At 37.0% G+C, this 72,089-nt stretch overlaps 1 protein-coding gene and 1 pseudogene across 1 annotated transcript; one reads left to right on the forward strand and one right to left on the reverse strand.

The window, feature by feature from the left end:
* Positions 1-1,132: 1,132 nt before the first annotated feature.
* Positions 1,133-21,555, forward strand: LOC110203987 (transcriptional regulator ATRX-like). The gene is made up of 7 exons (XM_078150597.1): positions 1,133-1,202; positions 1,640-1,815; positions 5,875-5,992; positions 16,296-16,426; positions 19,070-19,158; positions 21,202-21,272; positions 21,446-21,555. The coding sequence occupies exons 1-7, from the start codon at positions 1,133-1,135 to the stop codon at positions 21,553-21,555; spliced, it is 765 nt and encodes a 254-aa protein (XP_078006723.1).
* A 15,318-nt stretch (positions 21,556-36,873) lies between these two features.
* Positions 36,874-37,922, reverse strand: LOC110203988 (fructose-bisphosphate aldolase A pseudogene; annotated as a pseudogene).
* Positions 37,923-72,089: the final 34,167 nt, after the last annotated feature.

Raw genomic sequence — 72,089 nt, forward strand, 5'->3', positions numbered from 1 at the left:
GGAAAACTGTCATTTGTTGGCATAGGTATGAAATAAAACTGGTCTTCACTTGATAACTAAGCAGGTGATATGAAAAGGTCTCACAAAATATCAATACAAACATGGAAAGTGTTTGTAATTAATAATAAAATTTGTGAAAAATAGTTTAAAAAGTCAGTGGTGGTGATGCTATGTAAATTCATATACACTTTATACTAATAGTATATGTGTAAATTGGTCCAGCAGTTCAGGAACATAATTTGGAATTGTGTACAATAGAAAAGTTTCTGAATTTTTAATGCTGCTTGACCCAGTTATGTGCTCCCAAGGAAGTCAGAGACAGAAAGAAAAACATACATTCCACAATATTAATATCAACACCTGTTGTATTGGGGGGAGGGGGAAGACAGCAAAACAAAAAGCCATTAGTTAATATTTGGAGACTGTTTCAGCCAGTTGTGATTTTTGAATGAATTGGAATATTTTACAATAATTTATATTTTTACAGTAATTGATGTATAAATATATACTATATTTTACAATATAAAAAAAATTGAAGAATTCAGAGAATGGAACAGATGGTATGCCAACTAATTGGCAAAGTAAATAGAACCAGTAAAATAATCTGTCCATTGCTATAAATAAGTAAATGCAAAGTGCAATGACAGATACTGATTCAAGTGGACAAATGATGAGACAGGCACATATCCTTCCTCTATGTAGAGAGGTGGGGATTAAGGAAAAGAATACTCATATGATAGATGATTTTGCAATTTTTTCTGTTTCCAGGCATGATTTTTTGTGGATGATTGAATAGATCAGAAAATGTGGTACAAAAATTAAAAGATACCTTTAAAAAAAAACAAACAAACTTTAAATGACATGTTCTGGTTAGATAATGCATAAGCCTTAGTTAAGATATCTTACTTTTAATCCATTGATATTTCTGCTCATTTGGCAAATGTGGCTCTCTAGCATAGCTTTTCAATATTTAAGCATTGCTCCATTGTGCAGTTGATCTTAGATAAGCATTAGTTGATACAAATTTTGTGAGAGTTAAATAATAGTAAAAAATTTTTTGGTAGGCCCGGATTTTGTTGTGTGTGATGAAGGTCATATACTAAAAAATGAAGCTTCAGCTGTATCCAAAGCTATGAATTTGATTCGTTCAAAAAGACGAATTATTTTAACAGGAACACCTCTACAAAATAATCTAATTGAATGTAAGTTACTGTCCTCTTTTGAGTTATTTTGAGCTATTTTTTCAGCATGGATATGATTTATGTTCCTAATCTCTTTACCTACAGTCTTTTTAGAATTTTTTTCTTTTATTTATTAACTTGTCTGAATTATTTCAATTATTATAACATTTATTTCTGTTAAAATTTGTGTTAAATTATGTCTTTGTGTTTTAAAAATATTACTAAAGTTTTACTTATCATTAAATTTTCTGAACTATTTCTAAAAAATGTGCTTACCAACATCTTCAAATATAGTTGGATTGTTAAATAATTATTTGGCAAGTGCTAATGAATTATCACATTTCATCAGATCTCATTTATTTAAAAAAACTTTGTTCATCATTATTGCATTAATGATATAAAATTGGTTGAATAAAATGTGATATATTTGCAATGACAATTTATTTTTCTTCTCTTAGATCACTGTATGGTTAATTTTGTCAAAGAGAATCTACTTGGTTCTATTACGGATTTTAGGAATCGATTCATAAATCCAATTCAAAATGGCCAGTGTGCAGATTCCACCACGACAAATGTTCAAGTAATGAAAAAGCGTGCCCATATTCTCTATGAAATGTTAGCTGGCTGTGTTCAGGTAGATGTAAATTATATATTCATCTATACTCAGTTTTAGTTGAAAACTCTGTAATTTTGCTTGAAACCACTTCATGATATGTTGTTACATTTGAAGTATAAAGTAAGAAAGGCAAAGGTCCAAGCATGATCAATTTATTAGACTAGCAGTAACCAGTGAGTTGAATCAGTTGCTTCTCTCAGTGACAAAGACCCCAAGGTAATTAGTTAGTTTTGGGAAATTCAAGAGAACAAAGGACATAGTTGGATAGGTAAGGAAAGACAGTTAGGGTAGATAGTCATAGGTGTTGGGACAGCATGATTGGTTACATCAAGGAAACTGGTGCTAGTAACTCCTCTCAGCATATTGTAGACATTGTGAGTGGACCTGAATTAGCAGATTCTCCAGAAAGATTTGTTAGGAAGATAATGGTTTTCCTTGGTGGTGCAGAGACACTTCAGGGGCACTGTATCTCTTAGAACTTCCTTCAAGACAACTTGGTTCAAGATAACACCTGATGTTTTAGTATTTTCCTAGTTTTTCCCATTAATTGTAACTTTAATCTGAGAGGGAAAGTTGAGTTCTCAGGCTCAATTCAAGGACAAAGAAAGGTGGCTAGATATGTAATTGATAAATGAATAATAATCTCTTATACAATATATCCTACTTTTGGTTGGAGAAAAGTTATTTTTACCAAAATTTTTGGCACTGTCAGATTGTTAAACATTAGAAACTGACAAGTTTTTTTTTATCAGTAGAAAGACATTAAAGAATAGGCATTGCCATCTGTTTTCCTGTTGCACCCTAAGGACTGTGGGACTTTTCAATCTGACTTGGAACTGAAGTCTTACACACACACACACACACACACACATATATGTATATATATATATATATATATATATATATATATATATATATATATATATATACATATAGTGTGTGTGTGTGTGTGTATGTAATATCTATTTGTATCCCTAGTGCTTTGCACATATGGCAAGTATTTAACAAATATGTCCATTCATTCAATTATTCATCACCTTGAACCTGTAAACTTCAAGGAGTTCAAACACCATCTGTCCTGCCCAAGCAACCCAGGGGTGAGAACAGAAGTGGAAAAGGACACAGAAGACCATGTAGCTCTCTGAATTTTGATCAAGGAGCTGGATGGATGAAGGGAGGAATAAAAAACTAGGCTTCTTAGCCACCCAGTACCCTGATCCAGGACAGCCTGCTACATCTAAGAGTAGACACACCAAGTGAAAGAGAAGCAACATCAGATAGTCAAGTTAACAAGCATTTATTAAGCACTTTCCATGTGTCAGGTATTGTATTGGAGACACATAGCCACCATCCCAAAATCAAGAAATTGCCATTCTAACAAGGAAACTGTATTTGAGATATATAAACAATGTAAAAAAAAGGAATAATTTCAAAAAGGAAGGTATTAGTAGTGGGGGATGGAGAGCGAAGGAGGAGAGACCAGGAAAGGCTTCAGGTAGTAGATGGAATTTGAGGTAAGACTTAAAATTAAGTCAAAATTTTATTTATATGTTTGTAAATATCCATGTACTGCATTTAAGTTGTCAATTGTGTTAGTATTTATCAGTCAGACTTTTCCTGACCCCATAGAATATGGCGCTTCTGTCATCCATTATCTCTCAAACTCTATCCAAGTTTATGTTCGTTGTTTGCATGGCACTATTCTAACCAGCTTCAGTATTTGGCCTTCCAGTGAATAGCCAGAATTAGTTAATTTAAGTACTGAATGATTTGGTTTCCTTGTTGTCCAAGGGACTCTGGAAAGTCTTCTCCAGTACCAAAATCTGAAAGTGTTGATTTTGTGGAGCACAGCTTTCTTTATAGTTCCAATTCTCCCATTGCTCCTGGAAAAACCATAGTTTTCACTATATGGAAGGGTCAGCAGGGTAATGCCTCTGCTTTTCAGCCTGCTGCCTAGATGTGCCTTTCTTTCCAAGGAGCAGTCTCTTTTAATTTCATGGCTGATGTCACCATGTGCAGAGATTTAAGCCCAAGACCATAAAATCTGACACTACTTCCATTTATTCTCCCTCTATTTGTCAGGAAGTGATGGCCAAGCAATCAAGATTGTAGTTTTGTTTTTTTTTTATTTTACATTTCAGGACATAGGTCAGAATAGTTAGTTTCTAGTAATTTCCTTTATTCATTTTTTTTCTGAAAAACCTCATTTTTTAATTTTCATAGTAAAAATTTGGGGCCCCTCTCTTTTTAGATCAAACTAGCTCATGACTTGAAAAAGCCTCACTTCAATTAAAGTCCATTTTTCTCCCATAGAATCATATTCAGCTTTGCAGGGTAGATCATGTAAGACTGTATCTTTTGCCTTTTAGGTATTCCATGTTTTCTCACAAAATTTCTATCAGTAGCTGCCAGATCTTGTGGAATCATAAGTAGTGTGTGAACTGGTTCTTTCTGGATGAAGCATTTTTTGTTTGACACGGACTTTATGAATTTTGGCATTTGTGAGATTTTCTGTTTGAGATTACTTTCAGGAAATGATTGGGGTATTCTTTTTCTCTTTACTTTGCTCTCTTGTTCTAATAGATTAGGGTAGTTTTACTCATGGTTTCTCAAATTACAGTATGTTGATCTTTTTTTTTTTTGTTACGGTTTTTAGGGAGTTGAATGAGTCTTAAATTATTTTTCCTTGGCCCATTTTCTATTTTACTAGTTTTTTACATCAGAATCTTAGATTTCTTTTTTTTCCCTCAATGCTCTTGTAAATTCAGTTACCATTCTTTCCTCCAGGCCTTTTAGTCAAAAGACTCTTTCCTTATTTAACCCAGGTATTCATGCTAGATAGTTGGAACCCATTGAATATTTTTGTAATCATTATGACTAATTTGCTTATTTATTGTGGGCATCTCTAGTTTTTATGTACATACACATACATATATATGTATATTTATGCTGATGAAAGCTTTCTTTGATTTACTCATCTCTCTAGCTTTGGACATTTTATACCTTCTGCTGTACTTTTGATTGGGATGGTTAGTCTCAGAGTAATAATTTTTAAAGTTTCTTTATCTCAGTTAAGGACCTTGGCTCCCTTGGACTTGAAATCAAATTCACCCTTGAATTCTTACTACCTTGGACTCTTAGAAAGTTACTTCACCTCTGTTTGCCTTTGTTTCCTCAGTAGTAAAATGTGCTTACAGGCTTGTTGTGAGGATCAAAGGAGATAATATATGTAGAGTGCTTAGTGCTTTAGGCTTGGCATATAGTATAAACGTTAGAGATTTATTACTCTCTGTTGCAGCTAAAATCCCATCTTCTATAGGAAATCTTTTCCAATTCTCAATTATGTTGCCTTTCCTCTTTGAATAATTTCCATATTTATTGTGTACATTTCTGGTTTTGACAATATTGTTAGCTTCTTTTTTCTTTCTTAGATTGTGAACTCTTTAAGGGCAGGGACTGTTATTTTGCCTTTGTTGTAGACCCAGCACATTGCCTGCCACATGATGGACTCTTAATAAATGTTGTTGACCGACTGACAGACTGACCATCTTATGACTTTTAAAACACAAAACCATGTGGACAGCCTCTGCAAAAGAATCCCTATAGAAAAAAGCAGCCTAGCACTGTTGTAGGTACCACAACATTGACTACTAAATACTAAAAGCCACCCAGTCTGAAATCTATCAGTTTTGTTGATGTGAAAAGTGAAGGCAGAGAACCATTTGGGGAGTCAAAATTTGGTATGTCTTCATGAGAAATTTTAAATACAGATAATATAATAAATTTATGAAATGCAAGATAATAGAAAATGAAGAACTATGTGTATGGTGAAAATTAGGTCAGAAGGGACCATTTGTTGGATAGTGAAAAAAGAATTTATTTTCACTGGACTCAGGTTGTTTTTTTTTTTATTAGTACAGAAAAGATCATTTTTAAAAGTTAAATCTAAGAGAACCAGTGATTGATTATGTTAAAGAGATTATAAGCTTGAGAGTTAGGCTATTTTGGAGTTTGGAATATACCTGAATTAATTACTAGTATGAGAGCATAATTTATTTTCATTTCTTTATCTTACAGAGGAAAGATTGCACAACATTAGCAGAGTTTTTACCACCCAAACATGAGTATGTATTAGCAGTAAGAATGACTTCTATTCAGTGCAAGCTTTACCAGTACTATTTGGATCACTTAACAGGTAAAAAAAAAATTAATTTGTGTGATTATTCTTTCATGTAATTATAAGGGTTTATTTGTTCCTCAAATAAAAGTGTTATTTAAAAAATTTGGAGACTTCCCCTTCCGGGAGCCAAGATGGTGGAGTGAAAAGGTAGTCTCTCTCACTCTCCCCTATCAACCTCTGAAAACCCAGAAAATATCACCCCAGAAAAAAACCCCTGGAACACCTGAACTAGAAGAAAGACAGGGAGCAGCAGTGCAGCAGCCCAGCAAAGGGTCTCCCAGTGCCTCAGCAAAAATAAGGGAGGCAGAACTACAAGGGGCCCCAGGCAATAAGTACCCTGCACATTCATCTGAAAGGAGGTGAAGAAAACAACTAAAGGCTTCCTAAAGCCCCGCCTTGCTGATTCCAACCCCAAACAGGTGAGCTGTCAGAGCCCTGAGCCTCCAATTGTGAAGAAATCCTGAAGCCCAGGTGGTAGAGCAGGCAAACACCAACACCTGGACCTCCGAGTGCCTCAGTGAGGGTGGGGGAACCGGTGGAAACCAGCTCAGAAAACCACCAGGTGCCTGGCACTCCACCAAAGGAATCTCCCAGTGCATTAGCAGAAAGAGGGAGACAACACTGCAGGGGCCCCAGGCAGATAAACACCCTGCAGCACCCATCTAAAAGGAGCTGAAGAAAGCTAAAGGAAAGGAAAAGCAGGCAACCTAGAATTGCCTGAAAGTTCCAGCCTTGCTGATTCCAGCCCAACACAGGTAAGCTGCCAGAAACCTACAGCCTCCAATTGCCAGCATAAGAGGCCCCAGCACAAAAGCCAGTGACCAAGACCTAGGCTCCCAACACAAGAAGCTTGGGTCAGTACCCTCTGTTCCCCAGCAGGAGAGCTCAATCTCTTTAAAGGCCAGGGAATAAAGAAACACCATGAGTAAAAAGAAATGTACCATAGATTCATATTATGAGAAGAGTGAAGATCAAGACAGAAATTCTGAAGAGGACAACATTGTCAACAAACCCACACTGCAGCAACAAAAGGGAATATGAACTGGTCTGAAGCCCAAAAAGCCTTCTTAGAAGAGCTCAAGAAGGATTTTAATAGTCAAATGAGAGAGGTAGAAGAGTCCTTCAAAAATACAATTGGCCAATTGGAAAAAAAATACACTGAAGAAAACAAGTTCCTAAAAACACAATTGGCCAATTGAAGAAGGAAGGACAAAAACTAACAGAAGAGTATACTGAAGGAAACAAGTCCCTAAAAAACACAATTGGCCAGTTGAAGAAGGAAGTACAAAAACTAACAGAAGAAAACAATCTGTTAAAAACTAGAATTGGACAAATGGAAACTAATGTCTCTATGAGAGAGCAAGAATCAGTCAAACAGAAACAAAAAAATGAAAAAATAGATGAAAATGTAAAATACCTCATCAGTAAAACAACCGACCTGGAAAATCCACTAGGGAGAGACAATTTAAAAATTATTGGACTACCTGAAAATCATGATAAAAAAAGAGCCTGGACAGTGTCTTTCAGAAAATCATAAAGGAAAACTCCCTGAAAGCCCTAGAACCAGAAGGGAAAATAACCATAGAAAGAATCCACCGATCACCACCTGAAAGAGATCCCAAATTGACAACAAGGAATATAATAGCAAAATTCCAAAATTACCAGATGAAAGAGAAGGTGCTGCAAGCAGCCAGAAAGAAAATTTAAATATCATGGAACCACAGTCAGGATTACACAGGACCTTGCAGCTTCTACATTAAAAGACGCAGGGCATGGAACATGATATTCTGTAAGGCAAAGGAGCTTGGAATGCAGCCAAGGATCAATTACCCAGCAAAAATGAGCATCATTTTTCAAGGGAGGAGGTGGATATTCAACGAAATAGGAGACTTCCAAACTTTCCTGATAAAAAGACCAGAGCTCAACAAAAAATTTGATCTTCAAGTACAGGACTCAAGAAGGACTTAAAAAGGTAAATGGGACAGAAGGATACAATATGTGTTAATAAGGGGGGGCTGTTTAAACCCCTACAAGGGAATATGAGACTTGCAACCCTTGAGAACTGTATTGTTATTACACCTTGTTAAAGGAGTATACATAAAGAGGGTGGATATTAGTTGACTTTGATGTAATGATAAAAAAAATCTAATCAAGTGGGTTAAATGGATCCAAATAAGTGGATCAATCTGATCTTAGAAAATGTACTGAGAAAGGAGGAGGCAGACAAGGGTAAATTACATTACAGGAAAAGACACAAAATCCTATTACAGCAGAGGGAAAGGAGGGAGGGGGGAGCATTGTTTGAACCTTACTCTCATCAGATTTGGCTCAAGAAGGGCATAATATAATCAGTTAGGTATAGAAATCTAACTTGCCCTATAGGCAGTAGGAGGGAAAAGGGGAAAGAAAAGGGAGGGGGAAAGAAGGGAGGGAAGAAGCAGTAAGACTAAAGGGGAAGAAAAGGGAAAGGGATAATAAAAGGGGAGGGACTGAAGGAGGCGGTGGTCAAAAGCAAAACACTAGTGAAGGGGGAAAGGAAAAAGGAGAAAGAAAAGCATAAATGGGGGAAAAAGGATGGAGAAAAAGACACAGATAGTAATCATAACTGTGAATGTGAATGGGATGAACTCTCCCATAAAAGGAAACGGATTGCAGAATGGATTAAAAACCATAATCCTACAATATGTTGTTTACAGGAAACACATTTGAAAAAGAGTGACACATACAGGGTAAAGGTAAAAGGCTGGAGCAGAATATATTATGCGTCAGCTGAAGTAAAAAAGCAGGGGTAGCAATCCTGATCTCAGACAAAGCAAAAGCAAAAATAGATCTAATCAAAAGAGATAAGGAAGGAAACTACATCCTGCTAAAAGACACCATAGACAATGAAGTAATATCATTACTAAACATATATGTACCAAATGGTACAGCATCCAAATTCTTACAGGAGAAGTTCAGGGAGTTACAGGAAGAAACAGACAGCAAAACTATACTAGTGGGGGACCTGAACCTCCCCCTCCTCGGCACTAGATAAGTCTAACCACAAAATAAACAAGAAAGAAGTTAAGGAGGTGAATAGAACATTAGAAAAGTTAGGTATGATAGACCTCTGGAGAAAACTGAATGGGGATAGAAAGGAATATACTTTTTTCTCGCAGTACATGGCACATACACAAAAATTGACCATGTACTAGGGCATAAAAACCTCACAATCCAATGCAGAAAGGCAGAAATATTAAATGCATCCTTTTCAGATCATGATGCAATAAAAATTATATGTAATAAAGGGCCATGGAAAGATAGACTAAAAAAAATTGGAAACTAAATAATCTAATCCTAAAAAATGATTGGGTCAAACAACAAATCATAGAAACAATCAATAATTTCATTCAAGAGAATGACAATAATGAGACAACATACCAAAACCTATGGGATGCAGCAAAGCAGTTCTTAGGGGAAGTTTTATATCTCTAAATGCTTACATAAATAAAATAGAAAAAGAGGAGATTAATGAATTGGGCATACAACTAAAAAAACTAGAAAAAGAACAAATTAAAAATCCTCAACTAAACACCAAATTAGAAATATTGAAAACCAAAGGAAAAATTAATAAAATTGAAATTAAGAAAACTATTGAACTAATAAATAAAACTAAGAGCTGGTTTTATGAAAAAACCAATAAAATAGATAAGCCTTTGGTTAATTTAATTAAAAAAAAAAGAAGAAAACCAAATTACTAGTATCAAGAATGAAAAGGGTGAAGCTACCACCAAGGAAGAGGAAATTAAAACAATAATTAGGAATTATTTTGCCCAACTATATGCCAACAAATTTGACAATCTTAGTGAAATGGATACATATTTACAAAAATATAAATTGCCCAGATTAACCGAAGAGGAAGTAAAATACTTAAATAACCCCATCTCAGAAAAAGAAATTGAACAAGCCATTGATGAACTCCCTAGGAAAAAATCTCCAGGGCCAGATGGATTTACATGCGAATTCTATCAAACATTTAAAGAACAATTAATTCCAATACTATATAGACTATTTGGGAAAATAGGTGAAGAAGGAGTCTTACCAAATTCTTTTTATGATACAAATATGGTGTTGATACCTAAACCAGGAAGAGTCAAAATAGAGAAAGAAAATTATAGACCAATTTCTCTAATGAATATAGATGCAAAAATTTTAAACAAAATACTAGCAAGTAGATTGCAGCAACTTATCACAAGAATAATACACTATGACCAGGTAGGATTTATACCAGGAATGCAGGGTTGGTTCAATATTAGGAAAACTATCAGCATCATTGAGCATATCAACACAAAACCAACAGAAACCACATGATCATCTCAATAGATGCAGAAAAAGCTTTTGATAAAATACAACACCCATTCCTATTAAAAACACTAGAAAGCATAGGTATAAATGGAGTCTTCCTTAAAATAATAAATAGCATATTCTAAAACCTTCAGCAAGCATTATATGTAATGGGGACAGGCTAGAAGCATTTCCAATAAGATCGGGGTGAAACAAGGATGTCCATTATCACCACTGTTATTCAATATTGTACTGGAAACCTTAGCTTTAGCAATAAGAGAAGAAAAAGAAATTGAAGGCATTAGAATAGGCAAAGAAGAAACAAAGCTATCACTCTTTGCAGATGACATGATGATATACTTAGAGAATCCTAGAGAATCAAGTAAAAAACTACTTGAAATAATAAACAACTTTAGCAAAGTTGCAGGCTATAAAATAAACCCACATAAATCATCAGCATTTCTATATATTACCAACAAAGCCCAACAGCAAGAGATAGAAAGAGAAATCCCATTTAAACTTACTGTAGACATTATAAAATATTTAGGAGTCTACCTCCAAACAAACCCAGGAACTCTATGAACACAATTACAAAACACTTTTCACACAAATAAAATCAGATCTAAATAATTGGAAAAACATCAGTTGCTCATGGGTAGGCCGAGCTAATATAATAAAAATGACAATCCTACCTAAGCTAATTTACTTATTCAGTGCCATACCAATCAAACTACCAAAATTATTTTATAGAGTTAGAAAAAATAATAACAAGATTCATTTGGAAAAACAAAAGGTCCAGAATATCAAAGGAACTAATGAAAAGAAATGCAGGGGAAGGTGGCCTAGCAATTCCAGATCTTAAATTGTATTATAAAGCAGCAATCATCAAAACTGCTTGGTACTGGCTAAGAAATAGGGAGGTGGATCAGTGGAATAGGTTAAATATGCAAGACACAGTAGTCAATGACTATAGTAATCTATTATTTGATAAACCCAAAGACCCCAGCTTCTGGGATAAGAACCCACTCTTTGAAAAAAACTGCTGGGAAAACTGGAAAAGAGTATGGCAGAAACTAGGCATAGACCCAAATCTCACTATACCAAAATAAAGTCAAAATGGGTTCATGACTTAGATATAAAGGCTGATACCATAAGTAAACTGGGAGAACAAGGAATAGTTTACCTATCAGATCTATGGAGAACAGAAGAATTCATGACCAAACAGGAGATAGAGAACATTATGAAAAGCAAAATGGATAATTTTGATTACATTAAATTGAAAAGTTTTTGCACAAACAAAGCCAATGCAACTAAGATTAGAAGGAAGGTAGAAAATTGGGAAAGAATTTTTACAACCAGTCTCTCTGATAAAGGCCTCATTTCTAAAATATATAGAGAATTAAGACAAATTTATAAGAACACAAGCCATTCCCCAATTGATAAATGGTCAGAGGATGCTCTAAATCGTTATTGATTAGAGAAATGCAAATCAAAACAACTCTGAGGTACCACATCACATGTATCAGATTGACCAACACGACAAAACAGGAAAATCATAAATGTTGGAGATGTGGGAAAATGGGAACACTAATACATTGTTGGTGGAGTTGTGAAATGATCCAAGATTTTGGAGAACAATTTGGAACTATGCCCCAAAGGCTACAAAACTGTGCATACCCTTTGATCCAGCAATAGCACTTCTAGGGCTATATCCCAAAGAGATCAAACAAGTGGGAAAAGGACCCACATGTACAAAAATATTCATAGCAGCTCTTTTTGTGGTGGCAAAGAATTGGAAATTGAGAGGATGCCCATCCATTGGGGAATGGCTGAGCAAGTTGTGGTATATGAATGTAATGGAATACTATTGTGCTATAAGAAATGATGAACAGGCTGACTTCAGAAAAACCTGGAAAGACTTATATGGTCTGATGCTGAGTGAAGTGAGCAGAACCAAGAGGACTTTGTACACAATAACAGCCACGTTATGCAGTGACTAAGATTGTTAAACTGAACTCTTTTCAGCATTATGAGGATCTAAGACATCTCCAGAGGCCTTGGGATGGAAAATGCTGTCCACATTCAAAGAAAGAACTACAGAAGTTGAATCGCTACCACTTATTTTTACTTTCTGTTGAGTTTTGTTTCATTTTTCTGATAGTTCTTCCTATTGGTTTTAATTTTTACTTACAACTTCACTAATGTGAAAATATGTTTAATGGGTATGTAAATGTACAGCCTGTATCAGATTGTGCGCCATCTTGGGAGAGTGGGGGGAGGAAGGGGAGAAAAATTTTCAACTCAAAAGCATGTGGAAGTGATTCTTAATAAATCAAAATAAATTAATAAAATTAAAAAATATATTTGGTCGTATCTCATACCATCCTCATTTTAAGAATAGTGCAAAAATAAGTACAGAATGAAGCAAGCTCCCAGTAAGAAAAATTTAACGTCTTTTGTATTTAGAAATCATTCTGAAATAACACATTGTGACTATAATCTGACTGTATTTTGTAGTAATGATGAAGTTAACATAAGGAATTTGATGACAGTTTTGTGTAAAACTTTTGCAAAGAAAGGTAAACTAGGAAACGCTTGGTAGACTATAATGGTTATAACCTGTATTGCAACTATATAGGCAGTTCAGAAGTATTCCACAAACAAGGGCTTTAAAAATATTTTAAATCTTTATTTTAAAAAAGATTCTGTTTCAAAAATTGTCACAACTATAGACCTTGTACTGATAGAAAAACAAGATTTGTTTTTAATAATTAATAATTTTCCCTAGAAAACAGACACAGGATATTCTGATAAAAAATTTTCAGAAATAAATTGGTAGAAAAAGGGGAATTTATTAAAGTGCTAACAAAATTCAGGTAAAGAAAGGTAGGTTTTCTGATTGTGAATATATACTGTATCTGGAGTTACTAAACGTTTCATATGTTTAATCTTTAGGGAAATGTTACTCTACTAGAATCCTAATATGTGTTGTAGAGTATTCATATAGATAAACGAGTAAGGAAATTTTGGACCTGGCTATCATGGCATATTTTTACCAGAGGCATACTTATATCAAAATATGAAAATAGTAGAAATTAATAAAAGTTATTGAAGATTCACAAAAAGTGAAAACCTCTCAAATGACGAAGAAGATATTTAAGCAAAACCTACTGATAACGTATGCAACATTGTGTCTTAATTCCTATAGTCTTTTTTTTCATAGACTAAAGGAGATATATGTGCCATTATCTAGTCTCTAAAATGATTATTTTATTTTTAAAATTGCAGAGTTTGACATCTTTTAGTGATCACATATTTTAAATTGTCATTTTGCATTTTTTCCTTGTGGCCTTAATTATTTCCCTTTACATATATAAATCTTGGAGTTCTTTTTTCCCCCAAATTCTTTATAATTTGATATTTAAAGCCTTTTATAACCTGGCCTCTCTAATCATTCAGTTTGTCAGTCCCCTCCCTGTGCTCTTCAGTCATTAACATCGGCCTGTTCTTTGGTCAGTACATTCATTCTTCTGACTCTTGGCATTTTCTCTCTGCGTTCTCCAGGTTTGGCATGCTTTCTGCATCTATAACCCTAGTTTTCTTCAAATCCCTCCTAAAATCTCACCTCCCACAAGAGACCTTTCCTGATCCTTCTTAATTTCTACTGCCTTCCCACTAGTCATTATTTTCAAATTTTTCCAATATATAAAGTATTTGCAAGTTACTTCTGCCTTTAGACTACAAGTTTTTCAGAGAAAGGACTGTCTTTTACCTTTCTTTGCATTCTTAGTTCTTAGCATAATACCTAGCAAATAATAGGTGTTTAATAAATGTTTATTGATTGACAATTTATCTCACCTGCAGTTACATAGCTTCATCAATGGTTTTGTCTACTTTCTTGATTCTGAAAATTTTGTACCACTTAATTACTCCCTCCTTCTAATTATTTTCTCTCTCTCTCTCTCTCTCTCTTTTTTTTTTACCTTTCATGGGACTCTGTCATGATTCTTCTATGCCTAATTCTCTTATTACCTTTCTTGCTATTTCCCCTATCCTTCTGACTATACTACTTTGTTGATTCATCATTTCCCTAATTGTTGTTATTCTCCATATTGCTGTCCTAGACTCTCCTCTTTTTTTCCAGCACTTTTTCTCTTATAGTGATAGACTGTGAATCAGGAATATCTCAGCTTGATTATATTAATAGATGAAGAAAATATCTCTTTTTAAATTTATTTTGATTTTTAACAATCACTTCCATAAGCTTTTGAGTTTTAAATTTTTCTCCCCCTCCCTCTTCACCTCCTTCCCCGAGATGGCGTGCAGTTTGATATAGGCTATACATATATATTCCTATTAAACATATTTTCACACTAGTGATGTTATAAGGAATAATTAGAACCAATAGGAAGAACCACCAGAAAGAGGAAACAAAACACAACAGAAAGAAAAAAATAGCAAATAGTATGCTTCAATCTGCATCAAACTCCATAGTTCTTTCTTTGGATGTGGATAGCACTTTCCATCACGAGGCCTTTGGAGATGTCTTAGATCCTTGCACTGATGAGAAGGGCTAAGTCTATCAATATTAGTCATCGCACAACGTGGCTGTTAACTGTTAAAAACTCAAATCAACTACAGAGGACCTATGAAGGAGTAAGAAGTAACAAATAATAGTATGTATAGTATAGTTTTACATATGTTTATAAATCTATCAAATGGTGTCCTTCTCTAGTGCAGAGTAGGAAGGAGGGAAGGAGACAGTTTGGAACTTAAAATGTAACGAAGAAAATAACAATTTATTATTAATAGATTTGATATTATGAAAACCTCTCAAATGACAAATACATAATCTATTCGGTGAAGACTGAATTGGAATGGTGAGATGTAAAATGGTAAGACCAATTGAAAGGCTATAAAAAGATGATAAGAGATTTATCTATGTAGTTTAAAAGAATAGAAGAGATTGGAGAGAAGTGAAAATGATTTAGAAGGTGATTGTGCATGTGGAATATATGAGTAGGAATTGAGAATTGACACCAAGGTTGCACATAAGTGATAGGAAAGCTGAGGATAGGTGGGTTCTGTGTTGTGGTAATATTCAGTTTATAGGCTAACTAGTTCTAAATGTCCATTACTGGGGCATCACACTGGGGATAAGAATTCAGCAGAGCTAGGTGGAATGCTGGGCTACAGACAGGAAGACCTGAGTTCAAATCCAGCATTAAAGTTACTCTCTTTGTGACTCTGGGCAAGTCACTTAGCTTGACTTCCTTAATTTCCTTATTTGCAAAATGTGCATAATAAGTTATTTCCTAGAGTTGTTTTGAGGATCAGATGAGATATTTGTAAAGTGCTCAGCACAATGTGTTGAATATAGTAGATTTTATATAAATACTAGCGATGACAATGATAATGATGATGATAGCTAGCCAAGATATAGTAGTGTGGATTTACGTTTTATTCGTAAAGATCAAAGTATGAGAAAAAGTAACAGAGGAAAGGAAGTTGTACCTAAATCAGTAATTGTGAAAAATAGTAATGAAAGCCATAGCTGGTAAAAGGGTGGGAAGTGTTTAGAAAGAATGGTATTAAATAAGTTATGTAATCATAAAGAAAAAAATTGTAAAGTGAATTAATGATTCCAAATAAAAACGTTCTAGTATTCTAGAGTCATCTCACAATTAGATTTTCCAGGTTCTAACCTTGATCTAGACACAGTTGTGCATCTGCTGTTTTTCCTACTCCTAAACTTTTATCAACTTTTCCTGTATAGGCAACCCTTGTCTTGTATTTGATATATTTCTCTAATAAGTATTGAGTCACAAGTAATAAGATCTTTTTAATGTCAATAGTTTTACCTCCCTCCAAATCTATTAAACATTTATGATATATTTAGATTCTTGTTGAAACTCTAGACCGTGGTATTCATGACTTTCTCTAGTGAAAAAATTTGAACATTTTAAACTTTAACTTACATGCCTTTTATTATCAGGAACAGGAAGTACTAGAGAAGGAGGAAGAGGAAAAGCAGGAACAAAACTCTTCCAGGATTTTCAAATATTAAGCAGAATTTGGACTCATCCATGGTGCTTACAGCTGGACTATATTAGCAAAGAAAACAAGGTAAATTAGATATTCATACTTAAGTATCTATTTAGTAGTCTGATTTCATTCCAACTCATTTTCTCCAGTGTTTCTCCCTGTATCATCCTCACTATTTATTTATAGTTTTCAGCATTTTGAGTTCCAAATTTTCTTCCCATCTCTCCCCTCTCCTCCCCAAGACACTGTGCAGTTTGATAGAGGCTTATACATTTATATTGAACCTATTTTCACATTAGTCATGTTGTAAAGAAGAATTAGAAACAACGTCATCCTCACTCTTTTAATGATCTTCATTCTCTCCCTGTCTCCTGATGCTTTCCTATTCCATATAAACATGTCTGTGTTTCCCCATTCTCAAAAAATGTGCCTGATCTATCTATTCCTGCCAGGTGTTGTCACATCCTTTCCTTTTGCAGCAAAATTTCTCGAGAGAGCTGCCTACAATAGGTCCTTCCTACCTTCTTGCTAACTTTTCTTAACTCTGTATAATCTGGTCTTTCACTATTCAGCCAAAACTTCTTTCTATGAAATTACTAAGTCTCTTAATTGTCAAACTTAATGGTCTTTTCTTAAACTTCAATCTTTGTGACCCTTCTGTAGTGTTGCCCAAGACTCTTGATTACCTGTTTCCCATATTAGTCTCACTTCTGAGTTTTCAGTATCACCAGTTGCCTACTGGACTTTTGATACTAATTAACCTGGAAATTTTTCAAATTCATCATGTCTGAAACCAGTCTTACTTTTTTTGGACTGCCACTATTGAAAGTATCAATATTTTTACTTTTGGTTTCCAGGTAACACTGGCATCAACTTTAGCTCTTAATTAGCCTCCATACTATGTAGATGTCAAATGTTGGCATATCTGCATTCCAAATACCTTTTACATTTAACATTTCAATTCAGGCCATCATCACCAATATCGTATTTTACCTAACAATATGTCTAACTAAATTACTGCCCCATTCATGAAACTCAAGTAGTTCTCTGTTTTCCCTAGAATCAAATGTATACTACACTATTTGATGTTTAAATTCCTTATAAGCAAGTCTAATGTGTATTTTCCATGTTCATATATTATAATTCTTATACACACTGAGTTTCAAGAAAGTCTTCTTTCTTACCATTACATCTTTAACCCCTGTACTTTTGCACTGCATACACATGTCTAGAATGTACTGATTTCATCCACAAAAATCCTCACTTCTTCCTTTCAAAACCTTATATTCAAAGTCTTTATTCCCAAGTTACTAGCATGTTACTTCTTCAACTGTGTAATATTTGACTGCGAATCTACATGCATAAATGTTATTTCTGCACCATAGTCCAACATCTATTTGAAAAAGAGGGCAGTATAGTTTTAGTACATTTCAGTATAATTCATTATGAGATTTGTGGAGTTAAGAGCTGGCTATTGCATTGATCAGGATTTTTAAGTCTTCCAAAGTTGTCTAATTTACCTTTTTTGTATAAATTGTTCTTATATCACTCAGTTTAGTTCTCCCAAGTTTCTCTAAACATTTTAGAATATTTCTTGTGAATAATCATTTGAAAAGTAGGGGTTATGCAAAGTTTATTTTCATCAGCTTACTCCTTACCTGTAATACTTTTTATTTGTTGGGCTGTTTCCTCAGCTTGTGCTTACATTTTAGAGTTGAGCCTCTACATAGTGTTTATTATTAACAGTCAGCCAACATAGTTGTAGGAAAGCCATTTGCTATGATGGTATAGCATAGTAATTAAAACAAATAACCCTCTACAATTCCAGGGCCATATTTTACGCATAGTGATGGTTACAGAGTAGGCTCAAATCTGGGTTGCAATGGTAATGAGACACATGTAGGGAAGAACAAATGTTGCCCAAGTAAGTTAAAAATTCCGATATTCATATAATAAATCCCCCATACAGGAGCAGGTTGTTCAGCTAGTCTACTTGCTAATGCATTAAAACTTGATTGCATTTTATGGTATTAGTCTTGTCTGGGGCTTGGGTAAAAAAGTCAGATAGTACTAATCCCTGCTTTACACAGGTTATCAGAACATAGCAAATAATATCTTCTAATTTTTAGGAAGTATAAGGAAGTACAGTTAATGCAGTGTAATTATGCATGAAGTACTAGTAGTAATATTTATATGACAACTTATGGTTTGCAGAGCACACATACATTACTGCACATGTATGACCACCGTTTTAAACGTAGACTAGCTCTTACGAGATTAGTGCCACTGATATGATTGCTCCCATCTTACAGAAGAGAAAACTGAAGTTCACAGACATTAAGTTAATTGCACAGGATTACACATTGGAGAATGGAAGCGTGGTATTGCGGTAAAGCACAGCAACCATGTCTTTTCAAATTTTGGAGTTGCCACTTGTATGATTTTTCAAAAGTCTGAGTTTAGACTAAATGATGTCTAAGGATCTTTTTAGCTCTTATTCAATGATCCTAAGTGTTGAAGGTATAGTGTAGAATGAATACTTCCTGATTCCACGGCCCATAATCTATACTGTCCTTTATGTAGATGGGGGTTAGAGACTGAAACTAATGCAAAGGCCTTAAGCACTTTACACTAAGAGAAATAAGCAAAAAAAAAAATCTTTTAACATTTTTGATAAATGGTAATGATTAGCAAATTTTTTTAATTATTTTTTTTTCCTTTCAGGGGTATTTTGAGGAAGACAGGATGAATGAATTCATACCATCAGATTCTGATGAAACCTCACTGAGTTTAAGTTCAGATGATTATCCTAAGTAAATAGAATCTTTCTTTGTATAAATATGCTGTGTATTTTTTCATTTCAAACTTCCATAAATAGTAATAGCAATGTAATAAAATTAAAAATAGCTATCATTTTCATGTAATAGCTTATCATATTAAATTTTGCTCTAACATTTATTAGTTAGGAAAGAAGATCCGCATATGTGTATATTCTCACTATTATAGTTCACAAATTGTCATGTATTATACACATAATATATGTATGTACATATGCATACATACACATATATACATTTATATATACTGATACTCATATGCATATAGATCATAGAATTTGCACTTAGAAGTTGAAGATATCTTGATTGTTTCCTTTTTTGTTTTTCTAGTCTCCTTATTTTTCTTGGAATTTTAAAAATTAACAATTGAAGGAAATCAGAGAACTTACAGAAGAGTAGTAATAATGACTTAATATTTTTAAACTTTTTAACATTTTTCAACCTATGTTCTTTTGAATCTATAAAATACTGTATTAAAGTTTAAATTTTCTGTAAAATGAGCAGTGCCCCATTTAAGTCCTTTACAAAGCTAAAATTTGTGCATTTTCCAGAATATATATTTTCTGAATTAAAATATCAGTATTTTACCAGAAAAATATTTATTTTAAATTTAAATATTCATTTTAAACTTAATTTTTCTATAAAAGGCACTGCCCTGCTTATTTGGGATGATGTAATGTTAAATAAGCCAAACTTTTTTTTTGATAGGATCATGGAAAAATCTAGCATTTAAACCTGGAAGGAAATATAGGAACATTCTGTAATTTTACATGAGAAATTTTTTTGGTTTACTTTATAATTAGCCCTATATTACAGATCAAATTTTTTTTAAATTCATAATCTTTTCTAGGAAAAAAAAGTTCAAAGGGAAAAAAAGAACCAGCTCAGGTGGACATGAGGATGCAGAAGTAATTTAAGTATGGAATTCAAGATCCAGAGGTGGTGGTGAAGGGCATAAGATGAGCTGGCCAGCATTTCATCTGTGATGGTAAAAAAAAGAAAAAAGTGAGTCTAACGTAGAAGTAAACTTTTGTATTTATGTAAGGATCAAAAAATATTGGTAATATGATATCAGCTATTTACAGGCCAACTTTTTCAGAATGTACTATAACTTGAATAAAATCAAATAGGAAGACATATATAAAATGGGAAATACAGTGTAGCTTCACATCACAGCTCCTGCTTGTCCATAAGGCATTATGGAGGGAGTAATAACTTCACTTACACTTTGACTTTGTAAATGTGATCAGCTGCCAATGTCCTGAATATTTATGACATGGGTCTTTTAACAAGAACAGGACAGCAGCATGGTAACCACTTTTCTAAGTATATTTTCTATACAAAATAATTCCAAGATATAATCATTAAGTTCTCATACAGTACAATTATTTAAACAATAATCAATAAATAGCAAATATGTGAAAATTGCACCACCACAAAGACTGAGCACTGCCATTTCCTAGTGTAATCAAAGTTGGTATTAGTACAGTCTTGGCGAGCAAAATAGTCAGCAGATTGAATCTTGGTGATACACTTGACTGATTTCAGCTATGACTTGAAATGGAATGGTTGGACAGTACAGGTATCTTATGCAGAGATTTCAGTAGCAGAATGCACTTGGTTTGTTCTCATAGAAATGACAAGGATGCCAGTTGACAATTTAAAGACAGAAATGTTCTTATTTGCATGCTAAAATTCTAGTTGTGTCCCCTGTATTTGAACACTTTTCAATAATATTGTCTGTCTCTCTGTTCTGCCCACGAGCTCTGCCCCATATTAGCTAACTATCTTATAGGACACTACTTAGCCGGTGTGGCTTACTTTCCCTTTAAATCAGAGAAGCCGAAAAGCAGCAGTCTCGTTCTGAAGTTTACTTCAGCTTTTGGAGACGCTGAAAAGCCGCCAGTCTCTTTTGTCCGCCTGTGCGGTTTGCTTTCCCGCCTGTGCAGTTTGCTTTCACTTTAAATCTGAGACCCGAAAAGTGGCAGTTCTCGTTCTGATGTTCACTTTCACTTTAAGAGACCCCAATAAGCAGCAGTCTCGTTCTGAAGTTCACTTTCACTTAAGAGACCACCATAAGCGGCAGTCTCGTTCTGATGTTCACTTTCACTTTAAGAGACCACCATAAGCGGCAGTCTCCTTCTGAAGTTCACGTTCACTTTAAGAGACGCTGATAAGCGGCAGTCTCCTTCTGAAGTTCACGTTCACTTTAAGAGATTCCGATAAGCGGCAGTCTCGTTCTGAAGTTCACGTTCACTTTAAGAGACCCCGATAAGCCGGCAGTCTCTTCTGAAGTTCACGTTCACTTTAAGAGACCCCGATAAGCGGCAGTCTCGTTCTGAAGTTCACGTTCACTTTAAGAGATTCCGATAAGCGGCAGTCTCGTTCTGAAGTTCACGTTCACTTTAAGAGATTCCGATAAGCGGCAGTCTCGTTCTGAAGTTCACGTTCACTTTAAGAGACCCCGATAAGCGGCAGTCTGGTTTCTTTTTAATCCCCGCTTAACCTGGTGAAAATAAAAAAATATATAGGAAAAGTATCGCCCTACCTTGTTAGCGTCTTCTCTTGACGACTGGAGCTCCTTTTCTAGGCTGTTGGCCAAAACAGCCCACCTTGTCCAGGGCCACTCTGCCGGGGGAAGCCTTCCTTTCAGGTCTTGGCGCCAAATGCCGGAAGCGCCTGCGTCCCCGGCTGTGGTCTGATGCCGGCAGAGTGTGAAGAGAGAAAGAATCACGGGCCAGGTGAGAGCAGTGAAGAACAAACTCTGTTTATTGATCTGAGGCTCAGCTTATATAGTACTGGATCAAGCAACAGTAACATTATTATTCATGAAAAGTACAAATCTAGTTAAGTGATTTCCTTACTTCCTTGTACCTTGTCTGTTACATTCTTTACTGCGTCCTGTCCTGTACCCCATCCGTTTCCTCCCTTCCCGCGTCCTGGTCTCAAGAAACGGAACAGGGGGTGGTGAGCCGACATCTGAGTTTCACAGCTGTTAGGCTTAGTACAAACTACAGGTAAGACCCGGGCTGGCCGAAGCCCTCCAACTCTCCTCTACAGACTCAGAATGAGACTTTTTTTTTACATGTCCAACGCAGAAATTGTTTTACTTTACATATTTCTTTTTTTCCTTTCCTTTCTTTTTTCTTTGTCTTTTCTTTCTTTTTTTTTTCTTTTTTTTTTTTGGCAATTGGGGTTAAGTGACTTGCCCAGGGTCACACAGCTAGTAAGTATCAAGTGTTTGGTCTGAGGCCAGATTTGAACTCAGGTCCTCCTGACTTCAGGGCCAGTGCTCTATCCACTTTGCCACCTAGCTGACCCCAACTATACATATTTCTCAGAGGAATTATGCTTTTTTTTTTTTCATTTTCATTGGGAGGGTAAGGAGAGGGAGGGAAAGAAGGGAATCATTTTTTGCAGAGTGAAAAAAAAATTTTCTATATATATACACATATATTTTATATCTCTGTGTGGGGAGTCTATCTACACAGAGGCCTTGAGTACAACAATCTCCTGGGAAACTAATCATAAAAATTTATTACTTCCACTTGTTTCACTGTATCTGACATATATTCATCTTGTTGGTATTTTGTGCAAAGCATTTCTCTGTGTTAAACACAGTTATTTCTTGTCTTATTGACTATTGTTGTCTCTTGGCTTAATTAAAAGTGATAAGAAGTAAACTACATCTTACAAAAAGGTTCCATGGGCAATAACATTATACTAAACATATATGGACCAAATGGCATCTAAACTCTTAAAGGAAAAGTTAAATGAATTGTAGGAGTAAATGGTAAAATAATACTAGTGGGGACTTCAATTAACTGATCTCAGAAGTAGATAAATTTCACTATAAAACAAATAAGGAAGAAGTTAAAAGACCTTGACAAAAATTCACAATATCTTAGGGCACAAAAACCTCACAATCAAATTCAGGAAATCAGAACTATTAAGTGCACCTTTTCAGACTATGATTAAAAAATTATATTCAATAAAAGGCCATAGAAGCATAGATGAAAAGTTAATTGGAAATTAAACAATCAAATCCTAAAGAATGAATGAGTCAAAGAACAGATCATAAAAACAATCACTCAATTAAAGAGAATAACAATGATGCAATATACAAAAATCTATAAGATGCAGCAAAAGCAGTAATCAGAGGAAAAATCTACATTTCTAAATTCTTATATCAATAAAATAGAGAAACAGCAGGCCAGTGAATTGGGTATGCAATTTAAAACAATTAGAAAAAGAACAAATTAAAAATCTCTAATTCAACACCGAAATATAAATCCTGAAAATGGAAAGAGAAATTAATAAAACTAAAAGTAAAAACTTGTCCCATAAAAACAAAACTGCTATAAGGTTAACATAATAAAATACTTTCTAATCATTAAAAATGAGAGTACAATGATTGCTTCAGGAAGGAAGTAAAACTGGTGATCACTTGGGTATATTACAGATATGTGACAAGGTATATGAATAACGTGGACAATGGATGGAAAGTATGCACAGTATAACGATAACACAATAATGGTGATGATGATGATGATGATACCTAACATTTATATAGCACTCAGTATGTGCCAGGTACTGTACTAAGTACTTTACTAAGAAGGCGCTGGCATCAGGGGCACAGGAAAAAGATGGGTGATGGCTACTTCCAGATGGAAGAGAGGTACTGACCAGAGCAGGTATGAGGCGGGTCCTTTAACATTTACACCAGGGTAGTCATTGGGATGTCCAGAACCTGTGTGATGCCATCCTGACTTGGTTCATGTCTCCTGGTCTTTATACCTTGGCTCAACAGTTGGCAAACGGGTGCCTTGTATGTTGAAGGACAAACAAGTCTGCGTTGTGCCAGACTCTGGTAGGGGGCAGGCCCCCAGGTCTTAGAGCTTTTCAGAGCATGCAGGTGGATTTCACCGAGCTACCCCCTGTAGGACACCTCAAATACCTACTGGTCGTAGTGGACCGCTTAACTTCTTGGGTCAAAGACTTTCCTTTTCATGTGCCACTGCTCCTGCAGTGGGAAAAATTTTACTAGAGCAAATAATTCCAAGGTATGGAGTGTAGAACGGATTGATTCAGACCAGGCGACCCATTTCACAGCCAAGGTTCTGCAGGCTCTAGCCCAAGCCTTGGACGTTACCTGGGAGTTTCACACCCCCTGGCATCCTCCCTCATCTGGTAAGGTTGAAAGGATGAATCAAGAGATTAAGAAACAACTTACCAGGTTAGCCTTAGAACCAATTGCACTGGAACAGATGCCTGCCTCTGGCCCTTCTCAGAATCCAAACCAAACCCCGCAGGGACATAGGGCTCTCTCCTTATGAACTTTTGTATGGACACCCTTACCCTGAGGAGAGGAAGGGAATTAGGACCCTCTGTTTGAACAAAAGGATAAATTTTCAAGAGAATATGTATCTTCCCTGGCAAAACATTTGAATACTCTTCAGATAAAGGAACTAATTGCTCAAACCCCACCATTGGGATTCCCAGTCCACAGGTACCAGCCCGGAGATTGGGTCCTGATCAGAGTTTGGAAGGAGGAGAAGCTTACTCCCACCTGGAAGGTCCCTTTGAAGTTTTGCTGACCTCAGATACTGACATTCAGACTAAGGAAAAAGGTTGGACTCATTACACAAGGGCAAAAGGACTGATGGATCCCCCTTTGGTGTGACTGTTGAGTCCAGACATCCTGAGGAGCTGAGACTGCATCTCGGCAGAGGTCTCTTAGAGGCTGGACACATGAACAATAAGGGCTGGAAGTGCTTGGGTGGTATGATCATCATAGCCTTTGTTCTGTTGCTCCTTTTTGTATTAGGCATTTTTATCTGTTGGGGGACCACATTTTGGCCAAAGAATATTTCCCCTCTCCCCCTGGTGGTGCAATCAGAGTGTGACGCCATAGAGGTTCCCTTGATTATTTTCTTATTGAGCTTGTCCTCCCTTTCCTTTCCAGCCCCAATCCCCTGGCTCCCCAGGGTCAATAGCTTCCAAAGCCTTGTTCAAATTATACCCAATACCTTTAACCTCACTAATTGTTGGATATGTGGAGGCCACAGCAGTGAGAATATTGGCCTTGGTCCCTGTTCCCCTGAAGCCACAATGGCTCCTTAGTAATAAGTCAGTAGTTAATAATGGGACAGGATCCTGGGAGAATGGGAAGAGCATTCATGGCCCCTTGCTGAGAAAAAGAAGGGGTTATACTATCTGAACCAAACAGAGGGAAAGACCCCATTAAGAGAGTAGCTGTGAATGAACCTTCACAGGGCTCTCAAGAATCAGATCATATAACTGCACTGAGATTCAACGGCAGTGGAACAAAACAGGTACCCTGGACTTAATCACAATTTTGGGAAACCCCACACTGATCAAATTAAGGGAAGAAATATCCCAATGTAGGGAGTGAGGGGAGCCATCGAAGTCCCCTATGCAGAATGGAGGTGGGTCAATGAAACTGGTGGAGAGAGGGCTATTCCCGAGAGTATTGGAGTAAGACGAACTGAACCGGAGATCCCCTCATCACTAGCTGCAAGTGGGAAGAGAGTGTGACACTGTGGAAATGTCAGTATAGGAATGGGAGTGAGGGCAGGCCACTAGACCCAGGGACAGGGAATATTACCTGAAAGTGGGAAATTACTCTGCTATGTTCCATCACCAACAGCCAGTTTTGAGGAGGCATTATTGGATCTGTGGCCTCACTGCTTAAGCCCACCTTCCTGTTGATTGGACTGGGATATGCTATATTGGATTAGTCCATTCCAAATTCTTTTCCTCTTAGGACAAGGAGGCAAACATTTTTCCTAGAGTTGTCTGAGGGTATACAACTGCTTATTTGCTGCTCGTATCTTGCCTCCCTACTCCGTCTGCCATGGGTAGGTCACCCAGCTCTCGCGTGAGACTTGCTAGAATAAAACTTCTGTTTCCTACCTGGAGAAACCTCTGAGTTTTTATTTGGGTGAGTGGTCTCTATGTCACTCATGGTGAACCTGTGCCTCGAGGCACATGAGATCATGGAAGTAGCCAATGGCAAAGCCAGGACCAGACTGAAATTTCTTAACTCACAGGCAGGCTTTCCACTGGGCCTCTTTGAAGATCCACGTTTCTTATTTCCTTAGAAGTGATGCAGATTGTCTATGTCTATGCTTTTAGGCAGTAGAGGAAGAGAAGGATCTATATTAGTGCTGACTGTGAAAAGAACAAAGTGAAATGTTTTAGCTGGTTGTCATGTAAACGGAATTCCTCAGTCCTTCAGTTCTGTGGAGTACTATATTTTCTTTAAGGGACATAATTTGGAGAAAATGTTATTTTAAGTGCATTCTTTGTTTTCTGTACAACTACAACTCAAAAACTCAAGGAGGGTGAGTTACTGGAGCAACCTCAGAATCCTTCTTAAAAGATTAGTATAAGTACTATAGCTATTGTGCTTGCCTTCAGTAAAATATGGCTGTCCTTTCTAAAGTTTCAAATTTCATATTTTCTGACTCCTAACTTCTATTGATGAAATATTAAAGCAATAGCCTTTGTTAAAGTGAGCATAAACAAATACCCTTCCCTACAGTTTTCTCCAAGAGTGTTCATTTTATATTCTAACTCTTAATTCTGTTGGTTTTGACACATTAGACGCTTTGTTTTGTGTGGAAATGCTTTGTATTTGAAAGTTAACTCTGTCAGAAGTAGTTTTGAGTTCCTTTAAATGTGATCATCCTGTTCACATCTGCTCACCTGCATCCTGTTCATAAGAACCTGATACACATCATGCACAAAACTTTAAAAAGGCTTATGTAAGTGCTAGTAACAACTTGTATAGTTAATATTATTTTGTAGATCCATTTACAATTTGTGCAATACTATATGTAAAAGTCTTTGTTGCCAATAAAACTCTATCCTCTGTAAAAAAAAAAGTTTCTTTCTAGCATGGTTGAGTAAGTTCACAGCTCCACCAACAGGGCATTAGTGTCTCAATTTTCCCACATCCCCTGCAACATTTGTCATTTCCTTTTCTGTCATATTGAACAATCTAATAGGTGTGGGGTGGTACCTAAGAGTTGGTTTAGTTTGCATTTCTCTAATTAAAAGTGATTTAGACCACTTCTTCATATGCCTATATATAGCTTTGATTACTTTGTCTGAAACTGCTTTTTCATCTCCTTTGACCACTTGTCAAGAGGAATGGCTCTTATTTTATAAATTTGATCCTTTTCTCTCTATATTTGAGAAATGAAATCTTTATCAGGGAAACTTGCTGTAATTTTTTTTTCAATTGTGATTACTGTATGTTCCCCTCCTACTCTCTTTCTCCTTTCACCGTGTCCATTCTCAACTGTTTTACTTCTGAATACCCCCTCCCACTGTTGCGGTCTGAGAGGTTGAGACCCCTCAAAGACTGGAGTACAGGATGGGTCATCTGGAATGAATTCACAGACTCAAGCGTTCTTTAAGTCAAGGTGGTAGAGATATATTGTTATGCTTTTCAGCGGGCAAGGATTCTTAAGGAACCTTCAAGAGACTGAGGATGGAGGGAGGGTTTATGTGGAAAAGGGAATGGGAAAGGAATGCCAGGGATACTGATTAGGTAATCCAAAGGTCCAGGTGTCGTTGGGAGCTATGGATGGGAAACTACAGGAATATACCAGACAGGGAGGGACATGACAGAGGTGTGGCTCTTGGGAATCTGGCAGGAGGAAGAGTCCTTGGGCTGGCCAAGGACAAAACTCCTTGGGCTGGGTGAGGCACCCCTCTCCCTCTGTCTTGATGAGAGAATGCTCTGCAACAAGGGAAAGCTTTCTCACAAGACAGGAGCTTACTAAGGAATTGGGAGGCTTCCAAGACGCGATCTGAGTGCTGGGTCCTGAACAGCCCAGCACTCTCTCACCTAGCTTTATGTAGCTACACCAGAGAGAGAAATGAGGGTTATGCTGGGGCCCACGTAGGAGTAACTGCTAGACACAGTGTCCTTGGTCTGGGGAATGATTGTCAGAGACAGTGTTTCTGAGACTAGGGAGAAATTGGGATCCAAGTACAAGCACAAGCACCCAAGCACCCCATCATTCCCCCCTTAAACAGATGGGACCCAAATCTATTGGGTGAGGGACAAAGGTCTCAATTTCTGAAACTGCTTCCTGCTGGGTTTGGGCATAGAGCTGTCCCTGCCTCCTGGGGTCCCTCTGTTCTAGGGTTGGTTCTCTCGTCAGTGTCTGGAACTTGGCTGATGCCAGATCCAGGGGGTGATGGGCTGTGGTCTCAGACAGAGGCTGGTATACAGATTGAGCGGTCATCTGGAAGTGGAGGGCACTGAGCCTAGAGGACACAAATCTGACAAGAGATTAAGCAGACAATGAAGGGCCAAAAAGAAGTAAAAGAATATAATCCTTTTATTATCCTCATATATATACATATACATACATATATACATATATATATACATATATACATATACATACATATATATATATACATATATATACATATATATATATATATTATATATATATACGTATATATGAAGTGGGAAAAGAATAGAGTTAACATAGAGATAAGCCAGGATCCCCAAGAAGAGGATGACCTTGGTGTACTAAGGTTTTCATCGATTTCTTGCATCCAGGTAAATTTCTTTAGTCCTATTGAGCTCCACCTATTGAGAGTTGTTAATATACATACAGCAGGAGGTGTTAGCCAGGGCACAGACACCTCCACAACATTTTCAAATTACGCAACATTGATAAAATTTAGCCAATCAAGTAATATTTTATTAAGCACTTTTGTCCTAGACCACGGTAGGAGAAACGAGGGCTGGGGTACAGGGTAGGAAGGGGTCTTGTACATGCCCTTGCACTGAGCCCAAAGTTCGCAAAAGCAGAACTCCACATTTGGCCTCCAGGCTCTCCACCCCTAACCTAGGAGTTGTGCTAAATGATGACAATACAAACAAACAAAACAAAACAAAACATCCTTGGCCTGAAGGCACTCACAATTTAATGTGGAAAGCAACATGCAACTCTCTCTCTCTCTCTCTCTCTCTCTCTCTATATATATAATATATATACATATGCACACCTCTGACCCTAACCCTAACCCTAAATGCCTCCAACTCTCTCTGTGTATGTATATATGTATGTATGCACGTAATGTGTATGTGTATATAGGTGTGTGTATACACACATCTGTATATACACAGATACATGTATGTATGTGTATGTACCTATGTGTATATATATCAGACTTTAACAAAATAATAATTAACAGAGGTAAAGTACTGGAGTTAAGAAGTTTCCTGTAGTGAAAGTTGGAATTATGGTTGGAACTTAAAAACTCCTAAAGGTCAACAGAAAGTGAAGAAAAAAGAAACTATTCCAGGCATGAGATGCAGTCAGAAAGAATGTGCAGAGCCTAGACGTGGTGTTGTTCAGGATACAGAAAGGAGGCCAGTATCACTAATTGAACAGTTGGGAATAAGGTGTAACAAAACTTGATATGAAAAAAATTGGCTACATCATGAAAGCCTTTGAATACCTAACAGAGTATTTGGTTTAACCCTGGAGGCAATGGGAACCATCAGAATTTATTGAATAGGAGGGTGACCTAATAGGAGGGGGGCACTTTAAGGAAAGTCATTTTAGTGGCTGAATGGAGGACAGATAAAAATGAAGAAAGACTTGAAGAAGGCAGACCCAGCAGTTGCTATTGAAATAATCAAGGCAAGAGATAATAAGTGTCTGCACTAAGATGGGGGCAGTGCCAGAGGAGAAAAGGAGTCACATTTGGGAAATGTTGCAAAGATGCGATCAATAGGCATTGGCAGAAGTTGAATATTGGTGATTTTCCAGTCAAATAAATGATGTGGTAATACCACACAGAAAAGTTAATTTTGAATATCAAAATTAATATAATTAAATTCAAAGTATGAATAATCAAGCAACAATTATTTTAATATCTAGACTGGGTAACTCATATTTATTTTTATAGTAGGAAATTATGGTCATGATAATATGTTTCTATATCCAATAATTTTTGCCCATGGACCTGCTTTCAAAAAGAATGTTAGAAAAGAAGACAAACTCTTGTTGTTTGGTCGTTTCAGAATCGTCATGATCCCATCTGGGGTTTTCTTGCCAGAAGTACTAGAGTGCTTTGCCAATTTCTTCTCAAGCTCATTTTACAGATGAAGAACTGAGGCAAACAGGGCCAAATGACTTGCTCCCGGTCACATAGTGAGTGTCTGAAGTCACATATAAACTCTAAAAGACTGAAGGATCAGCACTCTTATGTACTGCAAGTGCCACTTGGCTGCCACATATATTTTCTGATGTGTTGATGTCTGGAATTCTGGAATGTTGCTATCATTCCAGTGCCACACAGGAGATCTTTAAGAAATGCTCATGATCTAATTGCTGCAACAATCTAAGAAACAATTTCATATGATGCCAAACTTCCAAAAGGCCTCCTTTATAAAGGAATCTTAGTAACATTTGATTTTTAGCTGGTAATGATCTGGTAAATAAGTAAAAGAGACATCTTCTGACCCAAGCATTATCCAATCAAATTGTAAAATTTGATATTCTGCTGGCTTTTCTCAGATGTTGACTCTTTCCCTGGCATAACTACACTACTGTTTCTTTTCTTGGTGGTGGTTAGATGATCTAATAAAGCACTAATATTCTAAATCCCAGTCAACTACTAGTGCTTTTGAGGTATCACTGTTGTCACCAAGACATTGGAAAATAATGCTTCCTCTAGGCTTTTTGAGCTCTAACGAGTCACTGTTGCAATGGAAGAAAAGACACAAAAGAGAAGCAAACCCATCTCAGTAGTGGTTTTATCAAAGCATACTTGACCCTCTAGACCACTCAGGCTGCAAAGCTGCAAAAAAGAAGCAAACCTTTTTATATCTGAAGTACAACCTTATTATACCTGCCAGCAGCCGACGTGAATGTATGACAGAGCAGTGAAAGAAAAAAGGGGAAGGGGAACTGGAGAAAGAAAAGTCGGGCTAGGCGAGTCTGAGACTGATGCTCATAAGACTGGTTTATTTTCAGAGGTTACAAGATTATATAGAAAACAGCTTTGTACCATGAGAAATGATTTCCAAGCGCTAATTGATAACATAAACAACCTAAGCAGCTAAAGATCCTCATTTTCTCATGAGAAAATAGTTTCAATGGCAAATTTCGTGTCTATTGTTTTCCTGCCCAGTTCTTAGTATTGTCTCCCCAAGTCAGCCACCCAGTCTCAATGCTGGGCATGAGTAAGAACTTAGAATCAAGAAAGCATAACAAAGAAAGCTAGGGCAAGAGTCATGGGAGAGTTTATCCCGAGGCAAGCTTCTATCCATACTGACCCCTAAAGTCTATAAGGACTTAGAGATTTTCCAGAAGGACTCGGACTCCTACATATACCCATCAAATTGACTAAGTTGACAAAAAAGAAAATGACAAATGCTGGAGGGGAAATGGAAAATAAGTATGTGAAGGAACTGTTGGTGGAACTCTGAATCCTAAAAGCTATTAAACTGTGCATATCCTTTTACCCACTGATATTGCTACCAATTCTATCCTCCAAGGGAAAAAAAAGAAAAAGAAAAAAGAAAAGGACCCAAATGTACAGAAATATTTATAGCAACTTTTTTTTTTGTACCAAGAACCGGAAATTGAGACAGTTGAACATTTGAGAGAGGAATGGCTGACCTGCCCAGGGGTTTCATAAGCTTAATTACATCAATCAAGTATTTGCGACTTGTCATGGAGGCACTATATTATGTTGTGGAAAGAATAGTAGTGTTCCACAAACTACCATACCATCCACCAGTGCCTTTGTTGAAGTGAGAAATCATTGTGGAGAGAATTTCCCTTCTTTGTCACTATGTGCAAGAAATAGATACAGGAGTTCTGGGGAGCGGCAGCATATGTATCCTCTTATTTTTTGTCTCCATCAGCTTTTAGCACAGCTATCACAGTTTTCTTGTGGGAACTGATTATTAGGTTTTAATTATAAATTAATTATTTAAATTATTATAATTGGCAATATTTTAGTTGCTTATTTCTTTTAAACATTTTTCAATTATTTAAATAATTCAAAGTTAAATTGTATTTGTTGTAATATCTCGTTTTTGGTAAAAAAAATTATTGTAACACTTTAGGAGAAGCAAGCAAGGATTCTTAAGGAACTTTGGAGAAAGTGAGGATGGTGCTGGAGCTTATATGGAAAAGGTGTATGGGAAAGGAGTGTCAGGAATGCTAAATAGGCAATCTAAGGGTCCAGGTGTCCTTGTAATTATGGATGGAAAAGTGTGGAGAGTATACCAGATATTGAGGGAGTTGTCAGAGGGATGGACATTGGGGATTTGGTGCAAGTAAGAATCCTTGGGCCAACAAGGGACAAAAATCCTTGGGCCAGGCACCCCTCTGTTCCATGTTCTCTGCAGCAAGAGAAAAATTTTACACAAGACAGGGACCTACTGAGAAATTGAGAGACAGGGGACCAAACACTGTATGTGTATGCAGTATGTGTGTATGTATGTATATACGTATGTATGTATATATATATATATATATATATATATATATATATATATATATATATATGTGTGTGTGTGTGTGTGTGTGTGTGTGTGTGTATAGGGTGTGTGTGTGTATGTATATATGGGTGTGTATAAATTTTTTTGCCTATCTAGGACTGGTTTTGTTGTATTTGGTTATTTGGTTAGACCTTGTATTTTACTTTTTTGGGAGGAGAATTTTTTGTTATCAGAACTGATTTTATCAAAACAAATTTCCATTGTGAGGTTTAAATAATATATGGAGGTGAGACTTCACCACAGTTTTATGTAAGTTTAAGCCTGTTTCTGAAGCATGAGAAATAACAGTTTAGCAATATAAAAACTGGTAAATGGTTAATAAACTCTAAAACTTTTAAAAAGAGATTGTCATTAAAAACACATAGAATTATTTTTATTTATGAAAACATAAAGAAATAGGGGAAAACACTATTTTAATCTCTTAAATATGACTTTGTTGTTTTGTTTTTAAATTTTAATAAGTTTTCTTGAAGCCAAGATTCCTTTAGGTTTTCTTTTTTTACAGAACAGGGTTTTCTGTGCTTAATTTGTTCGGTTCATATTTTGGGGAATTATTTGAAGTCATACAAAAATTAAGTATTGGGGGGGGATATGTTTTAGTCAACAATTCCAGCAAATTTGTTTTGTGTTCTTTGTTCCTATGAAGAATCACATTGAGAAAAATGACTGTCAGAGGGGGATGGGAAAAACATGAGTCACGTGATGACTTTACTACTTCCGGAAAAATCGGAAGTAAAAAGAACGTGGTTGTGCTTCTACAAGGTACTTTTCCTTCATTTGTTTTCTGTTGACATTACTGATTCTGTTTGCAAATAGACCTCAATTCAGTTTCCAGCTGATACTAATGAATAAGGCTTTTTAAAAGCACCCATTTAAATTCACTTCCTAATTTTTAATCAACTGAAAAAAAAAACCCAAAAGCAACAATACTTAACATACACACTTAAGATTAGATTTATATTTATATTTCTCAAGTATAAAACATACCAAGTGATATAATACTATCCTATAACAATAATAGCAATATAATAATAATAATAAATAGTAGTAATATAATAATAACAAAGTATAGTAAACATGAAAGCAAAATGTCTTGATTCTGAGCAATTTTGATGAGGAAATGCAATCTGACAAAATACCTTTATTTATAACTCAAATCATGTAATTGAAACAACCACCCAAAGCAGCAAATAAGTTATGACTGGTAATTATTTACTTAAATCAGTAAGTCAAGAAATTTATATATGTCGGATACCAAAAATGTGCCAAAATCTGGGGGTACAAAAAATTCATTTTTAAGAAACAGACAATAACTAAACAACTATATACAGACATCATATGCAGGATAAATTAATAATTTTAAAATACAAGAAAGTAGAATTAAGTAAGATCAAATGACTTCTGTAGAAGACAGGATGTTAGGCACTCAGTTCTACTTCTTAACACAAACTCAATATAAAATAGAATTCTAAGAATCATTATATAAAGAACACACAATTCACTTGAGACTCAAGAGAATTTCACTTGTTGCATCATGAAGGCCTAAATTGGAAAAATGAATCTGTCTCTCAACATTGTTAGGTGTTTTGAACAATTTTTACATATAGGATTCTTAATCCAATTTTGAAAATGATATCACATTTTTTACTGTCATCTCTCACTAATCATATTAACATGATGAAATAAAATTGTAGGGTGATCTCATATAAAGTAAATAACCAAGCTGTTGTAAGGCTCTTCATTATTTGTAATTCAAATGACACTTCAGAATGATACCTCACTATACATATGTGTCATATCCCAGCTCAGAATTAACCAGGTGGGAAAATGTCTTATTTGCAGAGATGGGGATAAGTCAAGAGAATCCTACCTCCACTTTTGCAAAATAATTCTCTCAGCTTTTCCAGAGACAGACACCACTTGGGGCAGTCCTCAGACTTCAGGGGCATGTACCATTTCCCTTCAATGATTTTCAGACACTTAATGCTATAGACTTGGAATAACAGCATACTAAAGTGTCAAAAGAATTCCTTAAACAGCAGAAGTTCATTAATTACACCTTACAACTAGATAATTGTTATTTCTCTCATATGTCAGACTGAAAATTTCAGGTAGAACTTTTATCTTCACAACTATCATTCACAAATTTGATCTATTCATCTATTCATAACCATCATTCCCTACCTTGGTCTGCAAATAAAGCAAAAGGAGAACATAAAAACATTTCTAGAATGCAATGAGATGAAACCCCCCATCAGAATCCATGTAAACAAGTGGGTCATATGTAGGTACAATTTCCTTAGTGAAAACTTTTATCAGAGGGAGCTGTGGTTTTAGAAATAAGGATGAGCTCAACTTTGATCAAGAACTGACTTAGGTATGATTATAATCTTTTTTAAGTGCCCAGAAAGGGGTGCAAGCTCAGACAGCCCCCAGTGGATGTGATTTGAAACACAAGCTTATTAAAAGCTGCGCAAGTTGAACAAGTAGCTGTTTTGCAAGTTGCTACAAAGGTGCACTCACCCTGGCCTCACTGAATCTGTTACCCCTTGTGTGCCACAATGACCTTCTTATGAACTAAAAAAGTGATAGAAATTGTGGGGAGGAGTGGCTTACATTTGTGAAAAACAGAGATAAGGACAGTTTTGCTGGAGGGGGCTTAACAGTTAGGCCAGTCTGAGGTCAGAATGTGTACGGCTTTAATGTGAGTGAATTTATCTATTTATTCTTGTTTGTAAATGTTTTATTTTTCTTGCATTCTCAGTTATAAGAGGTTTGAGGATAGAGTGAGGAGACAATGCAAACTTAAAAGTAAAATAACATTTAGTTTAAAATAAATAAAAGCTGAATATGCTGGAAACAAAATGTTGGCTGAGGAACAGCAAAGAAGGACAATAAAATTAAAGAATGTAGGGGTGAGGTGTAAGGTGTAAGAAGCTGTAAAGGAGTGGGAAGTTAGGTTACGGAGGAGTTCAGAAGTCAGACAGAGGCTTTTCTATTTGTTCCTGGAGGTGAAGGTAACCTGTTTAAACATCATGTTGGCAGCTAAATGGAGGATGGTTTGGAGTAGGGAAAAACTCAGCAGACAGACCAATAGCAGGTTATTGCTTTAGTATAGGTGTGAGGTAATGAGGACCTGCATCAGTGCTGTAACAGTATTTGAAAAAAACTGCTATCTGCAAGAGATGTGATTTATGTAGGAAAATAGAATTGATTAAGGTAGATTTGGCAAAACATTGAATATAGCTAGGTAGGGTGAGAAATGGAAGAGTAAAAGGTGACACCTAGTTTAAATCTGAGTGACTTGGGAGGATGACTAGTTCTGTGGAACTGGGGAGAGAGGAGAGGGAGGGAGAAAATTTAAAACACAAAAGCTTATGGAAGTGAATGTTGAAAATTAAAAATACATTAATTTTTAAAATTTAAAGGGTTTATAAGATTTTTAGTATTTTCTAAATCTACTTTTATTTTTTATGTAGTTACATTGTTTCTTTTTAAAAAATCTATTTGTCCTTTAATGTTTCCTTTGTGCATATTTGCTTTTTAAATTTTTTTTAATTTCCTAGTTTTTTTTCAACTTGTGAACCCAGTTCATCACTGTTGTGTTTACAAAAATTTTGTTAACATATATGTTTTCAGAGGTATAATTTTTCCTTTAAAGACTGCTTTAACTGCTGTTAAGTTTATGTAATTTAGGCAGCTAGGTGGAGCAGTGGATAGAGCACTGGCCCTGAAGTCAGGAGGACCTGAGTTCAAATCTGGCCTCAGACCAAACACTTGACACTTACTAGCTGTGTGACCCTGGGCAAGTCACTCAACCCCAATTGCCTAAAAAAAAAGTTTCTGTAATTTGGACCATTCCTTAGTCAGGATATTATAATTAAGTCACTTTTTAATCCTGTGTCTTTTTTCTTTGTTGTGTGTTAAATAGTTGTTTATTGGACAAAGTGGTCTCAGGAGGGGTCACTAGATTCACCAGAGAGCAACAACACCACACAAGTTAGGAGTGATGGGAGAGGTCAGCACATAGCTCTGGGATCTCAGCCTTTTCCTGGACTGTGAGGGTTGGCCTGGAGTGTTAGGGCATACCAAGGTGGAAGACCTTGACTTATTTAGTAGGCATGGTTAGAGACAAAGAGAGACTCACTGGCTGCCCCTCCTGACTTTCCACTTGGAGTATACTTGCCTTGAGCAGCTTGGCTATTAGCGGTGGCCCACTTAATATATTCCTCTTGGGCAGCCTGGACGTTTTCCTTCTTTTCACCCCAGGTCTTGAGGGCAGATGCCTGCAAAGCTTGGCTGTAATAAAAGGTCAGGGTCCATGGCATGTGCAAGGGGCAGGTGTTGATGACATTGAGGTTGATGGAGGCATCTTCTTCACTCTGACCCCCAGATAGGAAGGTGACAACAGTGACTGCAAGAGGCACAGTCCGGTGAAGGACAATGACCGTGGCCATTGCGATCTCATGTGAATACTTCTGGGTACAGGGGTGACACGTGTTAGACTTCAGCAAGGTCCCTGCCAGATAGACATGGTGGCCACTCAGAGCTTTGTAGACAGCAGTCAGTCCCTTCTCAGTGACATACTGACAACACTTCAGATCATGTTGTCCATCAGGGAGGATCTCTGGCTCCACAATGGGGACAATGCCATTTTGCTGGCATATCAGGCCAGCACATTGGCATTCTCCATGACAGCAAGTGGGGAAGGTGTATTATCCCCAATCTGCAGTACACAGTACCACTTGACAGTCAACTCCATTGTTCTTCTACTAGACACGGCGCTCACTCAGCCCTTCCAGACCTTGGTCCCTACCAGGAACACTATACCTTTGTCCACCTTGATGCCCACAATGCCACCCTATGCCTTTATGACATTGGGGAAGGGACGACTACCATCGGCTTTCTGGTAAAGTGTCTCATGGAAAAAGATGACACCTCCAATACAGGAGTTCACTCGATTGTCTTTTGTCAGAAGTAACTGCCTATAAAGGTGATTTTCCTCTGTGTTCTCAGTTCCAATGGACTGCAGTGGCTTTGCAGTGCTACCAGTGGACTCATCTGCTGCCAAGATTCTCTTGCCCGGAGCAATAATTTGATGAGCTATATCAGACAGTTCTTTCTTTTGCTCTGTTGTCAATGCTGGGTATTGGCAAGGCATGTTTTCCTTGGCTGTGCTGGTAGTTTCTGGCAGAAAGCAGACTGCTTATCGTCGAGTACTGAGCTTCTGCCAATCCTGTCTTTTGCTTTTGTTCCTTTTATTAATTACTATTTTTATTGAATTAAAGTTTACTAATAATGTGTATGTTGTAAAAGAGGCATTTTCATTAATGTTTCCATTTAAATTTAAAAGCTTGCTAAGTCTTTCAGAAGTAGCTTTTCCAGTGATTTAGCTCTGCATTTTCTTTTTTATCTTTCATGTTTAACCAGTTCTGTGAGAGCAACATTAAAGTGTGCAATTATGATACTAAAAATATCCTATGGAAAGTTAGCTTACATTTCCTTTATGAATTTCATCATTATACTGTTGTTATTGTTTCATTGTCTATAGTCTCTTTAATCATAATGTAGTTTCCCTATTTAAGAGGAATGATTAATTCATCTTTTTCTGGTCTCCTGGGCAGACCGGCTAAACTAGGTTGAAGGGTCCCAAAACCATCACTGAGTTAAGGGGATGTCTACCCCAAGCATGTGAAGACTCCCCTGGTAAAATGAATGGATGAGAACAATTTGTTACAGCAAGGTGGCCGACATAGTGCTTAGAGCTTGATCAAACATCAACGTCATATATTGCATCCTGGGCCATTGCCAGTCATCTTGACTTTGATGACTTTCTGTAATCTTGCCTCTACTTCACACACGAGTCAGAACCTCACCCCATGATGTCATTGGTCCTTTTTAAAAGGAAGGACAAACAACACTTAAAACTTATACCTCTTTACATATAAATATATGTCCCCTCGACTAAGTGTTGCATCAAACAGAGGAGTGTGCAACGAAGAAACGTAGGCAGGCGGTCAGTGAGACTGAGCCATTTATTATTTTGAGGGTCCAGTTTTAATAGTGAAAGCTAACAATCACCCCTGAGGCGTTCCCACCCTTGTTACATGACTAATCCCAGCCCTTATGCGCATCCTTAATTGTTCACACCTACTTGCCATCCAGGTTCAAGGGTCAGAGTGTTCTAACACCTCCCAGGCACGGGATATTGGTGAGCCAAATATTCTGAATAAGTGAGCCCTTTAAGGGTAGGAAAAGTCAAGCTGTGACCTAAATTCCTTATCCCATATTAGACTCTTTAGCTCTGGCCCTCAACAAATGTATTTTAATTCTTGCTTTGTTTTATAGAATTGCAGCTCCTGATTTTTTGAAAGCACCTGATACACCATACCTTATTGCTGTGTTTCCATGATTTCTGAGAGTCCATGGAATTTTTTTTTACTTTGGAAATTTTGATTCAGTTGCCTTCATTGTTTATTGTGTTCCGATCTCTTTTAGAATTTTGTTCATTTCTCCTTCTGTCTTTGAGGCTCTGTTGTTTACATGTGAGGTGGGTTTGCACTGAAATTTTCGGTATGGGATTTTAGCCTTTCAGTCTTTCTCATGTTTCCAGTAGCTTTGTATCTTCTTTCCTTCCTCACTTTTTGACCCCTCTCTTTTAAGGTGTTGTACAGACTTCTGGGAACGGTGCCTTCAGCCTCCTTAGATTGGGAAGGCTGAGCTCCAATCTGGGATACCTGCTAATGGCAAATTCAAATGCTGTCCCTGAATACCTTTTCCTATTCTCTTGTCCTGATACTTCCTGTCCTTTGAGTATTGGTATATATAGTATATATAGTATATATAGTGTGTATATATATATATATATATATATATATATATATATATATTATACATAGTATATACATGTAGTGTATATATATACTATATATATAGTATATATATATGTAATGTATATATATAGTATATATTGTGTATATTGTATATATATACATATATATGTTGTATATATAGTATGTTGAGGATTAAGTATACTTAATTCACTGGCATCTTCAAGAACTCATGGTAACTTCATATCAAGATGTGCAGTATTGCCATTTTTGTTATGTTGGCCTGGACTCCTCATAAGTTGTTAACAATTTCTCCAGTTATTGAGATGTCTTTATTTGTGTGAAATGTTTTGTTAATTGTATTCGTATAGTTCCTGAAATGAGGAACAGCCAGGAAGCAGGTGACTGTTGCAGAGTAGTTGGAAGGGAATAATGAATAAAAAGGCTGGAGCAGCTAGGTGGCCTTGGAGTCAGGAAGACCTGAGTTCAAATGTGGCCTCAGACACTTGACACATACTAGTTGTGTGATCCTGGGCAAGCCACTTAACCCTGATTGCTTCTCAAAAAAAATAAAAAAAATAAAAAAAATAAAAAGATTGATAAACATAGGAAGGGGCCAGATTGTGAAGAGCTTTGAAATTCAAACAAAATATTTTATGTTTAATCTTAGAGCCTCTATAATTTATTGAGGTGGAGAAAAGGTAATAGGATTTAGACCCGAGTCTCTTCATTTGACTAACCATACCCAGTTTCTTTGACTAGTACTCATGTGGCATGATCTCAAAGCTTTTCACTGTTTTGGATCTCATTTCCTGAACATTTACTAACTTGCCAATATCTTTCCTAAGATGTAGTACCTAACACTGGACACAGTATTTTAATCAAAGTTTCAGTAGATGGCATTTGCATTTTTTTACCTGCTCTTGCCCTAGTGCCTATCCACTCAGATTCTGCCCTGATCCTCCTTTACTCTCACATCTGAGGCTTGAAACTTTGGTATTATCCTCTAGATTGTTCAGATACATTCACTCTATATAGCAAATTTTCTGCCAAATGTTCCCTTTTTATATCTTAATATCACCTTGTTTCTAATAATAGCCACAATTTTTACTCCTTTCTCAGGTCTCTCCCCACCCTAAATATTTACTAAAAACCTAATGGAATGTGTGTGTCTTTGCCCCTTCCCTCTGTAATTAACCTTCCCTTTACACTCTGTACATGGTTATTTGTCTGTCTATCTTCCCCATTCAAATGTGAGTGTCTTGAGAAATGGGATGCAACTTTTTCATTACACTCTTAGTAAATTATCCACGTAGATAAAATCAGCCCAAGTTATCTTCACAGAATTAGTAATTGTTTCTAAGGTCTCACTCCTCAGATTTTTTACACCTCTTTTATTAATTCATTAATGCTCAGTAACCATTATAGTAAATTCTTTAAGCTATTAATATAATAACACCATTTACCAAACAAAGAAGGAAAGTATGCTTGTATCTGTATCCCACAATCTTAGAGGTCAGAAGCATTACTAGGTTTGAGATGAGACAATTTTAAATCGAATCTCCGACATTAACTGTCTGAAATTCAGTTTGTCCATCTTTAAACGAGGCATTTAGACTCTAGAGAATGGAAGGAATAATCAGAGTAGAAACTTGAGCAGAAGAAAATAGTCTTACTGTGTTTTCTTTCCTGTTGTTACAGTACTGTAAATGCCAAACACAGTGCTTGACACATAATGGGTACTTAAAAAATGAATTTTGATTACCTTTAATTAATCATTTCCTATTATCTACTCCTTTATCACACTTCAGCTACACACAAAGATGATCATACCCTTGACTTTGCCATTACACACAAATTTTCCACTTCCATGTTCAATTAATTAAATATTTATTAATTGGATTAAAGAAAGGAAATTCTCTTTAAACTGTTGCTTTCACCTCCCACATTGTGATTCTAAACATAGTAGAGAGGGGTCATGAAGAGTTTAGCATGATTAATATGACTAAATAACAACAAATGCCATTACATTAATGTAACAGTTTGTCCCAGTATGCAGTCAACTGCTTGGCAGTGGATAGAGCCCCAGGTCTGGAGTCAGAAGGACATGAGTTCTAATGTTTTCTCAGACACTTCCTAGCAGTGTGATCCTGAGTTTGACTCAGTTTCCTCACCTGTAAATGAGCTGGTGAAGGAAATGGCAAACCACTCTAGTATGTCTGCCAAGAACACCCCGAATGGGATCACAAAGAATCAGACACAACTGAAAACCAACTGAATGATAGCAAAATTATTTGTGGATTAATTCAGAGCTCTACCAACAATGCCTTAGTGTTTTCCAACAGCTCTTCCAGCATTTGTCATTTTCTTTCTTTTTTTTTTGTTTATTTCATTGGTATGACTTAGAACCTCAGAAATGTTTGAATATGCATTTCTCTAACCATTTCTGATTTAGAACACGTTTCATAAGGGTATTGATAGCTTTGATTTCTTATTCTGAAAACTGCCTATTCACTTTCTTCAACCATTTGTCAATGAGGGAATAGCACTTATTCTTGTAAATTTGACACAATTCCCTACATACCTAAGAAATGAAACCTTTATCAAGGAACTTAATACAAAGTTTTGTTCACTAGTTTTCTGCCTTTTTTTTTTCAAATTTTAACAGTTTTGTTTGTACAAAAACTTTTTATGTAATCAAAATAGTACATTTTATTTTATTTCTTGATTACTCATGAATTCTCCCTTTACCCATAAATCTGACAAGTAATTTTTTCTATGCTTCACTAATTTATTAATTATGTCAACCTTGAGTTCATTGAGTTCATAAAGGCAATTGAGTAACTTAGTGGATAGACCTGGAATCAAGAAAACTTGAGTTTAACTCTATCCTTAGATATATTCTAGTTATGTGACCCTTGGTATGGCACTTCATCACTTTTTGCCTCAATTTCCTCCCTTGTAAAATGGGAGCAATAATGCTACACCAGTAGGAGGAGGCTCAGATGAAATAATTGTAAAGTGCTTTCAGCTCTATATAAATGTTAGCTACTATTTGGTGTGTGATATTGGTTTATACATAGTTTCTTCCAGACTACTTCCCAATACTCCCTATAGTTTTTGTTGAATGGTGATTTCTTGCCCCAATAGCTGGTATCTCTGGGTTGATTAAAAACTGGGTTGTTTTGTTTATTTTACATATTTAGGGCATGATCTCTTGCATTGATCAACATCATGCAGAACCAAATTGTTTTGATTATTATAACTAGTTTGAAATCTACCCCCTCTTCCTTCCCATGCTGTTTTGTTTTATAAGTCCTTTGAAGTACTTGACCTTATATTCCTGTAGTTGAATTTTACTCTGATATTTTTTCTAGCTCTATAAAGGAACTCTTTGAAAGTCTGATGATATGACAGTAAATAAGTAAATTAGTTTAGGTATTATTGTCACTTTTATCACATTGACAGCTTATTCATGGGAAATTAATATATTTCTAGTTATTTAGAACTGCCTTAATCAATATGGAGAATATTTTATAATTCTGTTTACATAGTTTCCGTATCTGTCTTCTTGGCAATTAGATGTCTAAGTATTTTACATTGTATTTTATGCATTTTTATAAATCTCTCTGTATGTGATTTATATACATATCTTATATTTCTTCTTATAGGTTTTTTCTTAATATACAGAAATGTTCATAATCTATGTGGGTTTATTTTAAAAAAACCCTGAAATTGTGCTGAAGTTGTAAATAGTATTGATTTTTTTTAGTTGACTATCCATAGTTCTTCAAACCATTGTATTATTTACAAAAAGTACTATTTTTGTTTCTTCTTTGCCTATGCTTATTCTCTCAATTTCTTTTTCTTGTTTTATTGCTATATCTAGCATTGTTAGTAGTCTTAAATAGTAATAGTAATAATGAACATCCTTTGCTTCACCTCTTTACAGATAATGCTTGTTTTTAGTTTTAGATAGATATTACTTATCATTTCAAGGAAAGTTTTATTTATTCCACAGTTTTCTAGTATTTTAGCAGGAATGGTTATTGTATTTTGTCAAAAACTTTTTCTGCCTCTTTTAAAATAACTTTGCTTCCTTTTTATGTTTGTTTTGCTTCTGATTACTGTCTTTGTTATGTAATTTACATCTTATCATGCCTCTTCATTTTCCCTTAGATTTTTTCCTTATATTTCCTTACTGAATAAGACAGCCCATCTGTGTGTATATGTATTTCCTCCTTTAATCATTGAGGTTCAAGTGTCACCCTCTCCTTCCCTCTGCAGATTCCTTGTTGTATAAAGGGTTGTGAAATAATTTTTCCTATTTTCTCTTCACCCTTCTCATATTGCATTCTTCTTCACCACTCATTCCATTTTTCTCTTGAGATCATGACAGAGTCACACCCAGGTTGTCTTTCTAATCTAGAGAGACTTGTATGAACTGATGTAAAGTGAGCAGAATCAGGAGAACGTCATACACAGTAACAGTCATATGATGCCATGACTAACTTTGATAGACTTAGCTTTTCTCAGCAATGCAAGAATCTGAGACAACTCAACTCCAAAAGTCTCATGATAGAAAATACTGTCCATAGAAAGAACTGTGGCATCTGAATGCAGATGGAAGCATACTTTTTTTTTCTTTCTCATGGTTTTTCACTTTTGTTATAATTCTTCTTTCACAATATGAATAATGTGGAAATATATTTAATATGATTGTATAACCTGTATCGGATTGCTTGCCCTCTTGTGGAGGAGGCAGAGAAGGAAGGGAAGAAAAAATTGGAACTCAGGAAAATGAGTCTTTCTGATTTCAGGCCTTCATTCTATTCATGGTGCCAGTTAGCTGACTGTCAAATGAAATTACTAGTATCAAAAATGAAAAGGTGAATTCCATCAATGAAGATGAAATCCAAGCAATGATTTGGGGGTATTTTACTAACTGTATGTCAGTAAATCAGACAATCTAAGTGAAATGGATGAATAGTTGTAAAGACATGTATTACCCAGAGTAAGTGAAGAAAAAAATACTTAAACTACCAGATCTTAGAGAAAGAAATTGAATAAGCTATCAATGAACTGTCTAAGAAAAAAATCCACAGGGCAAGAGGGATTCACACGTGATTTCTATCCAACATTAAAAAAAAACCCCTATTAATTCCAATACTGTATAAACTATTTGGGAATAGAAGCAAGAGAAAAGTCCTAACCAAATTCCTTTTATGACACATATGTGGTGATTTTATTTAAACCAAGAAGAGCCAAAACAGATAAAGAAAACTATAGACCAGTTTTCCTAATGAATATTAATATAAAAAATGTTAAATAAAATGCTCATAAGGAGATTACAGCACTATATCATCAGGATCACACATTATGACCAGATGATATTTGTACCAGGAATGCAGGGATGGTTCAATAGTAGGAACAGCACCAGCATAAGTGACCATATCAATAAGAAAACTAACAGAAATCATACAATTATCTCAAGAGATGCAGAAAAAGCTTTTGATGAAATACAGCACCCATTCCTAGGGAAAAAAAAACCCTAAAGAGCATAGGAATAAATGGAGCTTTTAAAAAAAATAAGTGTACCTCTCAAAAACCATCAGCCAGTATTATTCGTATTGGGGATCATATGGAAGCCTTACCAATAAGATCATGAGAGAAACAAGGATGCACATTTTCACTGCTATTATTCAACATTGCACTAGAAATGTTTGCTATAGCAATAGGAACAGAAGAAGAAATGGAAGGAATTAGTACAGGCAATGAGGAAACAAATCTATCACTCTCTAGATGATATTATATACTTGAAGAATGCTAAAGAATCAACTAAAAGAATTAGTTCAAGTAATTAACAAATTTAGCAAAGTTACAGAATATAAAATAAACTCACATAAATCATCAACATTTCCATATATTAGCTAAAAAATCTAGCAGCAAGACATAAAAGAGAAATGTCATTTTAATTAGACAATATAAATTCCTTGAGAGTCTACCTGCCAAAAAAACCCCAGGAACTCTATGAAAACAATTACAAAACACTTTTCACACAAATAAAGTAGACCTAAACAATTGGGAAAATGCCATTTGTGCATGTGTGGGCCAAATTAATATAATAAAGAAGACAATTCTACCTAAATTAATTTACTTATCAAATTACCAATTAAGCTACAAAAATTCTTTTATACAGCTAGAAAAATCATTTAAAAAATCATCTAGAAGAACAAGAGGTTAAGAATATCAAGTGAATTAATTTCAAAAATGTGAAGGATGATGGGCTCGGTGCACAAAATCTTAAACTGTGTAATAAATTTGCTATCATTAAAATTATCTGGTATGGGCTAAGAAATAGAGTGATGAATCAATGGACTAGATTAGGAACAAAAGAAATAGTAGTAAATGCCCATAATAAGCTAGTTTTTAATAACCCAAAGACCTAAGCTTTTTGCACAAGAACTCACTATTTGACAAAAACTGCTGGGAAACCTGGAAAACAGTATGGCAGAAATTAAGTATAGACCAACATCTTCCACCATATATGACGAGGAGGTCAAAATGGGAATATCAGTTTTAGACATAAAGGGTGATGCTATAAGCAAATAAGAAGGCAAAAAATAGTTTACTTGCCAGATCTGTGGAGAAGACAAGAATTTATGACCAACCAAGAGATATAGAGCATTACTAGATTAAAAATGGCTAATTTTGATTCTGGCAAATTGAAAAGAATTTACAGAATCAAAGCCAATGCAACCAAAATTTGAAGGAAAGCAGAAAGCTTCCCAGCTTTAAACAATTTATACATTGTATCTCTGATAAAGGCCTCATTTCTCAAACACATACAGAACTGAGTCACATTTCTGAGAATACATATCATTCCCCAATTGTTGGTGAGTTTAATGCTTATTTCTCCCTTATATTTATAATCAAATATTGAAGTAAAACCAGTATCTTTTTCAGGAACCTGTAGGTCCTCAGACTCTGAAAGACATTGCTACAAATGGGACTGGAAGCCCATTGTGCCCTACTCAGGGTTGGCTGGGGATAAATTCTTTGATTAGATTGCCCAAAACTGGACAGTTTAGAAGAGTACCCCTCAGTCCTTCATTAGAATAGTTCTACCTCTCATTCTCTCATTAGTTGTTAACCAATCAGAGTTGATTGCTACCCTCTGAAAACCCACTTCTCCAAGGGCATAAAAGCCTCCATGATAGTCCTTGGCACCTGAGAGTGCCACTGACATTTTGTATCAATTAAATGCTAGCATTATTAATGAAATGATTAATTTTCCAATAATTATGTCTCTCAAAATTTTTAATCTTCACAATGGTAAAAAAAAATATGAACAGACAATTTTCAGACAAAGAAATCAAAGCTCTCTATAGCTATATTTTTAAAAATGCTCTACGTCACTATTGATTAGAGAAAGACAAATTAAAACAACTCTGAGGTACCACCTCACACCTATTAGATGGGCCAATATGACAGAAAAGGAAAATGATAAAAGTTGGAAGTGACACAGGAAAATTGGGGCACTAGTGCAGTGTTAGTACATTTGGGAACTATTCCAACCATTCTGGAGAACAATTTGGAACTATGCCCAAAGGGCTCTCACGCAGTGCATACCCTTTGATGCAGCAACGCCATTACTAGGTTTGTATACCAAAGAGATGAAATAAGGAAAAATGACACACTTATACAAAAATATTCATAGTAGATGTTTTTGTGGTGGCTGTGAACTGGAAATCAGTTCTGCTCATTATTTTTACTATGCAGGCTATACATTCTGCTCTCATAATTCTCATGTATAAATCAAAACAACCCTGAGATTTCACCCTACAGTCTCAAGTTGAGAAAAATAACAATAGTCAATGCTGGAGGAGTTATGGAAGGATAGGCACATGACTAAATTGTTGGTGGAGCTGTGAAATCATATAACCATTTCATAAGCAATTTGGAATGATGCAAGTAAAGTGACTAAAATGTCATTATCCTTTGAATCAGAGATTCCATTACTGACCTCATACCCCAAGGGAGCCATGATAAGAAGAAAGACCCCTTATTCTCCAAAGTATCTATAGCAAGGATTTATGGAGATAGCTAAAAAGTGGAAACAGATGGATACCTATGGCTCATGAGGAATGAGTAAACACATTGGGGTTCATGAACATAACAGAATATTACCATACCATAACAAGTGATGTGTCTGATGAATAGAAAGAGGCATAGAAAGATCTATGTGACCTGATGCAGATTGATGTAAGCAGAGCTAAGAACACAATGTACACAGAAACCATAATGTAAATGGAAACAAAGCACCAAAATTCAAAAGTAGATGTAACAAAATCATAAAAATCAAGCATGGTTCAAATGAAGAGATACAAGAACACACACCTAACGTACCCCTTTGTGGACATAAGAGGTCCATAAATGGTACAGATAGCACATGATCTCAGACTTTTTCAAGATGTCCATCAGTTGTGCTGAATTATGTTTTCTCCTTAAAAATACTATTAGTCATTTCAGATGGTTCTCTGGGAGGGTGAAAGGAAGGATATGTGGCAAAATATGGTGATATAAGATACAGAAAAAACAATGAAAATGTATTGTTTCAAAAAGAGAAAGTATAACATATTATTTTTTTAAAAAACATGATATGGAAAAAAGATTAAGGAGTAAGGGGAGCCAAGATGGTGGAGTAAGCAGTAAGTCACTTTCGCTTTCCCTTATTGACCTTGAAAAACCCAAAGAATATTGTCCCAGGAAAAATTGTGAAACAGTAGAGCCAGCAGAAAGACAAGGTGCAACAGTTTTAACTCAGAAGGCTTTAGGATTAACCAGGAAAGGTCCCTCTCACTGTAGCTGAAGGGGACCAGAACGGGAAGGGAGGTGTCTCAGCAAGCCAGTAACCACGTCCCCAGCACCCAGCACAAGAAGCTTGGGATACTGCCTCCTGTGCACCCAAAGCAGAAATCAACTTTACAAGACAGAAAAAAAGGCAAACAACATGAGCAAAAAGCAACATAGAAAAACAATGATCCTAGAGAAGTATCTTGGTGACTGGGAAGATCAAAACACAAATTCAGGAGAGCACAACATTGTCAATATACCCACATCTGAAACCTCAGAGGGGAATATGAAGTGATCTCAAGTTCACAAAACCTTCTTGGAAGAGCTCAAGAAGTATTTTAAAAGTCATGTAAGAGAAGCAGAAGAAAAATTGAACAATTACTTTAAAAATACAGTTGACCAAATGGAAAAAGTACGCTGAAGAAAACAACTCCTTAAAAAGTAGAATTGGCTAAAAAACCACGTGATCATCTCAATAGATGCAGAAAAAGCTTTTGATAAAATATAACACCCATTCCTATTAAAAACACTAGAAAGCATAGGTATAAATGGAGTCTTCCTTAAAATAATAAATAGCATCTAAGACTTTCAGCAAGCATAATATGTAATGGGGACAAACTAGAAGCATTACCAATAAGATCGGGCATGAAACAAGGATGTCCATCATCAACACTGTTATTCAATGTCGTACTGGAAATTTTACCTTTAGCAATAAGACAATAAAAAGAAATTGAAGGTATTAGAATAGGCAAAGAAGAAACAAAGCTATCACTCTTTGCAGATGACATGATGATATACTTAGAGAATCCTAGAGAATCAAGTAAAAAACTGCTTAAAATGATAAACAACTTTAGCAAAGTTGCAGGGTATAATAAATATGTTAAATATATTTTATTATATATATAATATGTACATAACATATGTAATGTATAATATAATATATATATATATAATTTATAATATATATTAAATATAATAAATAAACCCACATAAATCATTGGCATTTCTATATATTACCAACAAAGTCCAACAGCAAGAGATAGAAAAAGAAATTCCACTTAAACTTATTGTGGACATTATAAAATATTTGGGAGTCTACCTCCCAAAACAAACCCAGGAACTCTATGAACACAATTATAAAACACTTTTCGCACAAATAAAGTCAGATCTAAATAATTGGAAAAACATCAGTTGCTCATGGGTAGGCCGAGCTAATATAACAAAAATGACAATTCTACCTAAGCTAATTTACTTATTCAGTGCCATACCAATCAAACTACCAAAAAATTATTTTATAGAGTTAGAAAAAATAATACCAGGATTCTTTTGAAAGAACAAAAGGTCGAGAATATCAAGGCAACTAGTGAAAAGAAATGCAGGGGAAGGTGGCCTAGCAATTCCAGATCTTAAATTGTATTATAAAGCAGCAATTATCAAAACTGCTTGGTACTGGCTAAGAAATACAGAGGTGATCAGTGGAATAAGTTAAATATGCAAGACAAAGTCAATGACTATAGTAATCTATTATTTGATAAACCCAAAGACCCCAGGTTGTGGGATAAGAACCCACTCTTTGAAAAAAACTGCTGGGAAAACTGGAAGAGTATGTCAGAAACTAGGCATAGACCAAAATTTCACACCACATACCAAAATAAAGTCAAAATGGGTTCATGATTTAGATATAAAGGCTGATAACTATAAGCAAACTGTTAGAGCAAGAAATAGTTGAGCTATTAGATCTATGGAGAACAGAAGAATTCATGACTAAACAGGAGATAGAGAACATTATGAAAAGCAAAATGGATAATTTTGATTACATTAAATTGAAAAGTTTTTTCACAAAGAAAAGCAGTGCAACTAAAATTAGAAGGAAGGTAGAAAATTGGGAAAGGATTTTTACAACTAGTCTGTCTGATAAGGTCCTCATTTCTAAAATATGTAGAGAATTAAGTCAAATTTATAAGAATACAAGTCATTCCCCAATTGATAAGTGGTCAAAGGATATGAACAGACAGTTCTGAGATGAAGAAATTAAAGCCATTTGTAGTCATATAAAAAATGCTCTAAAGTATTGGTTAGAGAAATGCAAATCAAAACAACTCTGAGGTACCACATCACACGTATCAGAGTGGCCAACATGACAAAACAGGAAAATGATAAATGTTGGAGAAGATGTAGGAAAATTGGAACACTAATGCATTGTTGGTGGAGTTGTGAAATGATTCAACCATTTTGGAGAACAATTTGGAACTATGCCCAAAGGATATAAAGATGTGCATACCTTTTGACCCAGTAATAGCAGTCCTAGGGCTATATCCCAAAGAGATCATACAAATGGGAAAAGGACCCACATGTACAAAAATATTCATAGCAGCTCTTTTTGTGGTGGCAAAGAATTGGAAATTGAGAGGATGCCCATCAATTGGGGAATGGCTGAGCAAGTTGTGGTATATGAATGTAATGGAATACTGTTGTGCTATAAGAAAGGATAAACAGGCTGACTTCAGAAAAACCTGGAAAGACTTGTATGGTCTGATGCTGAGTGAAATGAGCAGAACCAAGAGTACGTTGTACACAGTAACAGCCACGTTGTGCTATGGCTAATATTGATAAACTTAGCCTTTCCCAGCAATACAAGGATCTAAGACATCTCCAGAGGCCTCGTGATGGAAAACACTATTCACATCCAAAGAAAGAACTATGAAACTTAAATTGCTATTTTTTTTCTTTTCTGTTGAGTTTTGTTTCCTCTTTCTGATGGTTCTTCCTATTGGTTTTAATTTTTGCTTACAACACTACTAATGTGAAAATATGTTTAGTAGGCATGTAAATGTATAGCCTATATCAGATTGTGTGCCGTCTTGGGGAGGGTGATGGGTAGGAAGGGGAAGAAAAATTTTAAACTCAAAAGCATGTGGAAGTGATTATTGATAAATCAAAATAAATTAATAAATTTTTTTTAAGAAAAAGTAGAATTGGCTAAATGGAAAAGGAGGCACAAAACCTCACTGAAGAGAAGAACTCCCTAAAAAGTAAAATGGGACAAATGGAAAAGGAAGTACAAAAGCTAACTGAAGAAAACGATTCATTAAAAATTAGAATTGGACAATGGGAAGCTAACGACGCCATGAGACATCAAGAATCAGTCAAAGAAAGTCAAAGGAATGAAAATATGGAAGAAAATGTAAAATACCTCATTGGAAAAACCAACTGACCTGGAAAAAGGATCCAGGAGAGATAACTTCAGAATTCTTGGTATACCTGAAAGCCATGATGAAAAGACGATCCTGGACAGCATCTTTCAAGAGATCATCAAGGAAAATTGTCTTAAAGACCTAGAACCAGCGGGTAAAACAGTCATGAAAAGAATCCACGGATCACCTCCTGAAAGAAATGCCAAATTGAAAATGCCAAGGAATTTTGTAGCCAAATCCCTGAATTATCAGGTTAAGGAGAAAATCCTGCAAGCAGCCAGAAAGAAACAATCCAAATATTGTGAAACCACAATCAGGATTACACAGGACCTCACAGCTTCTACATTAAAAGATCTGAGGACTTGGACTGTGATATTCTGTAAGGCAAAGGAGCTTGGATTACAACTAAGAATCAACTACTCAGCGAAATTAAGTCATTTACCTTTTCTTTGAGGAAATTGAAAAGCAAAATTCTGATGTCCCCTGGAGAAAACCTGGTTTGGTGGCAAAAGCTGCTCTAGGAGGAAGAATTGTGTTCTCTAAAGAACTGTGTCTGCTGTGGAGTCAGAGAACCTGGGTTCCAATGCTACCTCTGATGCTTAGTACCTGTGTGACCCAGGGCAACAGCTTAACCTTGTTGGGCCTCACTTTCTCCTCACCTGGCTAGGAGATCAGTGAGGTCACCAGAGTGCCTAGGATGTTTGTTCCCTTCTCTGATGCAAGTCTCTTAGCAACAGGTGCTTACCTTACATGTCTTCTCATGCATAGCATTCTGCAGCCAGCATCTGTATTTCTCTTTCTCCTGGTTCTGGTTCTTCCTGTCCCTGTCTCTGCATTTCTATGTCTGTCTTTGTCCTGTTCTCTCTCATGATATATATACTCAGTGTGTGTGTGTGTGTGTGTGTGTGTGTGTGTGTGTGTGTTTGTGTGTGTGTGTATGCCTGTGTGTACATAAGTGTGTATTTGGGGGTATCAAACAATCATTTATTGTGTGCCTGCTGCATGTGTGCCAGGCACTGTGATCAAGTAGTATATTCTTTGTACTTTGCATTTTTGACTCGTTAAAAATAAAAGCTATCCTCTATTTGGTATAATATTAACCTGATGGCTCATATGCCAGCTTAAGGTCCTTTACACTTTAGTTGTGGAGAATCAAGTCAAGTCTTTCCAGGTTTTTCTGAAGTCTGCCTGTTCATCATTTCTTACAGTACAATAGCATTCCATTATATTCATATATCACATTCACAGTTATGATTACTATGTGTGTTTTTCTCTCCATCCTTTCCCCTCCCTGTTTATGCTTTTCTTTCTCCTTTCTCCTTTCCTCTCCTCATTAATGTTTTGCTTTTGACCACTGCCTCCCTCAGTCCCACCTCCCTTCTATTACCTCCCTTCCTTTTCTTCCCCTTTAACCCTTTATCCTTACTACTTCTTCCCTCCCTTCTATTTTTCCCTCCCTTTTCTTTCCCTTTTTCCCTCCTACTGAGTATAGGGCATGTTAGATTTCTATACTTGATTTTGTTATTCCCTCCTTGAGCCAAATCTGATGAGAGTAAAGTTCAAACAATGCTCACCTCCTTCCCCTCTTTCCCTCTGCTATAATAGGTTTTTGTGCCTTTTCCTGTGACGTAATTTACCCTTGTCTGCTTCCTCCTTTCCTTTTCTCTCAGTACATTTTCTTAGTTTGATCAGATTAATCCACTTACTTGGATCCATTTAACCCACTTCATTAGATTTTTTTCATCATTATATCAAAGTCAATTTATACCCACCCCTTTAACATGGTGTAATAACAATCTAGTTCTCAAGAGTTACAAGTGTCATCCTCCCTTGTAGGGATGCAAACAGTTTGTCCTTATTAATAGCATGTTGTTTCTTTCTGTCCCTTTTACTTTTTTATGTCTCTCTTGAGTCTTGTATTTGAAGATTAAATTTTCTGTTGAGCTCTGGTCTTTATATCAGGAAGATATGGAAGCCCCCTATTTTGTTAAATATCTATCTCCTCCCCTGAAAAATTGTGCTCATTTTCACTGGGTAGTTGATCCTTGGTTGTAATCCAAGCTCCTTTGCCTTGCAGAATATCATATTACATGATGTGTCACTTTCAAGGGGGCCACATGGACAAGTAGAAGTCTGAATAGAGACCTGACACTGAATTGTAGATCTCCCTGAGTGTGATATCCATAACAGACAGTACCTGTACTCTGGGAGTGTGGCAGCTCCTGGACTTTTCAGGGAGGAGAAGAGGTTCTGATTAAGTTTGTTTTTCAAATCTCATATTCTTGTCATTGCTATGGAGGCTGCCACCGATTCCTCCAAAACCATCATTTAGGAGCTAGACACCCAGGAAAATCACCAATCAGATGCTGAGGTCCCACTGAGATCTGCAGTTAGAGGCTAAGGCCCCATTAGCATCACCAACTGGCTGGAGAAAGGATGGGAATAACATGAAGAAAGTGGAAGAGAGAAACAAAATTAAGTGTAAGAGAGAATCAATGGGACCAGCACCTCTTGAAAGGGATCCTGGGAAAGAGATGAGACAAATCCCCTTAGGCACTGGCATTAGGGCCTCACCCTCTCTTGAAGAAGAAGCTGGCTGTGATGTCTGACCCCAAAAGCCTTCTTAAAGAAAGAGCCCTGAGGGACAGAGCCAAGATGGAGGATTGAAACCAGTGACTTGTTTGAGCTCTCCCCCAAACCCCTCCAAATACCTATAAAAATGGCTCTAAGCAAATTCTAAAGTGGCAGAATCCACAGAACGACCAAGTGAAACAAATTTCCAGCCCAAGACAACCTGGATGGTAGATTAGAAAAGTATATCACTCCAGGCAGGGAGAGAAGCTCAGTTCAGCATGGGTGCACAGGCTGTAGTGAACCTGGAGTAGGCCTCAGAGGACTGAATCTCAGGCAGATGTGGCGGTTTCCAGACCTCTCAACCAATGATATCCCAAAGACAACTTAGAAGGTCAGTGGGAAAAGTCTGTTTTTGCGGTGCTGAGAGGGAAGCACGCTGCTCTCAGCTCCATTTCCCTAGTGTGGCGCAGGGTGGGGGCTGCCTCCTGAGCTTCTGGCCCACAGACTGAGGGGGAATGGCATGGCTGATCAGAGGGGGATTGCAGGGATCTCTCTGCTGGTGCAGGATTCTCTTGCTTTGCCTGTGCTTGGATCTGGGTAACAGTTCTGGGGCGAGGAGCGCTGACTTGGTGGACCTTGTAGTGGCTGTGGAGAGAAAATCCTCCTCACAGTTCCAAGGCAGAAAACAGTGCTTGTGGTCACTTATAGAGCAGAGCACAGGCCAGGAAAGGAGTAAAAACCTCGCCCTTGATCAGAGCCCCTTGGAAGAACTGAAAATTTACAGGTCCCTAGAAGTATCTCTGAAAACAGCTGCACAAAACCCCTTAAGTTTGAGACAGTACCTTCTGCACAGTGGAAACAGACTCCTACCTTAACAAAGAGTTTATAACTTAAGTAATTGGTCAGGATCATGAGCAAGCAGCGCAAAAAGAGTCAGACTATATTATCTTACTTTGGTGACAAAGAAGATCAAAACACACAAACAAAAGAAAAGACAAAGACAAAGCTCCTACATGCAAAGCCTACAAGAAAAATATGACTTGGTTCCAGGCCATGGAAGAGCTCAAAAAGGATTTTGAGAACCAACTAAGAGAAGTAGAGGAAAAAGTGAGAGTGATGCTAAAGGAGACCCAAAAAAATACTGAAGAAAATAACACCTTAAAAAATAGCCTAATCCAAATGGCAAAAGAGGTCCAAAAAGTCAATGAGAAGAGGAATGCCCTAAAAAGCAAAATTGGCCAAATGGAAAAGGAAGTCCAAAAGCTTATTGAAGAAAATACTTCTTAAAAATTAGAATACAGCAATTGGAAGCTAGTGACTTTATGAGAAATCAAGACACTGTAAAACAAATCCAAAAGAATGAAAAATTAGAAAACAATGTGAACTATCTCATTGGAAAAGCAACTGACCTGGAAAAATAGATCCAGGAGAGAGAATTGAAAAATTATTGGAATATCTGAAAGCCATGATCAAAAAAAAGAGCCTAGACATCATCTTTCAAGAAATTATCAAGGAAAACTGCCCTGATACTTTAGAACTAGAGGGCAAAGTAGAAATGGAGAGCATCCACCAATCACCTCCTGAAAGAGATCCACAAAGGAAAACTCCTAGGAACACTGTAGCCAAATTCCAGAATTCCCATGTGAAGGAGAAAATATTACAAGCAGCCAAAAAGAAACAATTCAAGTATTGTGGAAGCACAATCAGGATAACACAAGATTTAGCAGCTTCCACATTAAGGGACCAGGGGGTATGGAATATAATATTCCAGAAGGCAAAGGAGATAGTGTTACAACCAAGAATCACCTACCCAGAAAAACTGAGTATAATCCTTCAGGGGGAAAAAATGGTCATTCAATGAAATAGAGGACTTTCAAGCACTCTTGATGAAAAGACGAGAACTGAATAGAAAATTTGACTTTCAAATACAAAATTCAAGTGGAACATGAAGAGATAAACAGGAAAGAGAAATCATAAGGGACTTATTCAGGTTGAACTGTTTACATTTCTGCATGGAAAGATGATATTTATAACTCATGAGAACTTTGTCAGTATTAGGGTAGTTGGAGGGAAAAAATTATATGTATGTATATACATAGATATAGAGATAGAGATAGAGATAGATAGATAGATAGATAGATAGATAGATAGATAGATAGATAGAGGGCACAGGGTGAGTTGAAAATGAAGGGGTCATATCTGGAAAATAAAAATAAGGGGTGAGAGAGGATTATACTGGGAGAAGCAGAAAAGGAGAGGTAGAACAGGGTAAATTATCTCACAAAAAACAGAAAAGAAATGGCTCTTACAGTGGAGGGGAAACAGGGGAAGGTGAGAGGGAATGAGTGAATCTTATTCTCAAGGTTTGACTTAAGGAGGGAATAACATACACACTCAATTGGGTATGGAAAGGTGTCTTACCCTACAGAAAAATAAGGGGAGTAGGGGACAAGAGAGCAGGGGAATGATAGAGAGGAGGGCAGATTGGGAAAGGGGGCAATCAGAAGCAAACACTTCTAAGGAGGACAGGTTCAAAAGAAAGACTACAATAAATGGTGGGGTGGGATAGTATTAAGGGAAATAGAGTTAGTTTTTCACAACATGACTACTATGGAAGTGTTTTGCATAACTGCACATGTATAACCTATATTGAGTTGCTTGCCTTTTCAGTGTGGATGGGAAGGGAGGGAGGAAGGGAGAAAATTTGGAGCCCAAAGTTTTAAAAACACATATTTTAAAAAAAATGTTTTCATGTACAACGGGGAAATAAGGAAATACAGGAAATGGTGTACAGAAATCTATTCTGCCCTACAGGAAAGCAGAAGGGGAAGGAGATAAGGGAAGGGGGGGGAGAGAAAGAAGGGAGGGCAGATTAGAGGAACAGATACTCAGAATGCATGCCATCTTGGGGTGGGAGGAGGGGTGATATGGGGTGAAAATTTAGAACAGAAAATCTTGTGGAAGTAAATGTTGAAAACTAAAAATAAATTTAAAGAAAAAAAAGAGAAAAAAAGAAAGAGCCCCAGACTAGGCAGTAGGACCTGGGGTTGTAACTCTGATGTCCTGAAAAACTTAATTCTTGTCTTTGCTTTTGTCTTTATCTTTTCCTTTCCTGTCTTCATCTTAAAAATGGGCCATTTGTTCTCAATTATCTCTAACATCCCTTCCAGCTCTACCATGCTATGTTCCAAGGTCCCTTCAAGATGTAACATTCTATGTCCTATGTGCTCACTGCCTCTGCAGGTGTGACTCTGCTTGAGGGGCTCTTCCATCTCTAATATTGTGGAGGCTCTTTTCAACTCAACATTCCCTGTTCTCTGGTTAGAAAAAAAGAAGTCACAGTGTAGAACTCTCTTTGAGAAACTCATTCACTCCAATTCTTTAAGAATGCTAAAGACATCATTGTGCCATTTGAATAGAGGGCAATGCTTCTAATAGTGGCCTGGAATAGTGATTAGAGAGTTGGATTTGAATTCAGGAAGACCTGAGTTCAAATCAATCCACATACAGCTCACAGCTGTGTGACCCTAAGGAAGTCACTTAACCTCTCTGTGTTTCAGATGTCTTATCTGCACAGTGAGATAGAAACTGGATGCACTGGTCTCTAAGGTACCTTCCAGCTCTAACATCTAAGATCCTTTCATCCTCTAATTATGTAAGTTCACCTTCTCCACAAAGTCACCAGCACACAAAGAGGTGGATGGGGATTACATTAATTTTACTGGGAAAGGAAGAAGGGTTCTACTGGACTCAGATTCATTAATATGGCCAAAAATATCCCAATCCAAATCTAGGATGATTCTGGAGTGCCCCAGTGTGTCTGGGGCAGGAGCAATCAATATTTATATGCTGGTTTGCATATGCTAAATTTTGTAGTAAAAGAAGATTGTGTGAAGGAGCCTACCCAGCAATCCTGACCACAGAGCTTCTCCTGTGTGAACCAGGGCTGGGCAGGGAGCATAAAGTCCAATTGGAATCTCTCAGAGAGAGAAAGAGAAAACTGCCTGGACTGATTGAGAGAAGCAGCAGGGAGCTGCCTTGGAGAAAGGCTTGAAATCTGGAGAGGAGGAGGGGTTGGGCAAGTTAATCCCTGTTTGTGGCATCCCAGGTGGTGGAACATTTGGGGAGGGCGAAAGGGCTGGGAAGGCAAAGAGGAGCTTCACCTAGCAGGGCTGCAGTCCTAGAATAATGGCATCTTCCAATCACAAACCCCTAGAGCTTGAGGGGACTGCAGATGCCACCCGGCTTGAGTCTCAATCCCCTGTAGAACATTTAGAACTCGTGGGCATCCAGCCAATGCTAGAGAACTCAGGCCTTTCCTCCTGAGGTAGCCTCTTCCACTTTGGGGCAGCTGCCTCATGGAGGGACAGCAGTGATTTCAGCCTGATCCCCCTCCCTCCTCCCAAGTAGAGAGAGTACTGTAACTCTCAATCCTCTCTCCCGTCTCCCCACCACAGAGGGCTAGAAGTGTCATGTCTGGGTATCAGGGCATCCTGTCCGCAGGGATCCATCCTGGGACCCAGTCCTGAAAGAGATATCAAAGGTGGGTCTGGAACCCCAGAGGTCAAGTGAATTGTCATGGTCACTCAGGTAACTAGAAGCTTAGGAAGTCAGAGCCAGGATTCCAAACCAGGCCCTCTGACTCCAACCCCAGTGTTCTGTCCATTACATGGCAGCTGTGTATCCCTTCAGGGAGTGAAGAAAGAGGTAAACAGGCTTAAATAATGTTCAGTTGTAGAGGATCTATCTACATGGGTAAGCCTGGCTAAGAACTGCACTGGGGAGGAAGAAGTTGGGGTGCTGGAGGGAAGGTCCTCCTCTCCATGAGATCAGATCTAACCTTGGTTCCCTCCAGGACCAAGGCTCAGAGGTCAATCAGACCAAGTAGGGAGGCTGCAGGAAGAGTGGTTCAGATGATGACTGGGGTTAATGGGACTGGTCCCAGGTACCTGCAAGCTGAAGCCTTCCTTAATGACCAAGGCAGTGACCTCCATAGAGCCCTGTAGAGGAGAGGAGGGAAGTAGAATTGGAAGTTCATAGATTTAAAGTGGAGGAGGCCCTTGGAATATCATCTTACCTCCAGAAAGAAGGAGCAGCTTTCAAGGGGATTCACAGAATATTTAACAAATAATGATATCATCCATCAGTGAAGTTACAAAAGTGTTGGTCTACCTTTGGAAAAGGAAAATTGATCTTTTAATTTTAGTTATACTGAGAATATGCAGTAGAATGTATTGCATTTCATACTAAAAAGAACATGGGAAGATTTACTGAAAATCCAAGGGGGTAAAGGCTCGAAAAGCTAGGAATCCCTGCTTTGAACCAACCATATGAACCAATGCACAGAGGAGGAAGGACATGGAGCTCAGGCCTGACTCCAAACAGTTTCTGGTGCATTTCAACAGCCAAATACAAGTCGGTAGGCTCCCCAACTTTGGCGTTCTGTTCCCCTAGGGCACAGAGTCAAGCCACGTCTCTAGCAATACATAAAAAGGGAAGCAACACAATTTCTACTGAGGGTAAAAGTGGATGGCAATCCCCAAAAATGTGAAATTCCTTAGAGAAGATCTAGTTTGGGCATATCTTCTCCTCTTTTTTCTTAATTATTACTTTAAAATGAAGTTATTATTTATTATTAACACATTTTTTATATTTTGAGTTCCATATTCTCTCCATCTAACCCCTCCTCTGACCACTGAGAGACAAGCAACATATCAATTATAAAACTGAAATCATGCCAAAGCTATTTCCATATTAGCCATACAAAAAAGCAAGAAAAATAAAGTGAAAAATTACACTGCAGTTTGCATTTAGTGTTCACCAGTTCTCTCTCTGGAGGAGGTTAACGTTTTTTCGTCATGTGTTCTTTGGAACTGTCTTGATCTTTGTATTGATCAAAGCAGCTAAATCTTTCACAGATGATCATCATTATAATATGGCTAATTCTGCTCACAATGAGTAAACAGTAGTACTCCATCATAATCATACACCACAACTTGTTCAGCCATTCCCCCAGTTAAGGAGCATCTCCTCAGTTTCCAATTGTTTGCCACCACAAAAAGAGTTGCTACAAATATTTTTGTGCATGTACATCCTTTTCCTTTTCCTTTGAATCCTTTGGATACACACCTTGTAGTGTTATTGCTGGGTCAAAGGGTACTACACAGTTGTATAGCCCCCCTGGCCATAGTTCCAAATTGCTCTAAAGAATAGTGAAAACTAGCAGATGACTTCAACAATTCATTAGTGTGCTTATTTTCTTTCATCCCCTCCAGCATGTGTCATTTCTGATAGATGTGAGGTGCTACCTGAGAGTTGTTTTCATTTGCATTTCTCTAAAAATGAATTACTTAGAAAATTCTTTCATAAAATTATAGATAGCTTTGATTTCTTCTTCTGAAAGCTCCCTCTTCATATCCCTAGACTACTGATCAGTTGGAGAACGTCTTTTATTTTCTTCCATCCTATCCCATCCCCCATTTATTCTATTCTCCCCATTGACTCTGTCCCTCCTCAAAAGTGTTTGCTTCTGATTACCTCTTCCCCAGACTGCCCTCCTTTCTATTAGGGACCTGCTTATCCCTTTCCCTCTTACTTTCCTTTACAGTAAGATAGATTTCCATACCAATTGAGTGTGTATGTTATTCCCTCCTTAAGCTCAATCCTATGTGAGTAAGGTTCACTCATTCCCTCTCACCTCCCCCCACTTCCCTCCACTGTAAAAGATTTTTCTTGCCTCTTTTATGTGAGATAATTTACCCTCTTTTATCTTGACCTTTCTCCTTCTTCCAGTACATTCCTCCCTCATTCCTTAATTTTATGTTTTGGATATCATCCCTTCATAGACAAGTCACCCTGTGCTTTGCGTCTCTCTCTCTCTATTCCCTCCAGCTACCCTAATAATGAGAGAGGCCTTATGGCTTTCAAATATCATTTTCCCATGTAGAAATGTCAACAGTTCAACTTTAATAACTCCCTTATGATTTCTCTTTCCTGTTTACCTTTTCATGTTTTTCTTGAGTCTTGTTTTTAAAAGTCAGTTTTTCTATTTAGCTCTCATTTTTTTCCCCTGAAGAATAGATTAAATTCCTCTGTCACTGAATGTACCCCTCACTGATTATACTCATTTTTGCTGGGTTGGTGATTCTTGGTTTTAATCTCAGCTCCTTTGGCCTCTGAAATATTATATTCCAAGCCCTTTGATCCCTTAATGTAGAAGCTGCTAAATCTTGTGTTATCCTGATTGTGTTTCCACAATACTTGAATTTTTTTTTCTGGCTGCTTGCACTATTTTCTCCTTGACCTGGGAACTCTGGAATTAGGCTATAATATTCCTGGGAGTTTTCCTTTGGGGATCTCTTTCAGGAGGTGATCAGTAAATTCTTTCAATTTCTATTTTACCCTCTGCTTCTAGAATATCAGGGCTGTTTTCCTTGATAATTCCTTGAATGATGATGTCTAGGCTCTTTTTTAGATCATGCCTTTCAAGTAGTTCAATATATTTAAATTATCTCTCCTGGATGTATTTTCCAGGTCAATTGTTATTCCAATGACATATTTAACACTGTCTTCTATTTTTTCTTCTTTTGGTTTTGTTTTATAATTGCTTGAGTTCTCATAGCATCATTAGCTTCCATTTCCTCCATTCTAATTTTTAAGGAATTATTTTCTTCAGTGAGCTTTAGGACTTCATTTTCCATTTTACCAATTGTGCTTTTTAAGGCATTCCTCTCCTCATTGGCTTTTTAGACCTCTTTTGCCATTTAATGTAGTATATACATATATGCATATATATGTTTTCTTCAGTATTTTGGGGGTCTTCTTTAGGAAGCTGTTGACTCATTTTTCATGGTTTTCTTGCATCACTCTCATTTCTCTTCCCAAATTTTCCTGTAATTCTCTTACTAGATTTTCAAACCTTTTTTGAGCTCTTCCATGACCTGAGACCAATTCATATTTTTGTTGGACGCTTTGAATGTAGGAGCTTTCACTTTGTTGTCTTCTTCTGGTTGTATGTTTTGATCTTCCTTGTTCCCAAAGTAAATTTCTATACTCTGAGGTTTTTTCCCAATGTTTATTCATCTTTCCAGACAATTATTTCACTTTTTAACTCTTTGTTAACGTAGGGCTCTGTTTCCAGTGTGGAGGGCATATTGTCCCAAACTTCAGGGGTTTTGTGCAGCTGTTTTCATACTTCTAGGGCCCTGTAAGTTTTCAGTTCTTGTGAGGTGGTATGATCTAAGGAGAGGTGTTTACTCCTCTCCTGGCTTGTGCTCTGGTCTGTGAGTGACCACAAATACTCTTTTCTGCCCTGGAACTGTGAGGAGGGTTCCCTCTTCACTGCTGCCACAAGCTCTGCTATGCCAGTGCTCTTCCTTGTCCCAGGAGTGGCAGCCAGATTGAAGTACAGGCAAAGATACAGAATCCTGCCTCATTGCCAATAAAGAGACTCCTGTAATCTCCTGATCAGTTGTTCTATCCTTTTACTGTCTGTTGGGTGAGAGCTCTGGAAGCAGCTGCCACAGCTGATGCCACTGCCACTGCCCTGGGGCTATGCTGGGGCAGGTCTGGACTGTGCTCCTCTCTCACCCAGGTCTGAGAGATCTTTTCTACTGACTTTATAAATTGTCTTTGGAATTTGTGGGTTGAGAAGTCTGGAAAGTGCCACAGCTGCCTGGGCCTTAAATTTGAAATCTTGGCAATTAGTGGCTAGAGGAATTAAACTAGCAGGAGAAAGTGAGAGAAGTGTTGGATAAGGTAACAAGAAAGGTCCAGTTTTGAAAGGTTTTGGTCAAATGAAAGAAGAGATGACAGCTTAAAAAACTAAGCATGAGAGAAAAATGAGTAGAGAGTTAAGGAAAGTTGGAGTCTGTACTGACAGAGTATTAATGCAGAGCTTAAAAGAAAAGGAGTTGAAGTTTTGAAAAAGGAAATTTGAGGAATAGTTTTAATCACATTAAGAAAAAAACATTTTAAAGGAGGTGTTTCAAGAATTTATTAAGAAAATGCCTTAAGGTACACTGGTTGGGAGTAAGTAAGAAATAAAAAGGAATTTATTTGGTTCTTTGGTTTATCTAAAGGAACAAAAGAGCAGTTATTGGGGTTGGGAGCATCATTTTTATGTAAGCCAACTGAAAACATTGGACCCTTGTGAAACCTGAGATTTAGTAATCACCACTAGTAATTACAAACCAATAGCCTTGGCAATTTTATAATTGTAATATATTAGAGAATTTGATCAGTCTTTGTATGTACATGAAATGATAATAATAATAATAACAACAACAACAACAACAATGATAATAACAGCACCTACCTCCCAGGTTTGTTTGAGGAATTAAATGATTCTGAAGTGCTTAGAATGAGCAATGTATAAATGTCAACTATTATTACTAGGTTTTGGACTAAATAACGTATCAAAGATAATAAGAAGGGTGACATTCTAAGACATAAATTTTATAAGTTTTCTAAGAAAGATAAGTTTTATAATTATAAGGATAATTTAATCTAATTTAATAAATGAAATTTGACTGGAGAAAATCTTGAGAAATTTAGCATCATGTTACAAAAAATAAACAAATATATTCTTTAGACTTCTAAATTTTCTTGTTTTGTAGAATTTGGAAGAATATGAGACATTTGATTGGAGATGTGAATTTTTTCAATTAGGAAAATATCTATTTAAAACATACTGTTATATGAAAATTTTCTAAAATATTGTGAAATGCTGTTAGGCTACTTCCCTATTGAAATATTCAAATTAATGTGATAACAGCCTTTGGGGTGGGGGGAAGAAAAAATATTGTAATAATATAGTTCTATTGCCTTAAATTCTTATGATTTAATAAGAGGTTTAAGGAATGCCTAGAGTGGTGATCTAAATTTGTAACCATGCTTAAGTAATGTCACATTGAAATGGGCTAAATTGATGTCATTTGCCTATAACAAGGTTAGCATCTTGTGCAATGGACTGTTAAAAGATAGAAGATTGTTTGAAAAAAACCTATCAAATATTCAGTGGGATATGTATTCTTCTAAACTAGTCTCATAAAGGGAAACACTTCAGTCTTACCATATAAAACTGCCCTATTAGTGTAAATCATCAAGTGATTCAAGTAATTGAGAAATCAAAAACTAAACATTCTAAAGTACTGCAGAAAGTGGGCCTCTGAAATCCTTTAAAGTAATCTTTAAGAATGAGAATAGGGTTTGGCATGTGGTAGGCATTATGTAAATGAACCACTTTCACCTCTTTAATCAACTCTAATTATTCTGTACTAGATAATTTTATGCTTGGTTTTAGATGTCATTGGATGTGATGTGATTAGTAAGATACCAAAGGAGATAAGATAGATGGATTTTCCTGTAAAATAATTTAAAAATGCATCTCACTGAATTATTATCATCTGACAGTGTGCTAAATACCTGATGTTGGGTATGCAGTCTTTTCTCTTGTATTATAAAAATTGAAAAAAAAATAGTCAAGACAGATTTCTTCCCCTTTGATCAGAACAACATGAGACCATAAATGTGTCTGTTATAGAATGTGAAAGATATATTTGAAAACTGTTAATATATAATGAGGTATTTTTGTTTGAAATTAGGAAAATAATGATAAATGACAATGTTAGGACTAAAGCATAGCAAAATGCCCCTAAGAAATCTTTGTCTTTGAGGGGCTTTTGGACTTTTTACCTGACCTGTTATAACACAAGACCTTACCAGCCCTGCTGATAGCATATTGTCAAACTCTGAAATACTACAGTTTAAGAAACTAGAACCTCTCCCAGCCAAAGTAGGAAATTTATGAATTCAACTTTAAATTAGAAGTGTTTCATCTGAAATCATTTAGATAATGATAAAATTGTCATCTGTTAATACTCAGCATGTAGTAAACTTACATTTCTGAGCCAACTATTCACTATGTGTAATCTAATATTCACTGTATTCATGTAAAACTCCAGAATGCAGTATTTGTGCTGCTTGTCCAAGTTAATCAACATTCAACCAGCTTGTGTCTCCATCATTTCCTGTGGTAGTTGTTCCCTTTGACTTACTCAGTGGACTAAAGCTTCTTCTAGAACTTAAAAATCCTCTTGGCAGGCTGTATTCTGAAGCCCACCTGGAATGGCCAGATGCACTTTTCTTTCCTTTCTCCTATCTGCAGAGCAGACCACAGGGAGAATTTTAAAACCTATCATGTATTTGTTCAGACATTCTTCAGGACACATGTACATGTGGTGAATTTCACCTCCAACAACTCTACTGAATATATGAAAACTTAATCTGTTAATGAATACTGTATGAATTTGAACCAACACTGTTAAACATGAACAGAATAAATATATCTTACCCTAACATATGACTAATGAAGTTTTGCTATTTGAGGCAGAAAATTTAGGATTATAATTTGATATACTTCTCAGTTTTGATTTCAGATTTTAGTGTTTGACCTCTCCTAAGTGAAAATATCAATTGCTCATGGATATGTAGAGTCGATATTAAAAATGACAACCCTACCTAGATTAATTTACTAATTCAGTGCCATAGCAATCAATATTAAAAATTATTTCATAACTAAAGAAAAAATCACAAAAAATTCATTTGAAAGAACAAAAGTTCAAGTATATCAAAGAAATTAATGAAATAGGGACTCAGGGAGCCAAGATGACGGAGTAAGGAGTAAGTCGCTCTCATGCTCCCTTGTTGCTCTGAATGTCCAAAAAATATTGCCTCAGGAAAAACCCTGAAACACCTGAGCCAGAAGAAAGATGGGGTGTGGTAGTCTTGTAGTTCAGCAAGCTTGGGTGATTAATGGGAAAGGCCCGTCTTGCTCTGGGGGAGGGGGAGCAGTACAGGATGGGAAATGTCCTAGTAAGCCAGTGGCAAGCCTGACCTCAGCATACCAGGGGAAGATCCTGAGCCCCAAGGTGGTGGAGCAGGCAAGCACCAACACCAGGACCCTGAAAGTGCCTCATAGAGGCAGGGGGAACCAGTAGACAGCAGAGTGGAAAACCACCATGTGCAAAGGTGTTCTTTAGCCACAAAATCTCCTGGTGATTCAGTACAACTCTGGGAAGCACAACAGCAGGAGGCAAAGCTGCAAGCTGACTCCTCCAGCAGCCAAACATTTGAGTGCAAGGCCTGGATGAGCAGGACCCAAACATTCCAGCACAAGGGCTGGGTAACCATGAGCCAAACATTCAAGTGCAAGGCCCTGGTGACCAGGCATCCCCCGGGTCCAGATTCCCCACCCTGATCCTAGAGCTCCTGTGTTGCTGATTCCAGCCCAACACCAGATAAGCTGCCAGCACCCTACAGCCTCCAACTGCCAGCACCTGAGGCCCCAGCACACAAAGCCAGTGACCAGGTCCAGGCTCCAGCACAAGAAGCCTTGGTCAGTGCCCCTTGCACTCCAGCAGGAGAGCTCAACTTTTTTTAAAACTCAGGAAATAGGCACACACAATGAGCAAAAAGCAGAAAGGGGCAATGACCACAGATTGTTATTATGGGGATAGGGAAGATCAAGGCAGAAATTCAGAAAAGGACAACCTTGTCAATATACCTACATCTGAATCCTCAAAGGGGAATATAAACTGATCTCAAGCACAGAGCTCCTTCGTGGAAGAGTTCAAGTAGGATTTTAAAAGTCAAATAAGAGAGGTAGATGAAAATTGGGAAAAGAAATGAGAAGTATACAAGAGAGTCAATAGCTTGGAAAAGGAAGGACAAAAATTGACTGTAGAAAACAAGTCATTAAAAGTACAATTGGCCAAATGGAAAAAAAAAAGTGCACTGAAGAAAACAACTCCTTAAAAAGTAGAATTCACCAAATGGAAAAGGAGGCACAAAATCTCACCAAAGAGAAGAACTCCTTGAAAAGCATAATGGGCCAAATGGAAAAGGGGGTACAAAATCTAATAGAGGAAAAGAACTTGTTACAAATTAAGTTTAGGCAAGTGGAAGCTAATGACTATATGTGACATCAAGAATCCGTCAAACAGAAACAAAAGAATAAAAAAAATAGAAGAAAACATGAAATACTTCATTGCTAAAACAACTGACCCAGAAAATAGATCCAGGACAGACAATTTAAAAAATTATTGGTCTACCTGAAAACCATAATGCAAAGAGAAAGAGCCTGGATAGCATCTTGCAGGAAATCATCAAGGAAAAACTACCCTGAGGTCCTAGAACCAAAGGTTAAAAGTCATTGAAAGAATCTACCCGTCACCTCCTGAAAGAGATCCCAAAGCAAAAACACCAGGGAATATTATAGCCAAATTCCAAAATTACAAGTTCAAAGAGAAAATACTGAAAGCAGCCAGAAAGATACAATTTAAATATTATGAAATCACAGCCGGGATTACTCAGGACCTTGTGGCTTTGACATAAAAAGATTGGAGGGCATGGAATATGATATTCCATAAGGCAAAGGAGCTTGGCTTAAACCAAGGATCTACTACCCAGTGAAACTGAACATAATCGTTCAGGGAAGGAGATGGATGTTCAATGAAATAGGGGACTTCCAAACCTTTCTGATGGAAAGACCAGAGCTCAACAGAAAAATTTGATCTTCAAATAGGACTCAAGAGAGGCACAAAAAAGTAAACAGGAAAAAAATGTTATTAATAAGGGCAAACTGTTTACATCCCTATAAGGAAGACAACACTTGTAACTCTTGGGATCTGTATTATTATTATGATATTTAAAAGGGTTGTACATAAGGGCAGCTAAGTGGCACAGTGGATAGAGCTCCTGCCTTGGAGTCAGGAGGAACTGAGTTCAAATTCAGCCTCAGACACTTGACACTTACTAGCTGTGTGATCCTGGGCAAGGCACTTAACCCTGATTGCCTCACCCAAAAACCAGCAAAAAAAGTGTTTTACATAGACAGAGTGTGTGGGTACAAGTTGACTTTGATGTAATGATAAAAAAATCTAATTAAGTTGTGAAAAGAAATTAAACTAAGAGAAGAAGAAAGAGGAGGCATACAATAGTAAATTGCATCACATGAATGGGCACAAAAACCTATTACAGTAGAGGGAAAGAAGGGAGGGAGATGAGAATTGTTTGAACTTTACTCTCATCAGATTTGGTTCAAAGAGGGAATAACATAATCAGGCATAGAAATCTAACTTGCCTTGTAGGAAGTAGGAGGGGAAAGGGAAAATAAAAGAGAGGGGTTGAATAGAAGTGAGGGAAGAAGTAGTAAGGATAAAGTGGAAGAAAAGGGAGGGGGCTAATGCAAGGGAAGGCCGATTGAGGAAGTCGGTAGTCAAAAGCAAAACACTAGTGAGGGAAAAGGAGGAAGGAGAGAGCCAAGAGGATATATATTGGGCACAGTAATAGCAACACTGTACGATGATCAGCCATGAATGATTTCGCTCTTCTCAGCAGCAAAATGGTCTAAGACAGTTGCAAAGGAATCATGAGGAAAAATGCTTGTTTACATCGAGAGAAAGAACTAATGGAGAATGAATACATACCAAAGGGTAATACTTTCACTGTCTTTCTTTTTTCATGTTTTTTCTTTTTTTTGGTGTGTTTCTAGTAATAGAAGGGAGGGAAGACTGGGGGAAGGAATAATCAGAAGCAAACACTTTTGAGGAGGGACAGGGTCAAAGGAGAGAATAGAATAAATGGGGGGATGCGATAGGATGGAAGAAAATAAAAACCATTCTCCAACTGATCAATAGTCTAGGGATATGAAGAGGGAGCTTTGAGAAGAAGAAATCAAAGCTATCTACAATTGTATGAAAGAGTATTCTAAATCACTAATTTTTAGAGAAATGCAAATGAAAATAACTCTCAGGTAGCACCTCACATCTATCAGAAATGACAAATGCTGGAGGGAATGAAATAATGAATTGTTGGTGAAGTTGTCTGCTGGTCCCACCATTCTTTATAGCAATTTGGAACTATGCCCAGAGGGCTATAAAACAGTGTATACCCTTTGACCCAGAAATAACACTATAAGGTCTGTATCCAAAAAATTCAAAAGAAAAGGAAAAGAACATATATGGACAAAAATGTTTATAGCAACTCTTTTTGTGGTGGCAAAGAACTGGGAACTGAGGAGACGCTCCTTAACTGGGGGAATGGCTGAACAAGTTGTGGCATATGATTATGATGGAGTACTACTGTGCTGTAAGTGATAACCAGAGGGATGGCTCAAAAAACATGGGAATATCTGTATGAACTTATACAAAGCAAAGGTGACAAGAAACAAGAGATCACTGTGTACAGAAATAGCCATATTATAATAATGATCATCTGTGAAAGACAGCTGCTTTGATCAATAGAAAGATCAAGATAGTTCCAAAGGACACATGACAAAAAAAAAAGTGTTATCCTCTTTCAGAGAGAGAACCAGTGAACTCTAAATGCAAAGTGAAGTATAATTTTTCACTTTATTTTTCTAGCTTCTTCATATGGCTAATATGGAAATAGGTTTTGCAGGATTTCACTTTTATGGTTGATATATTGCTTGTTTCTCAGTGGTCAGAGGAGAGGTTAGAATATAGAACTCAAAATATAAAACAAATATATTAATAATAAGGAATAACTTCATTTTTAAAGTAATAGTTAAAAAAAGAGGGGAATAAATGCCTAGACTAGATCTTCTCTGGGGATTTTGACATTTCTGGGGTTGCCATGCGGTTTTACCCTCAGGAGAAATTGTGTGGCTTCCCTTGGTTATGTCCTGCTAGAGACACAGCTTGACTGTGTGTGCTAGGAGAACAGAGGGCCGAAGTTGGAGAGCCTACCAGCTTGTGTTTGGCTGTAGAAATGTACCAGAAACTGTTTGGAGTCAGGACTGAGCTCCATGTCCTTCTTCCTCTGTGCAGTGGTTCAGATGATTGGTTCAAATCAGGGATTCCTTAGCTTTTCAAGCCCTTTACCCCTTGGCTTTTCAGTAAACTTCCCATGTTCTTCTTTACTATCAAATGCAATACATTCTACTGCATATTCTCAGTATAACTAAAATAAAAAGATGAATTTTCCTTTTCCAAAGGTAGACCAACACTTTTGTAACTTCACTGATGGAATGATATCATTATTTGCTAAATATTCTGTGAATCCCCTTGACAAGCTCCTCCTTCTCTCTGGATGTAAGATGATCTTCCAAGGGCCTCCTCCACTTCAAATCTATGAACTTCCAATTCTGCTTCCCTCCTCTCCCCTACAGGGCTTTGCGGAGGTAAATGCCTCATTCATTAAGGAAGGTTTGAATCTACAGGTACCCAGGACCAGTCCCATTAACCCCAATCCCATTCTGAACCACTCTCCCTGCCTGGCCTGATTGAACTCTGAGCCTTGGTCCTGGATGGAACCAAGGTTAGATCTGATCTCATGGAGAGGAGGGCCTTCCCTCCAGCACCCCAACTTCCTCCTCCCCAGTGCAGTTCTTGGCCAGGCTATCCCATGTAGATAGATCCTCATTGCCTTCCCAGCCTTTCCCCCCTCCCCAAATGTTTGAACAGCCTGGACTGCCAATCACAGGGATTAACTTCCCCAGCTCCTCCTCCTCTCCAGATTTCAAGCCTTTCCCCAAGGCATCTCCCTGCTGCTTCTCTCAATCAGTCCAGGCAGTTTTCTCTTTCTTTCTCTGAGAGACTCCAATTGGACTTTATGCTCCCTGCCCAGCCCTGGTTCACATAGGAGAAGCTTTGTGGTCAGGATTGCTGGGTAGGCTCCTTCACACAATCTTCTTTTACTACAAAATTTAGCATATCTAAACCAGCATATAAATACTGATTGCTCCTGCCCCAGATAGAGTGGGGTACTCCAGAATCAACCTAGATTTAGATTGGGATAATGTTGGCCATATTAAGGAATTGGAGGAAATTACAACCCTTTTTCCCTGCCCAGTAAAAATAACATAATCCCCATCCACCTCTTTTTGTGTTGGTGAATTTGTGGAGAGGGTGAACTTATATAATTAGAGGATGAAAGGATCTTAGATATTAGAAGTGGATGGGACCTTAGAGACCAGTGAATCCAGTTTCTATCTCACTTTGCAGATAAGGAATCTGAGACACAGAGGGATTAAGTGACTTCCCTAGGGTCACACAGCTGTGACCTGTGTGTGGATAGATTTGAACTCAGGTCTTCCTGAATTCAAATCCAACACTGTAATCACTACACCAGGCCCCTATTAGAAGCATTGCCCTCTATTCAACTGGCACAGTGATGCCTTTAGCATTCTCAAAGAATTGGAGTGAATGAGTTTCTCAGAGCCCTGACAATACAGGTGTCTTAGGAAAAGAGAGTTCCACACTGTGACTTTATTTTTTCTAACCAGAGAACAGGAAATGTCTGAGCTGAAAAGAGACTTTAACAGAGAATGTCTAAGCATAGAGGAGCCTCCACAATGTTAGAAATGGAAGAGCTGCTCAAGCAGAGTCACACCTGCAGAGGCAGTGAGCACAGGGGACATGGAATGTTAGATCTTGAAGGGACCTTGGAACATAGCATGGTAGAGCTGGAAAGGATGTTAGAGATAATTGAGAACAAATGGCCCATTTTTCAGATGAAGACAGGAAAGTAAAAGATAAAGACAAAAGCAAAGACAGGAAATAACTTTTTGAGGAGATCAGAGTTACAGCCCCAGATCCTAATGACTAGTCTGGGGCTCTTTCTTTAAGAAGGCTTTTGGGGTCAGACATCACAGCCAGCTTGCTCTTCAAGAGGGGTTAAGGCACGAATCATATACAGGAGAAATTAGAAATAAACAAGAGAGCAAAGGCCTTAGAGCTAAGGAGGTCCATCAAAGGCATCTTTGTGCAAGGTGGGATTGTACATGGGACCCAAATGAAGTCAGGGAAACCAGGAGGCAGAGGTGATGAGAGACAGCATTGCACCAAAGTG

Source organism: Phascolarctos cinereus, unplaced genomic scaffold (assembly GCF_003287225.1).
Source record: "Phascolarctos cinereus isolate Bilbo 61053 unplaced genomic scaffold, phaCin_HiC Scaffold_39;HRSCAF=561, whole genome shotgun sequence".
Lineage (NCBI taxonomy): Eukaryota > Metazoa > Chordata > Mammalia > Diprotodontia > Phascolarctidae > Phascolarctos > Phascolarctos cinereus.

Bases quoted from the DNA above. Each gene is read 5' to 3' on its own strand.
- LOC110203987 (XM_078150597.1), top strand. From the start codon at position 1,133: ATGAATTTGATTCGTTCAAAAAGACGAATTATTTTAACAGGAACACCT. The intron at 1,816-5,874 runs GTAGATGTAAAT...TTTATCTTACAG, and splicing joins TGTTAGCTGGCTGTGTTCAG to AGGAAAGATTGCACAACATT. The intron at 16,427-19,069 runs GTAAATTAGATA...TTTTCCTTTCAG, and splicing joins ATATTAGCAAAGAAAACAAG to GGGTATTTTGAGGAAGACAG.